This window comes from Pinus tabuliformis, chromosome J (genome assembly GCF_031772625.1).
Source record: "Pinus tabuliformis cultivar Carrire ecotype Pingquan chromosome J, CPIR1, whole genome shotgun sequence".
NCBI classification, from domain to species: domain Eukaryota; kingdom Viridiplantae; phylum Streptophyta; class Pinopsida; order Pinales; family Pinaceae; genus Pinus; species Pinus tabuliformis.
This window is the reverse complement of record NC_142295.1, coordinates 368,099,239-368,171,327: the sequence shown is the minus strand read 5'-3', so window position 1 is coordinate 368,171,327 and position 72,089 is coordinate 368,099,239. Positions and strand designations below refer to the sequence as shown.

Genomic DNA, 72,089 nt, shown 5'->3' with positions numbered 1-72,089 from the left:
CAGGAAATGAATAGCAAAAATACTACAAACACAATCAAATGGATACGATCCCCAGCGGAGTCGCCAGTTTGTTGTAGGGAAAAGTATCCGACTCGGATGACCCTAACCCACTCTAAGGGTGACAGTTCCTTAGCAACAACTGTAAAACAAACTACTGAAAGTTTACTTCTTTATGAAAGAAAAAGAGAATGGAGGAAGCACTAACCGTTGCCTTGCGCTTAATGTCGAATCCAAACTCTCCTCTTTGGCTGTTTTCTCCTAGCTCTTTGTCCTTCTGCTCGCCCAGCTACAATGAGATCCTGCACAATGACAAAGAAGGAAACTACAAGAGGCATGCAATCATAACTGGTTCATGGATTAGTGTAAACCAAACATGCAATCATCACAATATATAATTGAAACAAAAGCACATAGAAGAACCTCAATAGCTTTTATTAATGAAGAAATAAAGGTTCTGAGAGTATTACAACCATTGCAGGCTCCAACCCAGCAACACCTCCCAGCAGAAAGAATTGCTCTTCTTCACCTCTCTCAAACAATCACCCAATAACTCAAGAATGAAACCAACAGCATATCATTACTTTGCACAAAATTCCAGCCTCCTGAGCTCATAGGAGAGAGCTCAATATATAGATGAATTGAGAAAGGATGAGTCAGCTTGCAACTGATGTGTAGCTGCCTTGTGTCCTCTCTCTCTTCAGTTAATCTTTAGTTGATCTTCAGTTCTTGAGTCCACTTGGTGAACCTTGCTTCCACTTGGAGAAACAAAGCCTCTGACTCATCACAAGGCGAAATACCTGATCCAAGTGTCATTTTTGGAAGATTCCAAAGCAATGACTCACTGTGCCACATGTCCAAACTCGCCCAATGCAGGTGGGCTTTGTTCTACCTGCTTTGCAACACAGGTACACCATGGAGCAGTTGTGTTTCAGCGCAGAAACCCAGTGGAGCACCTGCTTTGATTTCAGGATTGCTTGTTTTTGAGTGTTTTCAGGTGGAGAACTGATCTGAGAGCTGTTGGTTTGCTGACCTTGTTCCTCTAGGGGTAGGAACATCATGTTTAGGGAACTTTGGATCCCTTGGATTATTGACAATTCATGCTTGCTGCTGTAAGGCACAAAATTGTCTATAACAGTGCCACCAATATACCCAAAGGTATGTGGAGTACGATCCTATACACTCACATATGTGGAATGAGATTTCACCTCCAGGACGCAACACTGGAAAACAATGACAACTCCTATGTTTAACGATGTCGAAACACATCTCTAGCATAGACCTCTATGTATTTTTGTTAATGTTACAAATTCTCCTTAGGTTAATTCAATAAATTTTAACTTGATCTTGAATTAAGTTTTAGATTTATGGCTCACCATGCAAATTTAGTATGAGGAAATAGAATCTTTCTCTTCAATGAAAATCTAGCTAAGGAAGGGAAGAGACAAATAATATGCAGCAAACAAGATGCTCAATACAATTCCCTTTTCATGCAATTGTTCCTAAATCCATGTAGATTGAAAACCCTAAATGCTAATGCAAGATTTTTTCTTTTCACCACACTTAATTTTCAAAAATGAGGAAAACTAAGATGTAAATTCTAATCACTGATTCAAATTCACTTTTCAGAATGAGGACTAGAACAACAATTCATCCAAGTGAACAATGATCAAACGAAACAAGTTTACAAGCCACCTAATGATAAGAACAAAGAAAACTCAAAACCAATTCTTACCAAAAGTAATAAAACACAAACGAAAATTAATGGAGGCTTAAGAGAGACCTCAAGGCACTCAAGACTCAGGGAAGGTCAGCTGGAAGTAGGCTGATCAAATCAACACTGAGAAAACAAGAAAATTTTATGCAAAAACAAGGATCAACACAAGTACAGAAGAGGCACCAATTCTTTGCAACACATGCACAAAGAGGACCCAGGTGGGGTGAAACACTCTGTCAGTAGACTAGAGGGTGTGTTGGTCCTAGGAAAGAGGATTTTGACACAAAAATTGCAAACAAGACTCAATGCAATCACTTCCTAGGTCTTTTCTTGGCTAGTTAAAGAAACAAAGGTCTATGATAGAGGTAAATCAAACACAATGGACAAAGAAACCACCAAGGGAATACACCATTCCCTAGTGGAGTCACCAATTTGTTATGCGGGATTTATGATTGTGGACATAAATATCTCCCCTAGGTCTGGTGGCTAACCTAGAACAACAAAATGACAAAGGACCAATTTTTTCCTTAAAATAAGTAGATGAGGGGAAGAAACCTACTTGGAATCTATTGTATTTTTTGCTCCTTCTTTGGCTTGAATTCTCCAATCCTAGCTCCAATTATGAAAATTAGAACCTGCACAACCAAACAACACAAGCCAAGAAACTATGAGATATATGTAGCATCATCTATCTACTTTATTTAAAAATCAACATGGTATATAAAATAATGACATCACATATAGGAAAACAAAAGAAATCTTTGTATTGATATAAATGGAGTGGGTTACAACCATAAATAGGTGTCGATCTTGTAGAAGAGCTCCTCCAAGTTGTTGACTTGTCCTTCCTTTGTCACAAAGTGTACCTCCAATCACCATAAATTCATGAAAGGATAACTCTCATAACAATAGCATAAGGGTAGAATCACTCTCCAAAAGCCAAGTTCTTACATATAGAAGGCTGTAAATATATAGAGGAGTGAGGTTAGTTGGGAGTTCTTATCCTTTTACCAATATTGGGATTGGGATTCACTCTTGATGAGAGGATGAGATCTAAGGATAAGGGATGGAAACTGCAAGCTAGGATAGGATAGGATTTGAAGGTTTTATTTGAGGTAAATGGCTACAACAGATCTTGGAAGCTTCTGGAAATTAAGGCTTTGGGATTCTCTCTCTTTTTCCTAAATTTCTAGAACCAACGCATGTGCAAGGAGAGAAACCTATAGGTGATCATTTCAAGCCACATTGGAGCAACATGTAGGTGAATGTTGTCCAACAAGAGGCCAGGGTTCATTGGTCCTAAAACTAGCTCAAATGATGTAGTTTAGGGCATAAACTATGGATAATGAGAGAGTCGTGCATAGGGATTTGTGCAATGATGATGTAAAGGGGGGATAGGATGTGAATGATCCCATTAGGAGGTTGATTGATTAGATTATAAAAAATAGCCTATAACACAAGGGAATAACACAAAATGCGTCTGCTAATCTATGTCATGTTGAACAATATATGTGCAAAAGAGGGATAGTAGATTTACTTGATAAGGGTTTGATTGAAAGAAGTAAAAGGTCCTGGCCCAATCCTTCCTTTTATGATAATAAACACTAAGAAAAATAAAGGCAAGAATAGATTAGTGGTTGAATACAAGAAATTGAACAAATAACTTCTTCCTATAAATTATACTCTACAGGAAAAGAGAGCATTCTAGCAAAAATCAAAGGATGTATAGTTTTATCTAAGTTCATATGCAAGTTATGTTTTTCGCAGATTGGGATCAACCCAAAAGATAGGTAAAAAAATGGCTTTTTAGTCCCATATGGTGAATACTATTGGATGGTGATGTGTTTTGGTCTCAAGAATGCTCCTTGTGAGTTCAAAAAATGAATGGAATATATTTTTGGGATCTTTCATTCTTAATCATGTGTGTGTGTGATATTTTAGTCTATTCCAAATATCTAAAATAACATATGAAACATTTAGAACAAATTTCTTGGAGAGTTTATGTGCATGAATTGTTTTGTTTGAAATTAAAATGGACGTAGCTAAAGTAGAAGTAGAGTTTGGGGATTATATGTTAAGGAACGTCAAATTGTACTTCAGCTACAGATTTGAAGCAATTTAGCCTATCCCTAATGTGATACAAAACAAAAATCAATTGTAGATATTTCTTGGCCCCCTCAATTATATCATAAACTTCTATAGAAGACAAGCCAAGGATACAACAATCTTGCAACAAAAATTGAAGAATATGACAAAATAGAAACCAAAGATGATAAAAGCAGTAAGAAATATCATGTGAAAACTTGATAATCTTCTTGCACTAGAGCTCACTAGTGGAAACACACAATTTATTCTTGAAACAATTTCATATGATCAATGTTGGGGAGGTTTTCTTATTGAAAGAAATCAAGAGGTTGAAAAAATCTACATGTATATCTCTAGTATATTTAAAGAATTAGAATTAAATTACCACTCCATTCATAAGAAATACTAGCTATTGAGATAAGAATTGCAAGACTTTGTTAATTTCTTATCAAGACAAATCTTAAGCATATGTCTGATATACTAAAACATCACAAACAATTTGAAAAAGGAAATGATGGAATTGGGCGAATCTTTTTTAGAAAAAATGAAAATTATTGAATTATTTTTTGGGAAAAAGCATGAAAAATTAGCCCACCTACAAAATTTAGCCCCTAAAATTTTCCCTATTCTATTGGTGGAAGCAAAGGACAAACTTACAAGAGTATACGACTAAATTTTGAAAGATGACAATTCATTGGGAATATCTTTCAAGAATCCTAATATTTTTATCGGGTACTTTGGAATTTGCATAGCCACATTCAAGGATATGGGATGATTTTAAAACCAAAAACCATTGATGAACCCTATGTGCAAGAAAAATTCTTAGAAAATAAAGGCAAATCATGAGAGATAATTTGTTGCTAATAATCATAAAGGCAAATTGAAGTTTTTGCTAATAAGAGTAAACTAGGAGAAAAGGTTGATAAGCATGGACAAGGAGTTTGTGTTGTTATTTTTTAGAGTGAATCAACAAAATATTAGAAATATGGAGATTGAACATTGTGATAAAACACACAAAAGAAAAGACAATTGGAATAATTGATTTATAAATATAAAGAAGTGTTTGAAGAACCCAAAGAACTACTGCCAAAGCCTAGATGTTGAACACAAAATTCAATTGCTGCTAAAATTTCAACTGTCTACAATAAGATAGTATAGCCATTATTCCTTGGATGCTAATGAAGTAAATAAATATTGGAAACAATGATTGGATCAAGGAGTCATAAGGCTTTGCATTTAACATTATAGGTCACCTATCATCATTGTGCCTAAATGATGAAAGTTGGAATAGGTTCATGGACTAGCAATCTTTGAATGATACCACATTCAAAAATTGACATCCATTGCCTTTGATTGATTACTTGTCGAATCAATTGCAACAATTTAAGCACTTCCCAATGATGGACCACAAATCATGTTATCTCGAATTGCTAGTGAAGAAAGGACACTTGGAACAAATCATTCAAAATGAAACAATGTTTAATTGAATAGCTAATTATGTCTTTTGGTTTATGAAATGCACCAAATACATTTCATTTGAATGGTCCATTATGTCTTTTATTTTATGTAATGCACCAGCTACATTTATGCATCTAATGAATGATATGTTGTTCCCATTTATAGATTCGTTTGTGATAATGTATTTGGAAGATATATTATTATTCATCTCACTTGGGAAGAGCAGATTTCACATGTAACATAGGTATTGGATATATTAAAGAAACATGAGTTGTTAATAAATCTCAATAAATGTGAATTTTGTATAAAAAAGTTGCTTTAACCAGGGTATGTGATTGGTGGAGGAGGATTAAATGTTGACAATAAGAATGTGGAAAAGTGTCACTGATGTGATAGAGGTAAGAAGATTTATGTGAACAACTAAATAATTATGAAAGTTTATTGGTGAATCCATGAAGATTGGTGACAATTTTGCAGCACAATGTTTGTCGCATAGGATTTTTTATTGAAATGTGAGTCCATGTAGTTTTTCAACCAAAAACCAATGGTGATTTTCTATAGAAAAGATTGTCTATTGCATATTTGCAATTTCCCAAGAAAAGAAAATAGCTAAGAAAGTTTAAACTTTCTAAGGATTCCATAAAATAATTAAACTTTTGTTTGAAAATTCCACTCCATTTTAAGAGCCAAGGAACTCGTTTTCCCAATTGATCCAGGTCCGGGTGTGACAAAGGACCCTTCCAAGACCTTTTACTTTCGTGATGTGTTAAATTTAATTTTTAAAAGAACATAAATGAATACATCTACATGCTGTAAAGAAGAGGAACATGGCAATCATCAACACATGAAAACATAAGCCTTTGATAATGGAGTTCATCCGGGAGGGACTACATCTTCGAGCCTCGATGTCAAGATGGTGTAGGCTACTGCATTAAGTGTTGTCAATAGTGGTGATGTACATAAGAGGTGATGTCGCTATCATATAAGGAAAATGATCTCACGCATGAGTGGCTCCAAGAGATGTTTGTTATAGGGACTCTCAGTAAAAAAGGACTGCTATCAGTATGATGCAAAACTCATGCATGATGATCATCCCACCAACATGGCATAAAAGGGATCTCAATGCAAACATACATGGCAACAACATGAGTATCCCATAAACATAACAACAAAGGGATCTCAAACAAAACATGATGAATCATGACAACAAGTACATCCCACAAATGGTTCTGCATCACATCAAGCAGGAGTCATGAAAACAAGCAAGAAACAAGATCCCTCATCAAACATCAAACAGGGATCAGTATAGCACAATGCATCGCAAAAAGAAGTATATGTACACACTGCATATACCTCACATCCAGGGGCCATCTGAAGAAGAGGATGTCAAACTGTTGGAGCTGGTCGCACCATCAATCTCATGGCCTTGAATCTCATGAAATGGCTGCTCGCACATGAATGCTGACACTTGCACTCCACATTGAAAAGTGGCTGAAAATAGAATGAGCAAATGGAAAATCTGAATGCACCATCAGATTTGTGGTGTCAAATAGTGCAAAATTAGCTGTTAAATTTATGAATTCTGAGAAAGTGGAAATCTAGGGCTCAAGGAATCTTTTAGATTCCTCAAAGATTTCCTCCTCCAGGTCCTCTACAAATATGCTGCTCAGATCAGGAAACTGACTGCACCATCGAGTTCGTGTCACTGAGAGGTGTAATATTGACATAAAGTTTGTCCAATTTGGACACTGCGAAAATTTCACCCTCTGAGAAATTTTGCTCAGTTATGGTTCCACTACATAAAAATTAATTAAAAATTAACTATACCTTGTTTTCTGTGCCCGCTCTTGGTTCCTCCATCTGCTTGAGTGCAATGTGAAAATGAAAGTTTATATAATTTCTTCGGCGGATTTACCAACGAATTAGTTTTGGCACGTTGGTAAAATTAGCAGTTTGTTGAGGAGGGGTCAGGTGGTCAAACCCTGCCCCTCCCTTTTTAATACATTATGGTTTTAATTGTTTTAAACTAAAATAATTTTTGGGGTCAGGTCCGCATTGGGCGGCCTGCCCCATACCCTCCGTAACAAAACTGGATTGGCACTGTTTGCATGCGCATATAAACATTGAATTAAATTTGGGTTTGAGGGTACATTTATTTGAGGGCCGTTGTTTGTTTGTTGTACTCATGGGGTCACTCGCTTGGGGGCCGGGTGGGTTTGACCCCTGCCAGCACCCTTACCACAATTCCTGCGTTGTTTGAATGCGATGAGGTTTTGGGTGTGGGTCGGGTCCACTGCACCCACCCTGTATTTAATTACATTATAGTTACGTTTGTTGGGTTTGGGGGCCGATGGGGGTCATGGCCCGTAGGCCATATTTAAATATAGTTTGGTGTATGATGGGTAGGCGTGGGGTGGTGGGGGTGGTGGTCCACCACCTCCTTTTTTTATATATATATTTTAATTTTTAATAATAAGAGGCCTTTTTTGAAAATTCCAAAATTTGACCAAAGGAGTCAAATTAAACGAACCACAAATTCACTCAGAATCTTGCCCAGGTTTTCCAGAATTCGGTGGCCATATTTTGTCCAAATTGCGGCCTCCTTAAGCCTTCCCAGTGAGCAAAAGTCAACCAAAACTTTGATTGCCTCTATCTTCTTCATCCGGACTCGGATTGACGAACCGTTCGCATTGTTAGGATCATGACGATGAGATCTACGCTTTGGTCCTAGTTTGAAAGCATTTTGATCACTTTTATTTTCGAGCTTTCATAAGTCCTCTTAGTCCTATCTGTGTCTCTAGAGCCACCTAGATTAATCCTCCCCACTGAGGAGATTTTGGTCCTCCAAAATCATGAAAAACAATTTGTAAATTTTTTGTACCTTGTCAGCATCACAAGCATCCTAAAAGGCCTCGCTTCCATCTCCTTCACCTTTGTTCTTCAGAGCCTTAAGCGATGAGCCGACACCTGCAACCTCTACAACCTGTAGTTCATTATTTTGCAAATTACATTCTTTGATTTTCATGACCAACTAGTGACCCAAGCATCCCATACTTGCCACGAGTTTATAACACATACTCGGTGCTCAAGTTTACATCGAAATGGATGCAATACCCCAGCTACGAAAACAAGGCCAACATATCATTGTTGCTTCAACAAGTGATGGAAAAACACATCATCACTGCAACACGTGATTTACAAACATAAAGCCAACCATCATTACTTTTCTTTGACAAGTGATGGAAACACAACATCACTTTCACAGTTTATCATGCAACTCAAATTAAGACCAAACATCATTGTTGCTCAACAAGTGATGGAAAACACATCACTTTTACATTTTAAAATGCAACAAATGATTTACAAAAGCACGACCATGACAAGCTAACATATCTAGAAACCATTTTTCACTTATCGCTGTGAATGGGTCATCCCCCTGTGGTGGTTTTGCTTGCCGAACAATTGTTTCACCTGGTTCATGCACCGATGCTTTGTCTTTAAGGCACTGCTATGGATCGAGCCTCCAACATGTGGCTCTTTGATGGCCATTTCTATCGCAATGACTGCAATACATCTTGTTCCTCCAGATTTGCATAACCTATTTCTTTACATGCTGTTGAGAGTATCTTTTAGGACTCATCCTTTTTTGTGCTATCATTCTTTTCCAACACTTAGAAAATGTATGGTTATGTAATCCACAAAAGGTACATGTTTTTCGATTCCATGTTTTACGTTCATCATTAACAACATGATTATAATCGAAATGAACATTCGAATGTTGAGAGTGGTTATACCTTTCCTTGCCATCTCTAGTGTAAGTATGGCAATGAGAGCTTGCCTCATCTCTTTCCTTGCCATGGGCATTGCCATGGGATGATGGGGATGTGTTCCCATCATTCCCTTTCCTTGATGATTTCAACGATGTCTCAGAAGCATCTGACACCTTCGAGAATTCCCCTTTGGTGTATCCCATGCCCGCAAATTGAGGTCTCTGCACAACCTCCAATGGTTGAGTTATGCATTGGTTATTAACACCATGTTCTTTTTCCTTCTCATGCCTCGTCTTGGTAAGGAGCCTTATGTTTGTCCCTGTAATTGGGATCTCTAAATCTCCAATAGAAATCATACTATGTGAAGACGAAATTGAAATGAAATCAACATCTTTTACCTCCTCTATCGATTTGGAAATAATTGATGAGGGCTTCTCATCATCTATTTTTGGTGGTTTGTTAGCTATCGCGGCGCATTCCCCAACTTCCTTTGTGACATACCCAAGTCTTGTTTGGCGGGGTAATTCGTCTACTTTGATGGGGTTGACAATGCCTTGGCCATTAATGCCCAAGCCTTTTCCTTCACACCCCATTCTCTTCAACAATTTGGAGCCAAATCCTGTGGTATGATTTTCAAAAACAGCGAAATCATCATCAAAACACATACATGAATTGAGAGAATTACTTTTTACCTCACACAGATCACGCTGCAACTTTTCCAAGGCCTCGTCCTTTGCTTGCAGCTATCATAGCAAACTATGTTTCTCCTCTTTCTCTTCATGTAGAAGCGTCTTCAATTCAGCATTCTCTGCTTGAAGGTTTTGGTCGTTGTGCTTTAGTTCTTCCAGGGCCTCTTCTGTGGCTTGCAACTGAAGCTGCAATTGCTCCTTTTCCTACGTCTCTTTCTGTAGAGTTTCATACATTATTTCCAGACTTTTGGAAATGTTGAGCATGGTCTCGTAGATCGCTTTTTCATCCTCTGTCACTGCATGTTCCATTGTTCACGCTTTCAATTCACATCCATGCAAAGACCACTCCAATACCACTTGATCCAGGTCCGGGTGTGACGAAGAACCCTTCCAAGACCTCTTACTTTCGTGATGTGTTAAATTGCAATTTTAAAATAACATAAATGAATACATTTGCATGTTGTAAAGAAGAGGAACATGACAATCATCAACACATGAAAACATAAGCCGTTGATAACGGAGTTCGTCGAGGAGAGACTATGTCTCTCAGCCCCGATGTCAAGATGGTGTAGGCCGCTACATTAAGTGTTGTCAATAGTGGTGATGTACATAAGAGGTGATGTTGCTATCATATAAGGAAAATTCCCTCACGCAGGAGTGGCTCCAAGAGATGTTCCGCTATAGGAATTCTCAATCAAAAAGGACTCCTATCAGTATGACACAAAACTCATGCATGATGATCATCCTGCCAACATGGCATAAAAGGGATCTCAATGCAAACATACATGGTGACAACATGAGTATCCCATCAACATAACGACAAATGGATCTCAAACAAAACATGACGAATCATGACAACAAGTACATCCCACAAATGATTCTGCGTCACATCAAACAAGAATCATGAAAACAAGCAAGAAACAAGATCGCTCATCAAAAATCAAACAAGGATCAATACAGCACAATCCATCGCAGAAAGAAGTATATGAAGACAATGCATATACCTCACCTCCAGGGGCCATCTGAAGACGAGGATGTCAAACTGATAAAGTTGGTCACACCATCAATCTCGTGGTGTCAAATCTCATGAAATGACTACTCGCACATGAATGCTAACACCTGCACTCCACATTGAAAAATGGCCAAAAAATAGAATGCGAAAATGGAAAATATGAACGCACCATCAGATTTGTGGCATCGAATAGTGCAAATTGGCTATCAATTTTATGAATTCTGAGAAAGTGGAAATCTGGGGCTCAAGGAATCTTTTAGATTCCCCCTAGATTCCTCAAAGATTCCCTCCTCCAGTACCTCTGCAAATCTACTACTCAAATCAGGAAACTGACTACGCCATCAAGTTCGTGTCGCTGAGAGGTGTAATATTGACATAAATTTTGTCCAATTTGGACACTGCAAAAATTTCACCCTCCTGGAAATTTTGCTCAATCATGGTTCCCCCTGCATATAATTAATTAAAATTTAACTCTGACTCATTTTCTGTGCCTGTTCCTGGTTCCTCCATCTGCCTAAGACACTGTGCAAATGAAATTTTATATAATTTCTTCGGTTGATTTACCAATGCATTAGTTTTGGCACGTTGGTAAAAATAGCAGTTTGTTGAGGAGGGGTCGGGTGGTCAAACCCCGTGCCTCCCTTTTTAATACATTATGGTTTTAATTGTTTTAAACTGAAATAATTTTTAGGGTCGGATCCGCATTGGGCAGCCCACCCCATACCCTCTGTAACAAAACTGGATTGGTGTTGTTTGCATGCGTATATAAACATTGAATTAAATTTGGGTTTGGGGGCGCATTTATTTGAGGGTTGTTGTTTGTTTGTTGTACTCATGGGGTCGCTCGCTTTGGGGCTGGCCATGTTGGTTGGGCAGGTTCGACCCCCACCAGCACCCTTACCACAATTCCCACGACGTTTGAATGCGATGAGGTTTTGGGTGTGGGTCGGGTCCACTGCACCCACCCCGTATTTAATTACATTATGGTTACGTTTATTGGGTTTGGGGGCCGACGGGGGTCATGGCCTGTCAGCCAAATTTAAATATAGTTTGGTGTATGATGGGTAGGCATGGGGTGGTGGGGGTGGTGGCCCACCACCTCCTTTTTTTATATATATTTTTTAATTTTTAATAATAAGAGGCCTTTTCGAAAATTTCAAAATTTGACTGAAGGAGTCAAATTAAAAAGGCCACAAATTCGCGCAGAATCTAGCCTTGTTTGGTCGGAATCCGGTGGCTGGATTTTGTCCAAATTGCAGCCTCCTTAAGGCTGCTCAGTCAGCAAAAGTCAACCAAAACTTTGACTGCGTCTATCTTCCTCATCCAGACTCAGATTGACGAATCGTTCACACCACTATGATCAAGACGACAAGATCTACGCTTTGGTCCTAGTTCGAAAGAATTTTGATCACTTTGATTTTTGAGCTTTCATAAGCCCTCTTTGTCCTGTGTGTGTCTCTAGAGCCACCTAGATCACCAACCTTTCTTCTTACCCACCCATGTGAGTGACCCATAAGCAAAAAAAAATCTCTTGATGGTTCAACTTGCTAGCTAGTAGCCCTATCATAAACATAGATAGATAGCCTCAGATGCCTCTCATCCATTCTTTGGTCAGTGTTTTCTTCATCTAGCCTACTCATCCAATTAAGGTGGGTCATCAAATATGAGGTAAATTAACCATGCTTGTATTAAAGTTCTTTAATTTAATGTTTAAGGGCATTCTTATACTATGGATCACTAGTTGAATTGGATGATATACCACTTTTTTACCGTACAATTGTTTCAATTTTTTATCTTGATGGTTCAACTTGCTAGCCAATAGTTCTATCATAAACATAGAGAGATAGCCTCAGATGCCTCCTATCTATTCTCTAGACAATGGTTTCTTCATCTAGCCTACTCATCCAATGAAGGCGGGTCATCAAATATGAGGTAAATTAACCATTTTTGTATTAAATTTATTCCATTAAATGTTTAAGGTCATTCTAATATGGATCACTAATTGAATTGGATGATATACCACTCTTGATTGTACACTTGTTTTCATGCTTCACCTTGGTGGTTATCAATTGCCCTTAGTCCAGTGTAAACCTTGAGGCCTTTCTTGCACTATCTAGGACAGGCAAAAATAACAGACTCAGATTGATGTTGTGTATCCATGGTAATTTATCCTTAACAACTTCAATCTTCCCCATGCATCCACATCCCATCTTCAGGTTGACCTTTGTTTGTCACCAATATTGGTTCTTTGTTTTCCTTGTCCTTGAGTAAGGGAATGGAAAATTTTCCCAAAGAGGCAGCTACAACAGAAAGAAAGGATAAATCACGAGCCATATGTTAAAATGTAAAATATTTATAGGGATAAATGAAAGTGCGTGGAAAAAAGCCTATCTTGAGCTTTACCCCACTCATTAACCCTCACCTAGTTCTTGGATAATGCATGAGCTATCTAAATAAAAGGAACTTTGAATATCTCAATTCTTACGATCAAGGAAACATTTCATCTTTAAGGGGTCAATGATGAATCGATGAAATCTTGTAACCCGAGCTATATATATGTAAAAAGGAAAATTAATGATGAAAAAGGTGCACTAGAGGGGCGGTACAAATAGGTTGAGGAAAGGGGTAACTCATGTTCCATATTTCCTCCTTAACATCAAAATGCTCAAGGATATTGTGAGTTTCATAGATGGCACAAGATAGTGGCATCCTTCATGAACCCCATATCATGTGATTGATCACTTGCACCTACTGAATGATGGGTCAGCCTAGTAATTGTTCTTCCCCTTAGGGTTGGAAGCACCTAATAGGGCCTTGTGATGACCATAATATACTTAGGCAAGGCGACTTTTTTACAAATCACAAGTTAGAAATACATTTGAATATGATGCATGTGTAAATTACTTTGATTCCCTTAACATTAATTATGTCCCACTCTAATACTCTTATGATTTGTGTACCTATGATGATCCCACTTTATTTTTTATGTTGCTAAATATTTGATATAGGTACAACTATCATCCATTGAGAGATCATATGATGCTTCTCCAACACCCAAGAGAGGATGCCCAACTCTAATCAATGACTCCATTTGGCACTTTGACCTAGCATATTTACTACTTATTAAGGAGTTGCATTGACCTTTGGATGGTTCAACATAGTTTGTAACACCCTTCTCTCCTTTTGGGACCCAAAATGTTTCCCTCCAAATCTAGGAGGTTCCTGAGAGAGCAAGTGTACTCCATAGTTGATAAGACACCCCTAGGCAGGCATTGAACCTACTTGATGGACACTACTATGTTTTAAATGAGTTTTGTTGATGATGATGATGACATGGGACCCCTCTAGAAGGGATGGTACATTGCTTTACATGATGAGAACATACCCTAGCTCCATGATGTCCCCTTCATAAGGCTTACAATGATGATGTGGGAAAGTTTGAGGATGAGTTATAAATGAGGGAGCCATTGCTCGATGATTGCACACCATTTGATGAGGAGATGTGACCTTTGAGATGAGGTGCACCCCTTGGGTTGATCCTTTTCACCTTTGACAAAGTGACACACCTTTTGGAGGATGATGACACCCTTGGAGATATTTCGGCTCACATGTGCGAACTATTTGAGGCTTATTTTTATGTTTTATCATTGAGTTAACTATATTTGGGGGTTCTCTTGTGACTTATCCAGCTTGTAATGACATTTAATATTATTTTTAAGAATTTTAGACTAAATTAGGAGAAATTCAACTTGGCACCCTCATATAAATAGAAGGAGGTTCAATTATCCTAGGATCATTGTCACGGACACTTGGCAATCAATGCATACTAGATAGTATTTTCTCTCTTGGTCATTGTGAAGCACTAGTTGAATGAAATTGTCTTCGGGAGGATATTTTGATTGGATAAATCGACGATTATTGGTGATTCTTTGATGATATGTGGTATTTTCATGTAAGTTATTTCCTTCCATATTATACTTATTGAAGAATTAGGATATAGTAAATTTTTCACCAAAGGTGTTGTCGATGTTTTATGGCTCTAATATCTCTTTGAACAAGATATTCATCAACTTTCTCTTGAGGAGCCTAAATGTAGCTTAGGCCCTTTCAATCTCCAAACAAGATTGAAGGGTGCTAGGGTTTAAGGAATTGAGAAATACAAGTCCATCTTTCTCTCTCTCCTTGAAATCGCTTCCATTAGTCCTCCTCCATAGATTTATAACCCTCAACTCCATTAGCCCCTTGATTGAGAAAGGCACTAGTATTTTCTCTTGTGCCAATCCATAAAATCAAAAAACAAAATCATAATTTTTTTGATGTTATTCTAAGGTGAATTAGGGTTATGTTACAACAAAAATATGTATTTTTCAACATTATCTACCTTGGACCTTATTGTCCTAGTGTTAGAATTTGCATGCATCCATTTGTAAAAGTAAGTATATCATTTTACATGCATTTTTTAGCCATTAATTATGGATGATGTCAATGGTTTCTATTGTTGCTATATATTTTTTCAACCATTAGAAATTGTAATAATTTATTCTCTTGTTCACTTAGTGAATGATACTAATTTTTCACTTATCATAAATGATGGGGTTGTTTTCCGATTTTTGTTACAAACTTTTACATGTTGTAAATTTTTTAGTAAAACACTAGCTTATAATAGCAATATGTGTTTTCTCGATTGCACATGTTTGGGTACATATTTGAGCCTCTTTTAGTCTAACTAAACCCTCTAAATTTAGCCATAGGGATCTGTAATGTCCCTTCCTAGAATAATTTCCATGAATTTACTTTCACAATTTTGACAATTTTGTTTATTATGGGACCCACGAAATTTTGGACTAAGACTTAGGAGATGGAGGCTGAAAATATTTTTGTTTGTGGAATGTGGGGGCCCCACACACATGAAGTACACATTTCCTTAGAGGGAAATTCGATTTGCTAAGGTAGGAGGTCGAAATGCTTTTTGAGTGACCCACATGGGAAGGCAACTCAAAAATCATAAATAGAAGGGGCCTAGCAACCATTGGGGGTCTTTGTCAATCACACATTTCTCTTGTTGCTCGAGCTGCGTAGCCGGGTCACAATGTTTTTAAGAGTAGAGCTTTCCAAGGGGAGAGCTCACCCTTCTTTTGGTGGACTATGAGTGCCACCCTAGGGAGGTAAGATTGTACCAATTTGGAGGGGAGATTGGAGGAGCTCAGGGTACACTGTACAACCTTTCTCTCAGTCAACTTTGTACTCCAAGAGGACGCAGAAGGGGACCACATACCACTCATTTCAGCTATCTTTCGGGAGGAATTCTCTAAGTTGAAGACAAGCTAGTTGAGGAGTTTGGGGGCCGAACATTGTTGCATTGAGGCAGAACAAAATTTATTCACTCAGGACCCGCATAGGAGTCACTTTCTAGGCACATGTGAGAGATTAGGGGAAGAGTTTGGGAGTTTATTTTGCCAAGAGAATTGAGGAGATCATTTGAGAGGTGAAACTCAACATTTTTGGAGTGATTGGAGGGTTTTTACAGAGGGATTGCAGACCAGGCCATATTTTCCAGCCAGTTAATGAGGATGTGGTAATTGGGGCCAATTTTCAGAGGTTAGAACTAGGAAAAACCCTTTCTAGGTTTTGGTGGGTTATTTGAGAGGAATCCGGGGCTAATTTTGTAGAATTTTCTAAGCACCGAAGGTGGGTCTTTCAGCGTTATCTTTCCAGCAGACAATGTAGTTTTCCAGGGTAGCGCAGGACATATTTGGAGCAGCCCACACTCTCATCTGGGCATTGTATTTCCTCACCTGGGTATTTTCAAGCTTTCCATTGAGGAAATCCTAGGTGGACTCGTTCCATACCATTATACTATTACTCCAAGTATTTAATAAAATGGCTCAGATGGATGGTGGTTTTGGAGATTTCATGAGTGTTCACTTACTTTTCTGAATTTTGTGCTTGCATGTATAATTTTTCTTTGTATATCATTACTTTTCCTAATTAGGAACATTACAGTGGTATCAAGGCTTCGTTCTTGGCTCAGTCATGGGTGATTTTTCCTATGAACGAGGAGGATAGGTAGAACATTACCTATCGAAGGCAGAGATATTGGAGCAGGGAAAGGGAGTTGGAGATTACACCCAATACTGAGACACCTGAGAAGGAAGTAGTGGTGGAAAATATGGGGAAGCCAAGGAGAAAGGAGGAAGCAACATTTGATAGCCTCTTGAAGGCCATAAATGATCTAGCCAAAGGGTAGGAGGAGATGTTGGAGGACTCAAACAACAGAATAGGGACATGAGCATCCATAGTGAGTTCCTATTTGGGGAGACTTCAGGAGCCTTACAATAGTATGACCACCCTTCATTAGCCACTCACCCACCATCTTTCATTGGGCCAACTAGGACCACACTAGCTACATTTTACCTTTAGGCCCTGAGTGAGCAGGGTGGGTTGGATGATCATATGCCCATGGGATATTATTTCAGAGAATGACAGTCCATGGGGGGATATTTCAAAGCAGCCTTGTCCTTCAGGGATTGTTGCCAGCTCAAGCAGAATTAGAAGGGAAGGTACAGTGGGGGGTCTAGCACGTAGAGTTTAGAGTTGCAGCGTACCATTGGGAGGATGTATTTTCCCACGTATGATGGATCTACTAAGTGCACAACTCGGGCTTGGGTGGATAAGTTGGATACCTATTTCCAGCTTAATCAAATGACAAAGGTGGAAGCCATCAAAATGGATACCTTGCATTTGGAGGGAGAGGCACACAACTGGTGGTTTCATGGCTTGACCACACTAGGGCATGCTAGCATGACCTCTTATGAGGACTTTACACGGAGAGTGGTGGAGCGTTTTGATAGGAGGGATCTGGGGGCTCATTTTAGAGAGTTGACCCAGCTTAGGTAGACTGGCCATCCAAAGCAGTATATATCAGGGTTTTTGAGGGTCTTAGTCATGGTGCCAAATTTTTTCGATCCCAGGAGGGTGTACACATTTGTAGAGGGCTTTCTTGAGCCATTGCATGGATTGGTGAAATCTCGTAAACCCACTAATTTGCAGGAGGTTATGACATATGCTAGGGATTTGCAAGGGGTAATCCCCAAGACTCGAGCACCCATACCATTACAGGCTCCCTACCCACAAAAGGGGCATGACATGAGGCCCCCACCACAGTGAGAAACCCAGGGGCATGGGCAACTAGATGAGGAGACCAGGAGAGACCTTCGGAGGAGGAAGTTATGCTTCACTTGTCGGGAGCCTTGGGCACCAGACCATAGATGCACATCGGGCAAGGCCCATTACATTGAGTTCTCCTTTAATAAAGACCAGGAGGATGACATGGAGTTGGAGATAGACGGGGGTGACAACGAGACTCATGCAGAGAAGGGGCCACCACTACCACCACCACCTAGGGGAGCACCTTTTGCACCATCTGGGGGAGTTCTAACTTCTTTGCATGGGGTTCCCAAATTTACGACCATGAGGATTGGAGGCACAGTGCAGGGGCAGCGTGTCTCAGTTGTGGTAGACAATGGGGCCACCCACAATTTCATTGATGTGTAGATGGTTCAAAGGTGAGGTATCACTATAGAGGAGTTTGAGGGGTTTTCAGTCCTAATGTCGAGGGATAGGACCATGCAGTATACCCGATATGTTCCCTTTTTGATAGTGACCATGGGGAACTACTCAATAACAAATAATTTTTTTGTGGTTAATGTATTGAACACCAATGTGGTGATGGGTGTCCAGTGGCTCTACTCCCTTGGGTGGGTCACTACGAATTGGAGAAAGTTGGACATGGAGTGCACCGAGATGGATGGCAAGTTGGTTTTTCTTCGGGGTATGCATTCATATCCTCCATAGACAGTTTCAGTGCATAGGATGGAGGCTAACTTAAGGCATGCGGACACAACATGGGCGGTGGAGTGGAGGGTTTATGAGGGTGGGGGGCAACCCAAGCCACCACACCCTGACATACAGGCCATCTTAGACAGGTACCTAATAGTGTTTTGGGACATACTACTAGTGAAACCACCCGACAGAGGATTTGAATACGTGATTGAGCTAGAGACAGGGGTACATGCGGTTAGTACAACTTCTTATAGATATGCCAAGGCCTACAGAGATGATATTGAGAGAGCCATTCAAGAGTTTTTGACACTTGGGAATGTTAGGCCTAGCTATAGCCCCTTCGCTTCATTAGTTGTTCTGGTGAAGAAGAAGGATGGAACATTGCGCATGTGCATAGACTACCAAGCACTCAATAAGAAGACCCTGAAGAACCACTACCCCATTCCATCCATTAATGAGCTGATGGATGAGCTTAGAGGAGCCAAGTAACTTCTCTAAGATAGAATTTCATTCGGGGTACCACCAGATTAGAGTGAGGGATCAGGACATCCCCAAGACGGCCTTCAAATGCCACTATGGGAATTTTGGTTTCTTGGTTATGCCCTTCGGGCTGACCAATGCACCTGCCACCTTCCAGTCCTGCATGAACCATGTGTTCCGCGGGTAGTTGTGGAAGTTTGTATTGGTATTCTTCAATGACATTCTGATTTACAATAGGACTTGGGAGGAGCACTTACAAGACTTGGAGGTGGTGTTACGCATTTTAGAGGCGCAACAATTCTATGCCAAATTGTCCAAGTGCGATTTTGGGTTGATAGAGATGTTGTATTTGGGGCATATTATTGGGGAGGATGCAGTGAGGGTGCATGAGGAGAAGATCAGGGCCATCCAGGATTGGCCAGTTCCTCAGAATGTGACTGCGTTGAGGGGTTTTGTGGGTATATGCACCTATTACAGGAAGTTCATGAAGGGCTTCTCACAATTGTCAACTCCCCTTATAGATTTGACCAAGAAGGGGACTTTTGCATGCACAGATAGAGCTTATTCAACATTTGAGCGCATCAAGGAGGTGATGAGAAGATGTCCAGTATTAGCACTCCCATATTTCACTTAACCCTTCACCTTGGAGTACAATACATCAAGTGAGGGAGTTTGTGCAGTATTATCACAGGATGGCCACCCCATCATTTTTGAGAGCCAAAAGCTCCTTCCACATGAGAGGTCGTATTCTATTTACAACAAGGAGATGTTGGCCATTATGAATGTGTTGGACAAATTCTGACAGTATCTAGTGGGCAATAGATTTAGAGTGAAGACTAACCACAATAGTCTTCGCCAGTTTATGGGGCAACAGGGCATTAATGACAGGCAGTAGAGGTGGGTCAAAAATGTCCAGGCCTATGATTTTTATATTGAGTGTGTCAAGGGAAAACACAATGTGGTAGAAGATGCATTATCTAGGAGGCTTGCGACACTTTCCCTCATGAGCATCTATCATGATTCGAAGGCATAGTTGTTGGTGTACTCCAAATATCGACTGGAGTGTGAGATTTTAGAGGGTGCACATGTTGATGAGCATTATAGGGTGATGGCTAATGTCATATACTACAAAGGACGTATATTATTGGTGTTGGGTTCACATTTGAGGGAGAAGATTCTCCACACAGCCCATGACTCTCCATTGTTGGGACACCAATGGTTTCAGAAGACATACATGATGGTCAGAGAGCGCTTCACATGGAAAGGCCTCAAGGGAGAAGTGTTGCGGTATGTGTAGGAGTGTGAGGCTTGTCAGAGGAACAAGGGAGAGTTGACCCATCCGGCCAGGTTGTTGCAACCACTTCCCATTCCTTAGGGGAAATGCTAAATTATCACTATGGATTTTATCACAGGCCTTCCTATGGTGTAGGGCAAATATTGTATATACGTGGTGGTGGACCGTTTGACAAAATAAGCACACTTCTTCACTGTCTCAACCCTGTCTTCTTCTTCACAGGTAGCATAGTTGTTTTTCAGAGAGGTCTTTAGTTTGCATGGTCTCCCCAAGACCACAGTCAGTGACAGGGACAACTGCTTCATGGGATCATTCTGGCAAGAGATTTTCCAATTAGTGGGCACTAAGCTCACCCCTAAGCACCAGTTACCACCCACAGACAGACGACCAAACTAATAGGGTCAACAAATGGTTAGAGGGATGCCTATGGAACTATGTGACGGGACAACAAAGGTCGTGGATCTGGTGGTTATATTTTTGTGAGTATTGCTACAACACCTCCCACCACATGTCCATTGGTATGTCGCCTTTCCATGCTTTGTATGGTTATGATGCTTTGTCTTTTGCTGAATTTTTTTTTGGAGGTATTCGGCCCCCAAAGGCGAATGGATCCAAGAGAGCTAAGACATCCTCAAGGCTCTCAAGGACAACATGCTAACAACCCATAATCAACAAAAAATGTATGCAAACAAGCACATGATCGAGAGGTAGTTTGAGGAGGGGGACTTAGTCTTCCTACGACTACAGCCATATAAACAGTCCACACTAAAACAGAAGGGGGTTGCGAAGCTACAACCCCGCTTTTATGGGCCATACTGGGTGATTAGGAGAGTTGGAGAGGTGGCCTATGAGCTGGAGCTTCCACCAGGAAGCAAGATCCACAATACATTTCATGTCTCATGCCTAAAAAAGGTGTTGGGATAGCAGGTGACAATAGCTACAGAGTTACCTCCACTAGATGATGAGGGGCATCTTGTTTTAGAGTCGGAGGCCATTTTGGAGACTAGAGAAAGGAAGTTAGGAGAAGAACCATCAGGGAGTATTTGGTACGCTAGAAAAATTTATCGGATGAGGATGCCACTTGGGAGGGTGAGCACATACTTCAGCATCCAACACTGCAATTGCTTGGGGACAAGTAACATTTGGGAGGGGAGGATTGTAATATCCCTTCCTAGAATAATTTCCATGAATTTACTTTCACAAATTTGGCAATTTTTTTTGTTATGGGACCCACGAAAATTTTGCCTAAGACTTAGGAGATGGAGGCCGAAAAACTTTTTGTTTGTGGGATGCTGGGGCCACACCCACATGAAGTATGCATTTCCTTAGAGGGAATTTCGATTTGCTAAGGTAGGAGGTAAAAATGCTTGTTTGAGTGGCCCACATGGGAAGGCAGCTCAAAAATCATAAATAGAAGGGGCCTAGTAGCTATTGGGGGTCTTTGTCAATCACACATTTCTCTTGTTGCTCGAGTTGCTTAGCCGGGTCACAATGTTGTTCAGAGCAGAGCTTTCCAAGGGGAGAGCTCACCCTTCTTTTGGTGGACTGAGTGCCACCCTAGGGAGGTAAGATTGTACCAATTTGTAGGGGAGATTGGAGGAGCTTAGGGTACACTGTACAACCTTTCTCTCAGTCAACTTCGTACTCCAAGAGGACGCAAAAGGGGAACACGTACCACTCATTTCAACTATCTTTTGGGAGGCATTTTCCGAGAGAAATTTTGTATAGTTGCTCCAGGGGAAAGACAAGCTAGTTGAGGAGTTTGGGGGCCGAATATTGTTGCATTGAGGCAGAACGAAATTTATTCACTCAGGACCTGCGTACGAATCACTTTGTGGGCACACGTGGGAGATTGGGGGAAGAGCTTGGGAGTTGTATTTTGCCAGGAGAATTGAGGAGATCATTTGGGAGGTGAAACTCAACATTTTTGGAGTGATTGGAGGGTTGTTACAGAGGGATTGCAGACCAGGCCATATTTTCCAGCCAGTTGATGAGGACGTGGTAATTGGGGCTAATTTTTGGAGGTCAGAACTAGGACAAACCCTTTCTAAATTTTGGTGGGTTATTTGAGAGCAGTCTGGGGTGAATTTTGTAGAATTTTTTGAGCACCAAAGGTGGGCCTTTCAACAATATCTTTCCAGTAGACAATGTAGTTTTCCAAGGTAGTGCAGGACATATTTGGAGCAGCCCACTCTCTCATCTGGGCATTGTATTTCCTCACCTGGGTATTTTCAAGCTTGATATTGAGGAAATCCTAGGTGCACTCCTTCCATGCCATTGTATTATTGCTCCAAGTATTTAATAAAATGGTTGAGATGGATGGTGATTTTGGAGATTTCATGGGTGTTCACTTACTTTTCTGAATTTTGTGTTTGCGTGTATAATTTTGTTTTGTATATCACTATTTTTCCTAATTAGGAAAATTACAATATCTTTGAAATTTCTCTCTTGAATTCATACGTTAAATCACCCAAAACCCTAATCATTGAACATGTGTCCTTGGATGAATTTTGTGGTAGAACTCTTAGGAGGTATTTAACCTAAAACCATTTGGATTATTTCATCCCTAAGATCTACTAGGAAAGCCTCCCTTGTGGTGTTTGTATCCAACCACAAGACACTGAGGAGTAGTTATTAAAGTGACAATGGTAATTAGTCTCATTTTTTCTCTCAATCTAGATTACTTAATGGGGCTTCGTACTAAAGTAATAGATTTTGCAGTAACAATTCTCTAATGGCATAAAATGGAGACTTTGTAAAATCTTGCATATATGCAGTTGGAAATGACACCATTAGATTTGACATTGAATCTACTTTCCTCCCCTTTAATATCTTGTAGAAACACAGTGAAAAAATGTGGAAAAACCAATTTACACAACCTCGTATCATCCTCTTTAAAGGGATAGTTTCATATTCTTATATTTAATTAGAATTGAAGGAAAAACTAGAGTCCACATAAAAGTGCAAACATTACACTACAAATTTTTTTTTTTTCCCGATCTTGAAATTTTAAAAATATATATTTTTATCATAAATTTTTTTAGGAAAAAGTAATAGAACACTACAACAATCTATGCAAATTATTTAGTATAACGTTTCCCAAATTTGATAATTAATATTGAAATCAAAGAAGACAAAAAAATTCATAGATCATGCACCCCTGAATTTTTAAAGGAAAAACAATCAAAAACATCAATTTGACTTCTTAAATGTCAATGAAGATGAAACTAATAAAATTTACTACAAATCATCTTATACTACAAATGAAAATTCAAAATGTAGATATAAGCTATAATAGTCAGAAATTGAAAAATCAATAAAATCAACATTTTTTTCCCAAACAAAAAGAAAATTAGTAACATCTTTATGGATTTACCTTAGCACACCACTTCATGTTGTAATAGAAAAACACACAAAAAAGGAGAGAAAAACAATGGGGAAAAGTCAATAGAGGTTTCTCGAAAAACTAAACAGAAAGGCCCATCAAGCACTAATCCTAGCAATATCTAATTCACAATGTTTGGGAATGCCACAATGACTGTACTTACGAAGGAGGAACCCTGTGTATTACCACTTCAAGTTATTTCACAAAGCAACACTAAAGTATCCCACTAATGATCAAGAACTCTATTCCCTAGTACAAAATGTCAAGTGGAAGCATTCACTATTAGGAGAGAACACAATGATTCACATAGATCACTAATCACTACAAAATTTACAACCTTAATTCCTTAACCGGAATTGGAAAACCATAGGATAAAAATCCATGTGTCACAAAAACTACCAAAACCTAGAATCATGTACCAAAAGAAGATGCAAAAAGCTTCCCAATAATTTTTTTTTGTTCCCACTGCATCTAGTCATATGAATCATGCATGGGGCTAATTGTGCAAGGAATGTAACACATACCCAAAAATCACCCATACAAAGGATTTCCAATGTGGGAACAATATTGAAGCTTGTACCATGCACCCATGAATTTATTGGGGAAGAATATGTGAATGATGTCGATTTTAGAGGTGTGTATCAACCACTGAAACAAAAAGAAAAAATGTATCATCTCCCAGATGGGCTACTTTACAAGTTTGGCAACTTGTGCAATCCACAAGATAGAATAACTCAATGCATAAGAAAAGCTCATACTTCAATAATTAAGCAAAGTCTTTTGGTAGAAATCACATAAGAGAAATTTTTAGCCGATGCGTTTTGGACAATTTGACAATGAAAACATAGGTGAATTCACAAAGATATGTGTGTTGGCCTAAAATGCAAGAACAAGCTTCCAAGTATATTTGTGTTCTTTGTAACACTAGTAAAGCTAGCAATAGGAAACCTGGTCTTTGTATACCATTACCAATACCTATTGAACCATGGGAGAGTATCTCCATGGATTATGTTAAAGACTTACTCATGACGAGGAGAACCCATGATTGCTTATTTGTGGTTATTGATTACTTCCACAAATTGTGTGTGCTAATTCCTTGTAAGAAGACCATAAAGAGACATGAAATGGTTGAATTGTATTTTTCAAATGTATGGGCACATTTTGGATTCACACATTTAATTGTGTCTAATCAAGATGTAATATTTTTGAGCAAAATTTTGACAATGTTATGGCAAAGAATGGAGAAGTTAAGGAAATCCACTACAATCCATCCCTAGATTAATGCATGGATTGAGGTTGATAATAGAGCTTTAGTGCAATGGTTTTCAGAATATGATTAGAAATCCAATGTCTTGGGGTTAATAGTGGATATAAATATAACACTCTTATAATATGACAACATATTCTTTCACCCAAAAAACCGCCTCTTTGAAGTTTGTTTTGGTTATTTGCCATCATCACCTTTTTATGCTTTTTTTGTGGGAAGTAGAAGAAAACTAACCATGAAATGCATATGGGTTCACATAAAATGCATAAATTCATTAATAAAATTAGAATGATTCATCTTAAAATGTAGGGACAACAAAAGCAAAGTCAAGAAAAGTACAAACTTGGACATAAACAACATGAAACATATCACAATTTTTTTGTTGTTGGGGATAAATTATAATCTATGTAAATAAACAACATAGAACATATCACAATTTTTTTTGTTGGGGATAAAGTATACTCTATTTCAATAAATAGCCACCGCACGAAAATGAAGCCTTAAAACATGGACCATTCAAGATCATTGAATAGGTCAATAATAATGCATTCAGACGAAATCTACCATATGACAATGGATTTGGTCATTAACGTAAAGAACATGCAATTGTTTTAGCCTTCCACGTTGGATAAAGAAGGAAAGGGCAAGTGTTACCATTAGTGGAAGACTTTGCATCCAAAACTCTCAAAGAACTAGAAGACACAATGTTGCAAAAGGTTTGGGCTACTCACACAGGTCAACAGTGGTTGTCTCAGTCTGGACTCGAGGAAAATTACATAAGTAAAAATGGTATGAAAGAAAATTTATGGATTCCTCCCTAATTCACCACTGTCTAATGTAGCAGAAGATTGTACAACCTACACATCATTTAGGTCCAAGAAAAAAGGATATCCTTAAAGCCAAGATAGCCTCCCAAAATCCAATGTTATCATGACAAGTGGCATGAGAACTCCAAAAGTCATCGAAAGAAAAAAGAAAGAAATTATTTTTAACGTCCACAAGTCTAAAGATAGCCTATGGGACAGACTGCGTCAACATTTGATTTCTGCATTCATCCCTTTTTTTATGTAACCTCACAATGAGCGCTCTCAGCTTCTCAACAATCACCTCGTTGAGTAAATTATCCCAAGAGCTAGCTCTCAGAATATTTACATAATTTTCCTTGTCTTTGAAGGCCTCACATTCTAAAATGAAATGCTTTTTGTTTCCACTTTTACGGAAATGAAAAAAATACACTCTTTTTTCCCAAACTTCTTTTGGTCTTTTCCAGCGCCCTATTTCACAATGGAGTTGATGAAAATTAGTCCTTAACTGAGCAATAAGAATTTTGGCTCTCCACGAAATATTGGCCCCTATATACACTTTTTTATGATGATTATGAGTGGGATTAAACTCTTCAATATAGTACTTTCTCTTTCTCCCTAGCTTTTTATTCCAAGTACGCTTGTGGAACTTACCCATAACAAAAACTTTATCTCTTTACTATTTGTGGGACACATGTTCAAATAAATACCTTTTCACTAAACAATTTATTATTTTGCTGCATCCAAGCCTTCTTTCATTTGCACATTATGTCATTGAAGACAACCTCAAGCCATCTGCCCTCTTCCATTTGCTCAATATTTTTAAACTATCTTATGAGTCGCACCATAGCAATTGCTTTAATAGGAGTAGCCCCCATTTCACTTAGCAAGATATCATAAGGAACTGAACTTTTAATTTCAAACTTGCTTATAATTAAGAACTTTTGAATTTTCTCCATTTGCTTCCATTGTACATTAGATGTACTTTTGGCCCACAGTTCGTGTTGATTTGGGTTAACGTCGGATGTGATCTAGCCACGAAAATTGGTGGAGAGGCTAAAGCACATGATATCTCCAAGACCCATAAATGGTTTGGGCAAACTCTAACTGGTTTTGGAGATATTAAAATAATTAATATTTTTAATGGAGTTCCTAAGTCTAAACTTAGGAAAAATAAAATATTAATGAGTATTAATATAAAACTAGGTTAGAATGGTCCAAAAGTCATGGATCAAGCCAAATCTAATATTAGCTGTTGATTAGAGATTTAATCCTCATTGTTGATGGGCCAACGAGAAAAGTATAAGAGGAGGCTTGAGGGTCAGTTCGAGAACACACCAAGAGAGATCAAGAACTCGATTTTCTGGGGTAGGGTTTGCTGAGGAAATTGAGTGAGTGGCTAGAGTTGCAGCTGAGGGGCGGTGCATACATAGCAGAGAGGCAGAGTTAGTACCGGGAGGATCAGGGTAGAGGTCATGAGAGGTTGATGCAGAGCTAGCTAGAGGCCACACAGAGGCAGCCAGAGGCCACGTAGAGGCAGCCAGGAGCTGCGCAGAGCCAGAGAAGGGCCAGCGTGTGAGACGTAGAGCCCAAAGAGGCTGATGCTAGACCATAGAGGCTGACGCAGAGCCTAGAGGCAGTGCTAGGAGATTTTTCGTGGGACATACTAGGAGATGGAAAGCTAGATAGGGTGACGCAGTCCCTATCAGAGTGACGCAAAGCAATAGAAGCTTCACTGTCACTGTGGGATTGTTCATCCAGCAATTTAGCTGGAATATCTGTCTCTGACTGAGAGGTACTACTGCCGAGGCCATTCTCTGTTGGGTGAGCCAATTCTGGCACCCGGGTTATATCCTAAAACTACATAATAATAAAACCCTCTGAATAACTACACCGGTTTTCCCGAATTCGGTTTTTCTGGGGACATTAGTCCAAAAACAACGGTGTCACTTGTGTGCTTGTTTACTTTCAGTTGTTTATTTCTATGTGTTGATATTGTGCTTATATTTATTTTCAGTATTTACATGATAAATAACTTGTTAAGTAATTGAACAAGTAGGAAGAAATAAATCATATAGCACAGAAAGAATTTCTAACAGGTTAAACTTAGAAATTCCAACATGATATCAGAGCGTGGTTGCAGATCACAGCATAACTGAAGGCATCAGCCAAGTAGAGCAGTAGCAGCAGAAAACAACTGTCCCGAGTGACAGAAGTCATTCCTAGAAGAAAGCAGCAAGGAAGGGGTGACGCAGAGTGCTTGCGTCATCAGTTCGAGCCAGGAGGAGGATCAATGCAGTGGCAGAGAGGAGCAAACCTGACCTACGCAGTGCCTGATCATCTTTCTCAACCAGGAAGGATTAACGTTGTGGCCAGGAGGTGCAAATTTTGTCGGTTCCGAGATTGCACAGAGCCAAGCGGCTCAATCCTCTAGTTGCTATGGCATACGAGGTTATGGGTAGGTTGCAGAGTGAAGTTGGTGGGGTACTGTGTTGCGAATAGTACCTAACAGGGCAAGACCAAGGTGGAGGGAGTTGCTACCGAGGCATATTTCTAGCCAAGGGATCTGGATCAGTAGTGCAGTTGCATAGACGATTAGAGTGGGGCAACTTGACGTTGGTAGAGGGAGTTCCAGAAGGGAAATCGAGACTCAAAGGGAGTCGAACTAAGAACTTCCATACGGGAAGTTGAAAGACTCAGCAGGAGTCAAACAAAGGACTTCTAGGCGGGAAGTTGAGAGACTTAGAGGAGTCGAAAGAAGAATAGCATAATGGTTGTGAATGGACTAAGAGATCAGGATAGGTTGGATGGAAGGCCCTGAAGAAATTGTACCAGCATACTTCCGTGTAGAGGAAGATGTTACTTGAAAATCAGTTGAGGTCATACCATATGCAGAAGGGAGAGCAGATAGATGTATTCCTTGGTCAATTGAAGGAGATCCAGGACCAACTGACTTTCATAGGGGCCATGCCAGATGAGGAGATGTTGGTGAGGACTGCACTGAACGCAGTCTTCAAGGATTGGGAAGTATTTGTCTAGAGCATACTGGGCAGGTTGAAGCTTCTAGATTGGGAAGAACTGTGGGCGGCTCTTCGTCAAGAAGAGATAAGAAGGTTGACCAAGGTGGGGAGTAGCGGTAAAGGGGTCAGGATCAAAGAGGAAGAAGAGGATGTGGCTCTAGCATCTGCGGGAAAGCAGGAGAAGCGTAAGAAAAAGGAACTCTCCAAGGTCAAGTGCTTCCATTGTGGGGAACTGGGTCATTTTATGAACCAGTGTCCAAGGAAGAAGGGTAAGGGAGAGGCTTTTGAGACCAAGGCAATGCCAGCAAGGGTGAAGAAAGAAGTTGAGGAGGATGACAATTGTGCCATGAGTGCTCATGTGCCACTTGAGAAGAAGTTGGGAGACATCGAGCTATAGTCAGACAGACTACAGGCAATGAGGGGTAGGATCCTTGAGGTATCCAACCTCTTCGATTATACCTTGCTACAGGAGCCTCAAAGAGAAGTAGCAGGACTGGCGGATTTCGGTAGAAACGGATGCAGGCAGAGCGATAGAGAGAGCTACAATGCAGGACTTCCTGGACAGCATGAGGCAATAATGCGAGATGCATGGAGTTGTTGGAGTAATGGAGAGGTCAGTAGAGGCAGCACTTGTCAGCGACAGAGGGAGCTTCAGCATCGGGAGTGTTTCTAGCCTGATGGAGATGTAAGAGTTGGGAGGATCAGTTACTTACTTCTCAGTAACTGAGTTGCAGTGCAGCAGTTAGCAGTGGCAGTGCTATGGGTAGCACGATGCAACATGATAAGAGGGGATGTAGTGCAGATGCAGCAGTGGTAGTGGTGGGGCCATGGGTAGCAGCACAGATGCAAAGGGAGCTGCCATACAAATGCAGCAGTGGTAGTGGTAGGGCCATGGGTAGTAGTACAAGATACAACAATGCAGATGATGTTGGGCGGGGAGACCTAGCATCAACACAGGGACCAATGTTGGATGATCACTGTGATACTTAGTGAGGAGTATTACTAGAGCACAGTCCTCGCTAAGAGGGAGTGTTGATTTGGGGTAGCATCGGATGTGCTCTAGCCACAAAAATTGGTGGAGAGGATAAAGCACATGAGATCTCCAAGACCTAGAAATGGTTTGAGAAAACACTAATTGGTTTGGGATATATTAAAATAATTAATATTTTTAATGGAGTTCCTAAGTCTACACTTAGGAAAAATAAAATATTAATGAGTATTAATATAAAACTGGGTTAGAATGGTCCAAAAGTCATGGATCAAGCCAAATCTAATCTTAGCAGTTGATTAGAGATTTAATCTCGATGGTTGATGGACCAATGAGAAAAGTATAAGAGGCTAGAGGGTCAGTTCGAGAACACACCAAGAGAGATCAACAACTTGATTTTTTGGGGCAGGGTTTGCTGAGGAAATTGAGTGAGTGAACAAAGTTGCAACTGAGGGGCACTAAATACATAACAGAGAGGTAGAGTTAGTACTGGAAGGATCAGCGTTAGAGGCCATGCAGAGGCAGGCAGGAGTTGGGCAGAACCAGAGAAGGGCCAACGTGTGAGATACAGAGGCTCCAGAGGCTGACACAGAGCCTAGAGAGGCTGACGTTGGACCAGAGAGGGTGACGTTGGGCTAGAGAGGCTGACGCAGAGCCTAGAGGCAGCGTTGGGAGATTTTTCGTGGGACGGACTGGGAGCTGGAAAGTTGGATAGGGTGATGCAGTCCCTATCAGAGTGACGCAGAGCAGAAGAATATGCATTGTTGTTGTGGGATCATTCATCCGATGATTTAACCAGAATATTTGTCTTTGACTGAGAGGTACTACTGCCGAGGGCATTCTCTATTGGGTGAGGCAATTCTGGCACCCAGGGTGTATTCTGAAACTAACTAATAATAAAACCCTCTGAATCACTGCATCAGTTTTCTCGCATTGGGTTTTTCCGAGAGCATTAGTCCAAAAACAACGATGTCACTTGCGTGTTTTTTTACTTTCAGTTGCTGATCTGTATGTGTTGACACTGTGCTTGTATTTATTTTCAATATTTACATGGTAAATAACTTGTTAAGTAATTGAACAAGTAGGAAGAAATAAAATAGATAACACAGGAAGAATTTCTAACGGGTTAAACTTAGAAATTCGAACAGTTTGCAACCGCAGAGAATCATCAGAATCACTAAAAGCCCAAAAAGAGTTTGAGTGGTCTTCCAATCCCACAACTCTACCTCTTTACACCTATTCTGAAAAGCATAAAATGCTTTCCAACCCTGAAACTTATTTTCTTTCTATGGCATTCCTAACTTAGATTTTTGTTGAAATCAATTCTAAGGTATTTGTAATCTGCAACTTCTTCAAGAGTGTTTCTTTCAAAGTAGAACTTATGCTATTTATGTTTTCTTTTGTTAGAGAAAACCACCACTTTCGTCTTGCTAATATTGACTTGTATTCCCACCCTTCAACAAAAATGCCTAAGGGAAAGTAAGCGCTCTTGCAAACGAAGAGCAAATTTAACAATCAGAATAAGGTTGTCCGCATACAAAAGAAGCCTTATAACAAACTCGCTTAAATGGACACCATCACCCCCTTGCGATTTTAACCACTCTTCAAGTTTTGGTAATATATAAACCAAAAAGAATAGGAGACAATAGGAAGCCTTGCTTGACCCCAATATCACTCCTAAAACTTTCGGAGATCCATGTTGAGTTCTGATTTTGACTTTCACCTCTTCATACAGCCTATGCACAACTGCTTTAGGATGCCTAGGAACCCCAAGTTCCTCCATTTAGTTCCAAAGCTTATCCCTAGGGACCATGTCAAAGGCTTTTTTGAAATCAACAAAAGCATTCTTCCTTTCTCTCCCACCCTTTTTCAATGATGTGCCTTAAAGTTATACTGTGATCAACTATGGAATGGTGGCGAGCCCAATGGAACAACTAGCCGTGAAAAATCATGGGAACCCACCAATCACAAGGAACCACATGTACACCACATTGCCTAGCAATTACCACCTCCATGAATGAACGCATGGGAAGCTTAAACAAGCTCGATAGTTACCGACTTGGGAAACAATTTATCATCGACAATTGGCATTTCTTGAGAGATATATAAATACAAGAAAGACCTAATCCAGAAAATTTGTTCGATGAGTTTGACATTCATTCTTGGATATATTGCTCATTGGGGTATAGGAGAAGCTAGATCAAAGAAAAACAAGGAGAAAGAATTTCAAGAGAATAGAATCAATGAAGGTTGTTGATGCAGCCCAGAAAGAAAAGGTATAAGAGTTGTATTAAAGCAAAGAACGGATTCACTCTGTAGCATTTGTGTCATTTGGACAGAGAAGAAGGCTTCAGGAACACCTTTGTAAATCAATTGTCTTGAATTCAATAAAGAGCCAAGCAAGCCATTTTCATGCAAGAGTTTTTCCACATTGAATTTCTCCATGATAAATCTGTCTAAATCTGTCTATTATGTGTTGCGTTGTTTACCTATTCTTCCATCTAACATTGGGGCTGGTCAACCTATATATACTTCCATCTAACATTGGGGCTGGTCAACCTATATATATATAGAAAGCAATTAAAAAAAATCAAAATTAAATTAAAAAAAGGTTCAAAATTAAATAGTAAGGTCAGTATTGATGAATCGTGATGATCATAAACTAGAGGATTACAAAGTAATAAATGTGAAAATCTCGAGTGTACTCCTAAATTCTTTTCCTAAACCTCTATTTTATTTTTATTTTGCCTTTATTTCTTTCGAAATTCTGGTAAAGTAGAGTACATATTGTAGCACAACCTCCCTGAGGGATTATCATGAATTTCATTTCATACATATTTTATTCTGTATCATCGTCATAATACATTGACTGCTAAATGGAGATCCTTCTCTTGTTTGCATATTATTTATTTCCTAAATAATATGCATCATTGAGAATAATAATAGCAGTAATATGCCTTTAACGAGATTAAAATTCATTTCTCCACATAAAAAATACATACAATACGCGTGTGTTACAGTTAGCATTGATGCTTGAAAGTGGACTATTAATGGTCTGATTACGCTTTTTGAAGTGACAAATTTCAGGCTGTCTCACAATGCACATTTGATCCCCAACGGCATTATCTGTGTAAGCATCCTGATTTCGGTGCCATGTCCACAAGGCATCAGTAGAATTTAATACCTGCAAGAAACATAATGACATGACCACTTGCTCATGATCAAACCTTTCAATAAGATACATAAATATTTATTACATGACCAAGTTAGAAGATGAAACCTCTAGAATGCCATGTCCAAAGGTGCTCTCTCGGAATGCACTCCATTCTGGTTGTTTGTCCCAACAGAAATTTCCTTTGGCAGGGCCGGAGGTGAAGTTGATGTGGCAGACACCTCCATATTCAGGTTGATTGTCACCAGGCCCAGGGCACTTACCTGGGTCATCTGCAAAATCTGTATCAATTGCCTCGATGTTCCCACCATCACCAACTGTGATATATACTGGTGCACATGGGTTTAAACTATAGTTGTACACTCTGTTCATTCTTTCATATGCATGTACCTGCCATTAAGCTATGTCAATATATTAAGAACATGAAGAATATAGCAATAATAAAATTGGGGACATACACCATGGTGAAACTGGATACAAACAAAACCACAAGTAAACAAACGTGAAAGCCAAAGCCAAAGGGATCTCCTCAATACATGGCCATGAAATGAATCTTAATGCAATTAAGAGAGATAGAGAGAGCTATTTAAAAAGGAAAACAATCGGGCCTACAAGCACAACAACGGACTGTACTCTTATGTGAGTTAAATCAATTACATATTAAACATGTATAAAAATAATACTTCGCATGGTATGGTAAATCAAAAGGGTTAGTTTTGATTAGCTTAATTTTTTTAATGTTCTGATAAAATAAATCTTTAACATGTTTTCATATGAAATTATTAATAATTTTCCTTTTAATTTATTAACATTACTCACCCATACAATTATGTCAAATAATGCAAAGTATATCATTATCTGTCCTATAACAATATAACAAAAGTTAATGTAGTTAGGTTACGAACTCCTCACCTTGAACCATTTGACCCGTCAAAACCCTGGGTCAGACATGCAACTGCAGGATTAAAAACTCCTCAAAGTGCCCTTCCATTTCAGGGGTATCAATTCTGACCTGCCCCTGAACAAACGCACAATGCATGTCAAGGTTTTTCGAAACTTCTCAACAAATGCCTACACTGGTTTTCAATGGATCATAATGTTGCCCCCTCACATGGCATGAGGAGATCGTGATTACATATTGGACTTCCAGTATGAGCACCACTCTTCCAGTGGCATGATGCTCTAGTTCACAACTGATGTGAAGTGGCACTTCAGGTTGGTCATTCAAAGCACATGGGTGATAATATCTTTCACAGAATTTTGGCTACATGTTCTATTTCACAGTGTGGACCTGCCCGGTTGGTTTCATGATGTATATCAGCTTGTCAATAGCAATTTTGTGCATGGTTGAGTTGATTTTGACATGCAGATGGTACATGATGATTTTGCACACATGTATGAGAGTGCCCCATTGTTTCAGTTGTTGCGATCTTATGATAATGCTTGATGTAGTGAATACTGTCATATCTTCTATTCTTGCTCATGTATGATAATATTGCTTCATGTATCAGCCACAACCATGGTGAACATTGGTGTAATCTGATAATGAATCATAACTCTCTTGTCTTTTGCTTAGATGCACGATGACGAGACATAATTTTCCTTTAGATAAGTGTTGTCACCTTTTTATTCAAGTTGTACTACTAGAGAACTAGGTGGGTGTAGCATGTCATTTTCCCTAACCATCTTATACACCTAGTCATCTTCCCATCATTTTCATACACACTCATCATTTACCCTCTCATGGTTGTCTTATCATGAGTCATATAGCAAGATCCAAAGCAAAGAAATCCCATGTCTGAAAAGCCTAAATAAAGTCAAAAGAGCTAAAAAGCTAGAGATTGATGCAGCCAAAAGAAAAAAGTCAAATTGTAAAACTTGAATCATGACACCAATAAAAATCCAATTTCGTGAAGTCCCATGCTTAAGGAATGTGAAATCTAAAGAAATGGATGAAGCAAATAAAGAAAAAGACAAAGAAGGGGTAGTAACAAAAAGAGGCTCAGGAATGGTAACTCAATGCTAGTAAGCACTCCCTCCCTAAAGGCACACATGGAATGAAAATCATAACCCCTAGCTGTTGAAATCTCGAAAGGGAAGACTTCTACATCATCCGATGTGGTAATTAGGGTCAACACATGACAATACCCTTCTCCCTAACATCACATATCCCTAGCTTAGATTCCTAGGAAATGCTTCTCGTCTTAGGAGTTGTCATGTGTAATATAGGTTAATGATGTCTGCACCATGGTTAAACTTAGGAAACGATAAAAATTAAATGAATCATTAAGAAGTTAAAGGATGTCACTTAAAGTTTCACCACCTAGTGACACATATATCAAGGTATGGCTCATCATTATGAAGTAGCACCCCTACATTGGGAACTATGTATTTGCCTAGAGCATTGCATATCTTCATTGGGAGTTGTGTACTTGCATTGGGAATCATGACTATGCCTAGCACATTGTGACCTTTGCATTGGGCTTTGTGACAAGGTCATCCACACCATTTGAGCCACACGTGTGGGACCTCTATCATCTTTTTGGGGGGTGACTTTCTTCTTGGACTGTGGGCACATGCACTGGGGCCACACGTGCCTCCTCATCAGGGAAAATTTTAAGAACCCCCCCTAAATTTACATGTATAATAAATGGGCAAATGTCCATGGTATATAGGAAAAATGGAAGGCAATTTTATCAATAATATGATATGTATATATAATTTTTTGGCGAATCTCTCACCAAGCATGGCGAATATTTTACTCAATTATAAAATCTTGTGTTTATTGAATACACAAATGAAATCATTGCATTTCTTTAAAATATGCTGAAATCAAAATTACCGAAATTACATATCGATGACCTAGTGGGTGTAGGATAAAATTCACCCGTGCCATTCACAAAAAACATGAGAAAAAACCTAATACTATATATAAAACCAAGAAAAATTCAAATTCATCACTTCTAGGGACCTCGTAACCACCCTGCCAATACACAAGTATGTTCTTGTTTTACAAATATACTTGTCCAATGCCTATGTTTTTACCATTCACCTTAAGATGTTTTTACAATATAATTTCCTAAGTCTATTTAATATCTTCATTATCATAAAAACCAACCTATATCCATCTTAACTCCACATCTACCACTCTCAGGGAGATGAAATCTATTTATCCCTCTGAGCACTTGGTAGACCCAGAATTAAGATGGATCTAAGATGATAGAATTTCCCCTTTAAATAGTCTATGCTCACATGAATACCATGGTATTACCATTGGTCAATAGCATGGGTTATGATAAACCTGGAGCTTAAAATTAATAAAAATAATAGTTGATTTTTTTTTTTTTTTTAAACAAGCTAAAATGTTTAACATACATTAAATTACAACATCCATTTTTACTCTTGATCGGATCAAATATTTTTTCACTCTATGCTAGTTTGCATATCATGATATTTGATACCTCTCGGGGGTTAGTAGATCCAGAGTAAAGATGGATCTATGCTGGTTTAATTCCCCCATTTAAATAGGCTACATTCCAGGTGAATACCATGGGTCAACACCATGTGCCAATTTTATTTTTATTAATACTAATATTAGGGTTAATAATGTTTTTTTGCATGGTATTAATAACAATCTAGTCCATGGTATTTTTCCCATAGTTTTTTGCCCATAGGTTTCACCTAAATATAATGCATTTTTTGAGTGTTCGTAAATATAAGGTGACTTATGGAGTGAATATAAAAACATGTTTTATTTGTTTACCATACCTCTCGTTTATTTATATTTTTATTAATTTACCATATCTTTTTTACAAGTATGGTATTTGGCCCATAGGATTCACTTAAATAAAACCTCTTTCTTGAGCCTTCATAAATAGAACGAGGGTTATGGACTAAATATAAAAAGAGGTTTTATTTATTTACCATGCGTCTAATTTATTTATATTTTTATTTATTTACCATACCTTTTGAGTAAGTATAAAAAGACGTTTTATTTATTTACCATATCTCCACTTTACTTATATTTTTATTTGTTTACACCCTTGCATGTATATAAGGTGACTTATGGAGTAAATATAAAAAGTGTTTTATTTATTTACCATACCTCTCATTTATTTATATTTTTATTAATTTACCATACCTCTTTTATAAATATGGTATTTGGGCCTTTGGCGCATAGGATTCACTTAAATAAAACCTATTCTTGAAAATGGGAGAATGGAAGGTTGTAACTCCTAATTTCAAGGGCTAAATTTACCTTTCTTACCCGCTCCCTTAAAATAAGGTGGGCTATTTGAGGTGATTTGTAAAAATGTACTATGATACAAAATATTCACCCACTAAAAATTTAAAACCCCTTAATTTTGCCAAAGGGTGAACATTCGCCCCTAAAATCTCATTTCACTCATGGCATTGTATATGGACCTTTTTGGAGCACTTCGAGGGAGAAATCCTCCTTTCTTGGAATTCACCTCATAGGCGTGGTTGGTTGAGGCATCTTTGGGCATTTTGAGGGAACGACCCTCCTTCTATGCCATAGATCCACAAATTTGGAGGTTGTTAGAGCATTTTGAAGATATATTGTTGCATGTTGATGAGTCAACTCCCTACAAGGGATAGATTATGCTCTAACTACATCTATTATGCTATTTTCAAGAGGGTGTCCACTTTGTTGAGCCATCTATTCTATTGTTGATGTACATGTGGCATTAATTCACCATATAAAATTATTGTTGATATTGTCCTCTCAAGTTAGTTGGAGAATACTATTATTTTGATCATAGATATAAGGTTAGTTATGGATCTAATGCTATTTTATTGATGGAGTTGTTGGGTTATAGATCCATAAATAAGAAGCTCCTCCGTTGTAATCATTGTTGAAAGCAATGTTATCAGAACCGAATCAGTGATCGAACCGAAAAACCTTGTGGACCGGGAACCGGTCGGAACCAGACCCAAACCGGTAAAAAACCGGAAAAAAAGGTTTACCAAAAACACATAAAATATTCATATTTTAAAGAAAAACTTATATATTCATGTGCATCCATATGAATCCAAACCATTTATACACAAATATGCAAAAGTTCTCATTTACATAGCATGTAAGGGTGCACATAACTAAAATAGCATCGAATGCAATCCATCTATGAACCAAAAATACATCAACAACTAGGCTCTAGATGGCCTCTAGCATCTAAAACAAATCATGCTACAATAAATGCCTACATATCATCAAAATCATTGCCTATATTGGGGTCTTCGCCATCAATATAACCATTTAGGAATTAAAATAAGATAGAAAAAATGTAGCATGTCATATCAAGATTTTGTTTGAGTGATGGGTACATTTTTAGTAGAGTCGTGATAGAGGAGTTCAACAACCAATGCCACTAACATCAAAGTACATAGAGGGCTTGGTGTTCTTTATTAAATACTAGTTCCATACCCTCATACATGACAAAATCCAATGGAAACGTTGCAATCCCCCCTAATCCTGAAATCCTGAAAAATTGTTAAGTCTGCTAGATTTTGAGTGAAATCTACGATTCTACTTTCTCCATATGAAATCCAATAAGGTTGGAACCACTCTCAACATCCTAAGTCATTTCATGGTAATGTTAAAAATTTAAAAGGATGAAAATGAAAATTTAAGGAAAATGTCCTTTTACTTTAAGAATTTAACATTACCATGAATTGCATAGCAATACTAGGGCCATAGGCTTGATTATTACGCTGAGGGCCATAGGCTTGAATATTAGGCTAGCCTAGGGGAGAGTAAGAAGTGGGCCAACCAACTAAGAAATAAAAAAAAAAAAGGCAAATTTTTTCTGCACGGAACTAGTCATGAACCGGTCGGTTCGGTACCGAACCGACCTATTCTGGTTTGGAGGCCTGGTTCGAACCGGTTTTGGGCCAAAAATAGTCGGACTGGAATTGGTTCCGGTCCGGTTCTGATAACATTGGTTGAAAGTGCTCTCAAGCTGTTGGAACAATTTGTTTTAGCTTGTTTAGGCTTTTATGTAATGGTGAAGTCTCTTTGCTAAAGTAGTATAAATTGTTCTTGAATCCTGGTGCTTATTGGAGCCAATGTTACAAATTTTAGGATACTGAAACTCAAGGGCCATAGAGGAGAAAAATATTCTACATTAGAAGAGGTTATGTGTGATACAATTACTCCTTAACTCTCTTTGCTTCATCTTCTTTAAAGAGAAAAATTAACGCTTTCATATTGAAAGAGTAATTGCATTTGTTAGAATATTTAGGCAATGGCTACCCTTAGTGTTATCTTGAAGGTGGATCTTTCATGGACCCTTTACAAATTTGTGATCTGGGTTACCAAATTAAGGTTGTTGTTGCATGTCATTGGCTATCAACAAGCCCCTAATCTCTCATAAGAATAACCCTCTAAAATAGACTAACTTGATCCCATATGCTCAATGATTTATGGCAGTAATTATTCCTTCCAACCAACCACAAAAAATTACATTTTTTTTTCTATTTTTCTATTTTTGAAACAATCTAAAATTACGACAAAGAAAATAATTAGATCAGATAGCATTTCAAACCATTTACACTTCAAATAACTATCTTGAAGTTCGCTTCTTGTTTCTAAAAGTAAATTGTTGACTTTCTAGCTTTAGACGTGAATCGATTTGCTTATATTGGCTCTCGTTTTTTGCAGTTTTCTATTTCTAAAAGGACATTTAAAGGGCGTGATTTGAATCTGAAATTGAAAACAGAATTGTAAATCAACTTGTTATTTCTTAAGGAAAATCCTTAATTTTCGTGTTAAAACCCTAAAATAAATTGTTGATTTTGTTAGTTTTTGTAGCATCGGATGTGTTCTACCCTTGAAATTTTGAGGAGAGGCTAGAATACATGAGATCTCCAAAACCCAAAAATCGTTTCTAGAAATTCCGCCTAGAAATGACTTAATTAGATTATTAGCCAATTTTTAAATATTCCCTAAGTCTAAACTTAGAGAATATGGTTAATTAATTAGAATTAATTAAGTCAAGGCATGAGTGATCTAGAAACTCACACAGATCGACTTCAAGTTAATCCTAGCCATCAACTAAGATTTAATCTTGGTCGTTGGAGTCCTAACAAAGGATTATAAGAAGAAGTCGATGGGCACTTGGAGAATACACTTGAGGAGTTCGATTTCATGAGAATATCGATTTCCTGAGTAGCAGCAGTCAGTTGCTAGAGAGATAGCCAGTGAGATCGAAGCAGTGAGAGAGGGGTAGAGATAGTGAAGTCGGAGGAAGGACTCCAAATCTGGTGAGTGCATTTGCAGAGAGGCGGAAGAGCCACAAAGAGGCTGACGTAGAGCAGCGCAGTAGCCTCTAGAGGTAGTTTTGATTATGCTAGGGAAAGACGAGTTTCAGTGCCAGAAGTTGGACAGAGGTTCCAGAGGCCAGGAGAGACATTTTCCCAGACAACAACAGACCAGACAACTTGAGGAGACGTTGGTTCGGACTGAGTGCAGAAGGGACTGTGCTAGTGTGACCCAGTTGCTGCGCAAAGCCAATTTGGATGGCTCAGTTTGAGCTGAGGTCAGAGCACGAATTTGCCTGTGGAGTGAGGAACTCTCCTCACTACATTTTTCTTGCCAATATTTCTCTGTAAGATTGCCAGTTTTGGCATCCAGTTGTACTCAGATTATTTCACTGCTGCTTAATATTAAAACCCTCAGCAACTGCACCGATTTTCCCAAGTTGGGTTTTTCTGGGGACATTTGTCCAAAAATAACTGTGTTATGTTATGTGTGTGTGGTACAATTTCTTCTAGTGTTTATTCTTCCACAGTTTCATTTGTGTAGGTTGTAGTGTGAGTTATTCAGTATTTGTTGTAGGAAACAGTAAATAAATTGTTAAATTAAAATAACAATTAGGAGAATAATTTCCAGTTGTTGCAATAGGATTCTGGTTGTGGAATTTTCACAGATTTTAGCCTAAATTTGATGCTGGTTTGAAAATCTAAAGGAGGCTAGTTGAAATTTGGTTTAAATTTGGAAAATAAGTTCATAAAACAAACTTTAAATTGGATAACAAAACTAAGCTACCATCCCTCTAAACCCTACAATGATACAAGTTTAGTTTGACCATTGGGATTCCCCCCTAGACTAGAACCTTGCTAACCTAAAATGAGAAAGGCAAGACCACTGAGGTGACAGTGGGTAGTTTGCCTAAGTTGCTCTTGGGGTTTCATAACTTGTTCTTAGGGGGCTTTTGCACCAAGTGAGAACTTGGGAGGTAACATTTTGGCACAGTTGTCAGGGACAAAGTCCATTACCTTGTGTTTAGAATACCTTAGATTCATTCATTGATGAGACTTAAGTTAAATTGTAATCAACACAATATAAGCTTGTATAGCAACTCCACAAGGTGAACTTGTGTCCAAGATGTTTTTCACAAGAACATCCTCTCAAGGCCTTGTTGCCTCAACATCTAGTAGATCTTATGAGAGGGCTCACAAGACAAGAACTAGACCAAGGGACAACAATGAAGTGGAAGCCCACTATCACCACAACACTCCACCTCCTACTCTTTAGTGGACTTTCACCACAAGGGAGACTTCCTAGTATTGGTCACCTAATAGGTGTTCTAAGTCTATGGCTTAGACATGAGAAATGGATAAGCTCAAGAAAGGCACTCACCTTAAGGGCAAGGCTTAATCCAACAAAGAAAAGGAAAGGCATGCACTTCAAGAGGCCTATCAAGGGCACTTATGACCTAGGGTTTAATGAATAAGCAAGGATAAAGGCCTACCAAGGTGCATAAGATGAAGAAAAGGCTTGCTAGAGATTGATTTGATCAACAATTGGAGCAACAAGCCCTCAAAAAGACCTAAGTTTTAACCTGGGATTAGGTTAGGGTTTCCCTAGGGAAAAATTACATAGGTTTTGTGACGTCAGCCCTAAAAAGGCAAAAATAACCATGGAAAAGGCTGGATTTTGATGCAATGAGAGCTAGCCCATGTGTTTAAATTCACCACATGCTAATGCACTCTTCCTACTTAAATTTGGTCCTATGCCCTAGCCTAACAGTTTGCCTTGAAGGGTTAAAAGGTTAAAGAAAGAGAGAAATAGGCTTAAAAGGTTTTCCAATGATATATGATCACCTATGTGAATGCTAGTGCTTAATCCTTGGGTGATGGAATCTAAGGGAAACCTACTAATGGAAATATCAAACCTTAGGATGGAGTAAGGGAAAGAAAAACCATAGTTTTCAAAAACCCTAACTACCACTTTATGAGGGGATAAAATCATGAAGAGAGCTTTCATGAAGATCTACAAGGGATGGCATACATTCTCTAGTTAAAACATGCAATAATTTGCCTAGATTCCATAGCAAAAATATTCAAATTAACAAGAACATAGAAACCCTAGCAACAACCATTCAATGCAATAACCATTCAAATGATAATCAACAATCAAGAATACTTACAACATATGCATGAAGAAGTCCTTTATTCTCCCAAAGTGATGTCTCCAGAACAAGAGCTAGTCTCCCAATAGAAAAAATTTCAACAATAGATCACATCTCCACAACAATACAAGTCACAATAGCTAGGCCGAAATCCTCTATGGAGGTCGAAATACTCCACAAGTGATGATGAGAAACAAATGTGATGAATAGTATCCCACCTTCATCTAGGTGGAAATTCTAGATGGTGAGAGGTATGTGTTTGATGTAGATGGTGGAGGAATATAGCATATGATTATCGAATAGTGAATATTAGGGCTACCATCTGGTTGGATGTCCGGCTAGCTGTCAAATGTAGGAGAAAATTTTCCGCCTATGGGGTTACCCATTTTGGTGGGTAACATGCCTAATTTGTTTGATCCTAGAATTGGAAAATTATTATAGAAGATAAGTCAACAAGATATGGAACCCAAACAGCGCAAAACCACTTATCATAGAATATATAAGGTGTTTGTCTGAGAAAATCCTTTTGATCCTACCCAAGTCACAAAGTTTGATTGGAGTCATGAGCTCTTTAGATCCTTTGACTTTACCAACTTCCAAGGACATCCTCATGATTACCTGAGAAGGCTATTGACAAATTGCCTACGTTCCAAGGAAATAATGTTGTATTTTCCATAGATCATTAGAGGGCATTTATAAATTGAATTGTACGACATGAAGGCAACACAACAACAAACACACGAAATTATTTCCACTCTCCCTAGAAGATGGTGTTTTAGATTGGTTCACAAGCTTACCCTTATATAGTATAAAAAAACATGCAAGAATTGGAAAATATATTTATGGAAAAATGGGGAGAAATGAAAGACTATAGCTATTCGTTGGTTTCCCTCAATATCACAAACAAAAATGAGAATGAAACGATCAATGAGTTTGATAAAAGATTCAACTAAATTTTCCAAAAATTGCACAATGGGGAAATGAGCCGCTGGACGAAACCTGGAGGAAGTGGTGGCATACTTACTCGGAAGGGAATATGAGGAACCTGCCTATTATCTTCTGCTGGGCTGTGTGGCTCGCGAGAAATAAGAGTCTGTTCCAAGATCAAATTACACCGCCCTCTGTCATTGCCTCTAATATCGCAGCCATCTATTATGCTTTGCCTCCCCCTGAAGAAAAAAAAAACCAGAACAAAACAAAACAATTTCATAATTCAGGAGGATATCCCATGTGGCTTCTTTGACGGAGCCTCTCAAAATAATCGGGCCGGCGCAGGCATGAGCATGCACATCAATTCAGATCACATTATAAAAGCCTCAGTTGGGCTGGGTCCAGGAACAAACAATTTTGCAGAACTCTCTTCTTTGCGTCTCTTACTTTGCTGGCTTCAACACAAAAACATCAACTCAATCCAGTTATTTGGGGACTCTCTTAATGTTATAAATTGGATCAATGGTTTAGCTGCTTGCCAAAATCAAATTTTAATGACAATTGTTGAAGAGATTTTATATCTGAAGACTCTCTTTAACAGGTTTTCATTATGTCATATCTACAGGGAAAGGAACGAAGAAGCCGATCAGTTATCTAAGGCAGGTTTACAACAGGATCCGGACAGCTGGGCGATAGAAGAGATATACCAGGGGCAGTCTTTCAGATCAGACCAGCCTCCTTATGATCAGTAGCATTAACAACAAATTTTATGATCCGCCCCTTTTTTGTTGGCTCTTTATCAGCTTTCTCTTTATATGCTGTTTTTATATTTTGTATATATTTCTCCTTAGCTGTTCTCTTCTTTTCGGCTGTTCGATCACGGCCTTCAGACTTCTCAAATTTTTTGATCATACACAGTGCAGGTGGACACTATTTTTTTGTCTGTTATGGAGTTGTTTTCCATTAAGGAGACTCCAGATAACTTTAGTTCTATCGTTTATAATGGTTTTTCATCCTCCTCTTGGGAGGAAGACTCTCTCAGGCTACAAACAGCAAAAAAGCTCCCTGCGGGTTGAGCTGTGAATGCTTCATTAAGCCCTGCGTGGCTTAAGAACAACTGGATCCAAACTTTTATTCTACTAATAAAAAGTTGCTTTTTTCCCCGGAAAAAAACTAAATTTTCCAAACAGTCCATGCTAATATCAAACCCCCAAAGCTAAGAATCCTCATTTACTACCTTGATGCATTTGAGGGCAAGCCAAATTTTCACCTAAAATAGAAGGACCCCTAGAACCTCAGCGTTGTTCAAGAGGCAACCATCAAAATCAAGAAGAATATCAACCTGATAAGGAAAACTAAGTTCATCTAGAGCTCACACAACTAGGAACGAGTCTAGAAAAGATGCAGTGTGTTGATTTTTCAAGACTTTCTAATTTGATAATTACTTCCAATGATTTCTTAGTTAATCTTTCTTGTGTCACATTCATCATTAAGCAATTATACATAGAAAATCTCAACTATAAAATAATAATGACAATAGGATCATGAAGAGACAACCAAACACAGGGGACACGAAATTTTACCCTAGGAAAACCTTACCTAGGGAAAAACCCAACAACCTTTTCTTAGGGAAATTGTCCAATTCAACAAGAGATATAATCTGATTTTTCCAATCAAATAAAGTCAAACTAACCAGTAAATAAGTCCAGGTCAAACCTAGTCAAACATCCCACAAAATATTATCAGTCAACCTAGGGTCAACTGTCCAAACACAAGCCGAATTTCGACCTACTGCAACTGCCTTAGAAAGTTGGTCAACTTGCCTTAGACCTGCAGTCAACCTTCCTCATAAATTCGGTCAAATCCTGCCTTAGAAAATTTGGTCAATGCTGGCTAAACAAATCTCCTTTACTCTCTCTCCCCTTCGTATGGATGAACAAAAAAATTAGATGATTTTCATGATCTAAATTGATGCCAATGGAGGAGAATGAATAGCAATATATAGTGGATGAATGGGCCTAAATAGGTGTGTCTTTATGGCTGGGCTGACTTGACCTTATGTTGGGCCAACTTGATGTTTGGAGGTAATTTCAAAAATCAAAAATTCAAATTTTCCCTCTTTTATTTTGGAGCCAACTTGAATCCGAATTTGAATTTTGCTTCTTTTAATTTTTGTGGGCTTATACAATAAATGAATACCGATCGCAACTACCAAATTTCAACACTCCCTCTTAGCTAGGGAGGTATTTGCCTTGACTTCTTCAAATGTTTTCTTGTTGAAAATTTTCTTTATCCCAATAAAAGGTTGAATGAGCTCAACTATGTTGATGAATCCATCCACCTCATGTTTTATGCCAAAACCATGTAGAAAACATCTTGCATCAACATCATGCAAAAGGATCTAGTCACCCACTAGACACATGCCCTTTACAAATGGATCTGGTTACCCACTGGCCAAAGGCCTTCTGGGGTCCCACTGCCCAAATACCTTTTGGCCTTCTAGGGTCAAGGCTAGTCCTGGGTTACCAATTATCCAAATTGTCACCTGGAACTTGGTCAACACTTGTGAACTATGGTGAAAACCTGGGCCCATTTACCATTCCCACATGTCGTCTCATGTTATAGAAAGGCAAAACACTTGCCCAATGATATAAGGCACTCACTCGACCCACTAGCCAAATAAGCATTAGCAATATGGGCAGAACCTTCTGATTGGGTGAACACTTTGGGCCTTTATGCTCTTTAGGCCATTTTCCCTAGCCACATTACATGGCCCCTGATCAACACCTTTGACCTGTCAGTATCCTGACCTAACGAGAATGTCTGCCCCTTGATGCTACAATATCAACACTCCCTTTAACCAAGGGAAACATTCTCAACCACTCCAAGCTTTTCCTTGAAGTATACAAACTTCATCGTGGGACAGACACTTTGTGAGAATGTCAGCAACTTTCTCATCTGTAGAAATGCATAGAAGCCTCACCCATCCCTTTTGTATCATGTCCTAGAAGTAGTGGTACCATGATCTCGACATGCTTCTACCTATCATCACGGTCGTCTCCTGCACTTGATCAAACAATCTTGCAAATAACTTATGAAGCCACACTACTTGACAGCTTGCCAAACTAGCTGCAATATACTTGGCCTCTACAGTCCTAAGTGCAACAGATGTCTACTTCCTGCCCAAGCAGAATCCAAACTAAATCATCATCTTGATGTGCTCTTTCTGTCTTCATCACTCTCTACCCAATCTGAATTTGTATATCCCTACAATTTTACTTCATCAGTTTAGACATGTACCATGTCAATACCTCGACACATCTTATGATGCATGCCTTGGCTCAACCATAAACTAATCGGTTTCACTAGATCCATCACCATAGTTGTTTGATACTAAAGCAAATCTTGTTGTAGCAATCCAAGCTGCTCCCTTTGCCACTTAGCTTCTTCAAATTTGTTACCATGGGAGTGGTCATGGACTAGTTGTCCATCATCCCAAATATTTGAAGGACCATAATAATATGCTTCCTTTGACCAAGGAAGATCTCACCTAGCTTCTGCCACACTTCTAGTCCCAAGAAGTAATGTATCAAAATCCTTCATCTCAAACTCAAAGGTCAACTCCCTCTGACACTGAAGCAGGGCTTGACTACTCCATTTATCATGGAAGCAAATCCTCCTACCACTTTGCACCCTCTGTCACGTGAGTCCTTCTACTTCTGTAAAAAATAAGCCACATAATAACTAGATCAACCAAGAATCATTTTATATCCATACCCGAGGTCTTGTACAAATCTTTCTTCATTCTACAAGCATGAGATTCCCTCTCATCTACCTCAAAGCCCTGAGGTAGCTCTATGTACACTTCTTCCTCAATCACTTCATTGAGGAGAACGATCTTTACATCCATTTGATGTAATCTCCAATCCATAACAGAAGTAATAGAAGTAATAACTCTAATAGAAATGTACCTAGCAACTAGAGTAAATATCACTTCATGGTCCTTGTTGAATTTCCACGATCTTGGGTCTAGGATAGAATCTTAGAATCTTTGACGCTACCAAACCAGGAATCTCAACTAAAGCTACTTTGCATAGCGAAAAATTTAAAGCAGTAAGTCACACACATGCAGAAGTATAAACAACTTTTTACAAAATATTGTACAAATATGTACAACAACCCAATCTTCGTTATATTAAACCGAGTAATACAATTGTCTAGGGCTCCCATACAAGGGATACAAGATACAATGATAATCTCGTTGCAGTGTCTATGTCGTATCTTGTCCTGTCGGTCCTTCGCTTCCAATATGCTCTCTAGTTGCCCCTTAGTCCATCAAAGGACAACACATAGAGTCTCTAGGAGGGTTGCCACCTATCACCACTGCAAGTCGCTTCTGCTTCAATGAACACAGGTTGATCCAATCTTCCTTCTAGTAGCTTCTTTCATCCATCAAAGAGCTACACATAGGCTCAATCCTTCACCCAACCTTTAGCTGTTAAGCTCTCGTTATGACTGCTTGTCAAGGGATACTTTGGGCTATCAACACGCTACCCTCCACTAGTCCAATGATGCCCAATCCAATCACTATGAGATCTGCTCCTAGATGATTCTTTCAACCATCAAGACAAGCCTCCCAATTGGCTCCCATAGGCTACTACAACTCTATCCACACTAGGACCATCCAACTAGCAACAAATTCAACATAAAATCAACATCACCATACCTCAAATTTGTTGTCAAACTGCAGCCCTTGCCTGTAGAAACTCGGCCTATACCCATCTTGTAGAAATGCACTGCCTGCAGAAACCTAGTTTGAGGAAACGCACTGCCTGCGGAAATCCAGTCTGCGGAAACGCACTGCCTGCGAAACCCAATCTGTGGAAACTCGCTGCCTGCGGAAACTCGCTACTTGTGGAAACCCAGTTTGCGGAAACTCGCTACCTGCGGAAACCCAGTCTGCAGAAACTCGGCCTGCCTTCTTCTAGAGTTGTGGCTACCTCTGAAGTTGATCTTCTATGTTTCTTGCACATTTGGATGCTAAAATGAAACACATTCACCTTCTATTTATACACTTTAGAAGGGCTACTCGAATTCACCAATGGACATGTCTTTTGGACTTAACCATTTCAAGCCTACATGACTTGACTGTCCAAAAATCCATTATCAACTTCAAAAATTCATAACTCACTAAGGACAACTCGGATTTTGAAAATTCTCAAAGCATAGGATTCTCCTCGCCGTCCTCTATCATCTCCATCCATCTCATGTCCAAAATGATCCAGGGCTTTGCCCAAACATCGATGGGTGCAGAAGCCCAATGTTATAGACAATTTTGTGCCTTACAGCAACAAGCATGAATTTTCAATAATCCAAGGGATCAAAAGTTCCCTAAACATGATGTTCCTACCCCTAGAGGAACAAGTTCAGCAAACCAACAGCTCTCAGATCAGTTCTCCACCTGAAAACACTCAAAAACAAGCAATCCTGAAATCAAAGCAGGTGCTCCACTAGGTTTCTGCGCTGAAACACAACTGCTCCATGGTGTACCTGCGTTGCAAAGCAGGTAGAACAAAGCCCACCTGCGTTGGGAGAGTTTGGACATGTGGCACAGTGAGTCATTGCTTTGGAATCTTCCAAAAATGACACTTGGATCAGGTATTTCGCCTTGTGATGAGTCAGAGGCTTTGTTTCTCCAAGTGGAAGCAAGGTTCACCAAGTGGACTCAAGAACTGAAGATCAACTAAAGATTAACTGAAGAGAGAGAGGACACAAGGCAGCTACACATCAGTTGCAAGCTGACTCATCCTTTCTCAATTCATCTATATATTGAGCTCTCTCCTATGAGCTCAGGAGGCTGGAATTTTGTGCAAAGTAATGATATGTTGTTGGTTTCATCATTGAGTTATTGGGTGATTGTTTGAGAGAGGTGAAGAAGAGCAATTCTTTCTGCTGGGAGGTGTTGCTGGGTTGGAGCCTGCAATGGTTGTAATCCTCTCAGAACCTTTATTTCTTCATTAATAAAAGCTATTGAGGTTCTTCTATGTGCTCTTGTTTCAATTATGTATTGTGATGATTGCATGTTTGGTTTACACTAATCCATGAACCAATTATGATTGCATGCCTCTTGTAGTTTCCTTCTTTGTCATTGTGCAGGATCTCATTGCAGCTGGGCGAGCAGAAGGACAAAGAGCTAGGAGCAAGCAGCCAAAGAGGAGAGTTTGGATTCGACATTAAGCGCAAGGCAACGGTTAGTGCTCCCTCCATTCTTTTTTGCTTTCATAAAGAAGTAAACTTTCAGTAGTTTGTTCTACAGTTGTTGCTAAGGAACTGTCACCCTTAGAGTGGGTTAGGGTCATCCGAGTCGGATACTTTTCCCTACAACAAACTGGCGACTCCACTGGGGATCGTATCCGTTTGATTGTGTTTGTAGTATCTTTGCTATTCATCTCCTGAACAAAAGAGTACCAAATCAAAAAGCTTTTGACTATATCAAAAGCGAAGTAGAGGGGCTGCTACTCTTGCTCATTGTCTGAGCAGATTCATGATTTGAAGAGCTGATCTACAAAGATCCTTGTAAGCTCTTAGTGATAGCTTTGCACCTTCTAAATCATCCCTTTGAGTGTGCTTGACTGAATGCTTCTGATTTGAGCAAAAACCGTGCATTTTTGAAAAAATTATGACCCGGAAACTGTGAAAACGCAACTCTCGTTTTCCAAAGCAGGTAGTACACAGGCTACCTGCTTTGCAACGCAGGTCCCGAACTAGCTACCTGCGCTGAGAGCCAGTTTGACTGTGCAGAGCCTGCGTTGACCCAAATTTGCTTAGTGCATTTGGGGTTTCCTCCTTTCTCTTGCCTGTTTTCACTTAGTTTTGCTGCTAGGTGTCAGTCTTGTGCCTATTTTGAAACCAATATTACTTGCCATCATTCCGCCTCTGTTATATAACGAAATTGTACTTGTTCTTTGTATTTCTTGCTCATTTACAATTTCCCATAACGAAAAGTAAACTAGTCATGCTTTTGGCCTCTTAGATCTGAACCTGTGTTAGGCGTTTTGCTGGTCTAAAGAGTTAGCTTGTTTGCTGTCCATAGCTGATTAGTCATTTTACTTTCGTTAGTATGGTTTGATTTCATGTATTTCCAGTGATTAAGCAAGTGAATCTTAAGGTGTCTTTTGATTTTGGACAAACTTGTTTACTTTCGCTTTAAATCGAAATCAAAGTTATATAACCACTTTCTTTTTGTATCCATCCACATTAAGAAAGGGAAAAGAAAATACATGCATTGTGCATTTTGCATTTGACTGTATGCTTGACGATTTAGGAAAATTTGCATTTTAGTGTGTGCTCTATGATCTGTGTGAAAAGATTTGCCTTTCTTTTCCCTCAGTAGTTAAGGTTTTCAAAGTTGAAAGATTGAAAAGTTTGCTTCTCATCTTAGACTGCATTCAGGAATTTGTTATATACATCTCGTGGTGATCCTTAAAGGCAAACTGATAAGCAAGATCAACATTAAAATAAATCCAATTTACATAACAACGCTTTGTAACATAACGCAAACATCTAGAGGTCTAGGTAGAGACGTGTTCCGACGTCGTTAAACATAGTGACTGTCGATCTCTACGAAGGTGGGTGATTCCTCCTGAGAGTCGGTGGCACTAATACGGACTTGTGCTCCCACGTACCGTCGCGTATATATTGGGAGACCCCTATAGGCAATTATCCTTTATCCATAGGAAGCCGTGTCGACCGCCCTACTGATCGCGATGCAGTGAACACAGCATTCACGAAGATCGACCACCCATACCGTAAAACGTATTCTGTGGTTTCGCGAAAAGTTTGGCACACCCTCTGCCTAGATCTCCAGAGCAGTTTCTTTTGGCCCTTTTCAAACTCTATAACTGAAAAGGTCCAACCGAGCATTTGTCACTTCGGGCTCGTTAAAACATCGAAGGCGACTAGAGTCATCTTTAGCTTTTTCTCGACTCTTAAAACATGAAAAAGCAAGTTTGTGTCTAAAAGCGTCGTTAATAAAATTTATTTTAAGCGGAACAAAATCACCTGTTATTCCCACGTTGATCTTTCAGTTGAAAAGTATGGAGCCCACCAACCAAGGAGGCAACCTTGGCGGAAGTCCAAATCCCTTCTCCTCTTGGGGAGATGTTGGTGCGCCTCATATGGCAACATTGTCACTTCCAGGATTGACAATTGGCCTACCTGTATGGCTCTTTTCAACTAATGTAGTCCAGATCGCCACTAATCCTGAGCAGTCGAATCAACAGTCAGACCAGTCTAGGACTACCCACCAGCCTTCCACTTCTTACAATACTTCCTCTGATCCTTCATCTTCGCAAGGTAGAGCTGGCAAAAGTCAACCTCCCAAGGAGAAGAAGGAAAGGAAGAAGAGAGAAAAGAAGCAGAAGGAGCCTATGGCGAAGGTGACTGGGGGCAAGCAAAAGACAGCTGACAAAAACCCACACACTGCACCGACCGGGCCTAAATCGCCATGTGTCATTTGCGAAGGGGCCCACTTCCATCGTGATTGTCCTTGTATTCCCCGGATACTAAGGGACTGGTCCCCAAGATTGCACAATCCGGTAGCATCAACCGCTGGCAATCATGTTGATTGCAGTCCGTCAACTAGCGAGAGTGAAGGACGAAGAGGGAGACCAAGATCACCCTGTATATTGTGTGAAGGCGAGCATGCCATCCACAAATGTCCATTCTTAGATGAGGCAAAGAGAGTTTTGGAAGATCGTCCGGTTTCGCCGTTACGACTTCCTCCTGGATACCAAAAACTCGCGCCTAATCCCTCGATAGTTGAAAATCCAGCTGACCCGCCCAAGTGGTCAGCTGAAGTGTCGGTCATTGAGAATGAACCTACTGAATCCAGACCAGACGAAAGTCTAAAGGTCGAAAAGGCAGTTGACCCGGTTCTTCCTTCAGAGGTTTCATCGTCCAATGACTCCGTCATTGAAGACCCATCTTCAAATGACACCCTCACTGAAGAGGATAAGGATGACACCGTCCATATTCTTTTCATCAACACAGACTCTGATGAGCATCAGGGCAATGCGCCCATTCCTTTATCGCAGGAAGGAACATCGTCAGGGTCGTATCCGGCCGTATATTCGGTCCCACCACCAAGCAACCTAGTTGTATCCTTTGATTGGAATCAACTAGGCAGACCCCGGTTACCAGCCAGTATCCCATTCAGAATCATAGTCCAAATCTACAGAATGGTGATGGCTGGAACTATCATTGATGAAGGGGCATCTGTGAGTATCCTTTCCTCTGTTGCTTGGAAAGCACTGGGTTGCCCGGCGCTTTTACCTGAGATGAGAAATCTATCAGGTTTTGATAAAGGAACCAGTCACCCGTTAGGGATTCTCCCCAATGTTCCGGTTACATTGAAAGGGAAGTCAGTTCGCATGAACATCATGGTCATCCAGGGACCCTTGGCATATAACTTACTCCTTGGACGAGACTATATATATTGCATGGAGGCAATAGTGTCCTCACTCTTTAGAGTCATGTGTTTTCCGCACGAAGGAAGAATGGTCCAGCTAGTAGACCAACTTTCATTTCCAGGATCACGCATTGCAAATAGTCAAATACCATCCCTTAACGGTTTATTCGCTCAAGGAATGCCACCGGCCCCGGTTCTACTTCCCGATGAATGCGATTAATTCGGAAAGAAAGAACTGAGACCCAGGGGGCATGCACCCTGGCCTGCCTCGGGCAGAGAAAACCTTAGGTATAAAGTTAATTTCCGCAGAAGGATGGACTAGTCCGTACCCCGTCCGGCAGAGGAAGAGAGGGTTGTTCTAGGATAAAATTCTTTTGTCAAAGTTATGTGAGCGAAGCGGTCGCTCCCTTTGTCTAAAGAAGTGGGCTCTCCTAAGGAGGGGGTCTATTTGTGGCAGCAAGAAGCCACCATCTTTGAATGTCAAGCCTCACCCATTAAAACAAGCTATTTTGAAGGATAAGTAGGGGCAGTCTTCAAAGAAAGAGATGAAATTGCTGCAACAAGTAGTCACCATCCTTAGCAACCTAATGATAGACATCGCTGAAAAGAGAGTTTAGTTTGCGGCAGCAAACAAAACCATTTTTCGGATAATAAGTAAGAGATGGCAGAATCTCGAAATTATACTTTATACCTGGGGGCATGCAAACCTTTTGGAGTGCAAGCACGGGACGACTATTTATTTTTTTAAATTTTTAGGTCCTCCCTTTAAACCTGTAGGTCTAACCCGTTAAACTCGTAGGATTAGCCGTTTCCAGCTTGCATAAAGAAAGGATGAAGGGCAAAAGTTAAAACCTGCCAAATTGGAGTAATTAGTGAGGTATCGCTCCTTAAATAAGATTACCTCACCTAAAGCATTCCTTGTATTAAGACTGGTATTACCGAGCAGTTTTAGCAATGTTCATGCTCGTTAAAAAATAAACGCAAGAATCGAGCAGTTTTTGTGCAGAAGTTCATGCTCGTTAAAAAATAAAAGTAAATTGTGAGCAATCTTTCCCTAGCAGTTCAAGCTCATCCAGAAAAAATGAACCGGTAAACAACCTCGAGAAATGTAACCTTTGAAAGCCGTATTAAAATCCCTTGGTCGTGTTTATATGCCATCACCTCCATCCGTTCATTTGGGCCAATTGTTCACCTCCATATGTTTGTTTACCCATTTTGAGGAACAGCTGCGAAGAGTGATTTCACTTAGCCATCCTTGTGACACTGCCGTGATTGGAGAATTCCAACCTGTACCTGGAATCTGCTGCTATCCCTGTTCATCACTCGTTCCTCAAAAGACGAGTCTTCTTTGAGCTCTTTTCACTGACTCGTAAAATATGAAAAGTTTGCCGAGTTTAGGCCTTCCAGTTCGTTAAAGCGACCGGAAAGCTATCCCTCCTTTAGATTTTAATCTTTTTGGACCTGAGGGATTATTGCACAAAAAGATCGAGCGCTTGTTTTGTTCGGCTCGTTAAAGCAACCGAAAATTCATCCCTTCTGTATTGTTTTATACTTTTTCGGACTTAAGGGATTAGATGACGAAAAAGGAATTTTGGAGTTAACTTTTCGTACCTTTTCAGACTCTCTAAAAATGAAAAGGACCGAGTTTTCCTTGTCGTTAGACTCGTTAAAATGATTAAATAGCGACAAACTTGTCTTTAGACGAGAACGAGTTTCCCTATCGCTAGGCTCGTTAAAACATAGCGATGGGCTTGCCCGAAGGGCAGGTTATAGAACAAGCATATGTTATCCTCCTCAAGCTTGACAAAAATAAAGAGGTACTGGTCAGCAATGACTGGGGAAAAATTGGGAGAACCTCACAGTATTAATGGTAGCAAGTCGCTCTTGAACATGACACTTTGTCCTCCGTAGCACTTCGGGTTGGGTTGTTTCATTCACCGGTCGCAGAATCATGGTCCTCGCCACACCATCCACAATTGGGGTAATGCTACCAATCCATCACATCAGTGTCGTTATATGTTCAAGAGATGTGGTTATGTAAAGAGTCAACCCTGTTCCGCCCACTACCATACATTATCCTTCATCCACTTCATGACCGCCACCCTGAATCATACATCACAGTTTGTTTTCACCTCATCATAATCACTAGCTCCGTTCCGTGTCACTGATGTGGGATTCATTAAGGCCCTCCTTTGACAGATCGCTCCTTGTCGACATCAGCTCATTATCCAAGGAGTTGATCTAGGAACACCCCCCTCAGTACTTTGAAGCTTGCATGCCTCAATGGCAAGTTTCTCACTTCCGGCGACAGGTATACATCAATGACCTTCGACCAGAAGATTTTGCATGGTGGTCGACGCCAAGTCAATTATTCCCACCATGTAGATTGTACTGCCGTACCTTGAGGGTCATCATCCTTATCGGTGATTCCTCTCGCGCTTGTTAACGGTTTACATTATTGACCGGTAATCAAGCGATGTCTTTCCATGTTCGACTTCAAGAAATTCTCACATGGATCGACTTGTACATCGAGTGAAGATCGGAAGAGATTGAAGACCCCGGATCTAGTTTCATCCATCCGGGTTGCGATATATATTCAGAACATAAAGACATTTGATATGTACATCATTGCAGCAGATGATCATCCTTTTCAAAGGATGATAAATTCGGCAGAGAATTATCAGTCTAGCATCAGACAATCGTCTGTTCTATGTACCAAAATGTATTTATAAAGCTGAGCATGGGAATGCCCACCTCAGCTAGATCATGAAAAAATGTATGAAAAATAATGTATTGTATTGTATCTTATTACAGGACACTTCTCAGCAGATCGAATGAACTTCGGATCCTCTCAATAAAGCATTTCACCCGATAAACGACCTCATACTTTAGGGGGCATCTGTTATAGACAATTTTGTGCCTTACAGCAACAAGCATGAATTGTCAATAATCCAAGGGATCCAAAGTTCCCTAAACATGATGTTCCTACCCCTAGAGGAACAAGGTCAGCAAACCAACAGCTCTCAGATCAGTTCTCCACCTGAAAACACTCAAAAACAAGCAATCCTGAAATCAAAGCAGGTGCTCCACTGGGTTTCTGCGCTGAAACACAACTGCTCCATGGTGTACCTGCGTTGCAAAGCAGGTAGAACAAAGCCCACCTGCGTTGGGCGAGTTTGGACATGTGGCACAGTGAGTCATTGCTTTGGAATCTTCCAAAAATGACACTTGGATCAGGTATTTCGCCTTGTGATGAGTCAGAGGCTTTGTTTCTCCAAGTGGAAGCAAGGTTCACCAAGTGGACTCAAGAACTGAAGATCAACTAAAGATTAACTGAAGAGAGAGAGGACACAAGGCAGCTACACATCAGTTGCAAGCTGACTCATCCTTTCTCAATTCATCTATATATTGAGCTCTCTCCTATGAGCTCAGGAGGCTGGAATTTTGTGCAAAGTAATGATATGTTGTTGGTTTCATCATTGAGTTATTGGGTGATTGTTTGAGAGAGGTGAAGAAGAGCAATTCTTTCTGCTGGGAGGTGTTGCTGGGTTGGAGCCTGCAATGGTTGTAATCCTCTCAGAACCTTTATTTCTTCATTAATAAAAGCTATTGAGGTTCTTCTATGTGCTCTTGTTTCAATTATGTATTGTGATGATTGCATGTTTGGTTTACACTAATCCATGAACCAGTTATGATTGCATGCCTCTTGTAGTTTCCTTCTTTGTCATTGTGCAGGATCTCATTGCAGCTGGGCGAGCAGAAGGACAAAGAGCTAGGAGCAAGCAGCCAAAGAGGAGAGTTTGGATTCGACATTAAGCGCAAGGCAACGGTTAGTGCTCCCTCCATTCTTTTTTGCTTTCATAAAGAAGTAAACTTTCAGTAGTTTGTTCTACAGTTGTTGCTAAGGAACTGTCACCCTTAGAGTGGGTTAGGGTCATACGAGTCGGATACTTTTCCCTACAACACCCAACCTTAGGTTCCAAGCCCACAAGTGACCTTTGTGGTGGTTCACCCCCCAAAACCCCAAACCCTAGGGCTTGGAGTACCTCCCAAGCCACTAAAAAAGCAACAATCCCTCTTAGTGAGGGAGGTACTTCCAAGACTAGGAACTAACTCATCATCATCATAACTACTCGCAACACTCACCCAACTCTTGGAGCTCACCACTGTAGCAATCCCTGTAGTATGAATTATGCCTCTCTCGAAAGTGTCATTGTCACTAGAAGCATCCTACTTCTTCTTCTCCTGAAATGTCTTCCACTCTCTCCATGATTCCTTCTTGGCAAATGTCGAAGCACCCTTGCTCTCCACTGACCATGCACTCTTCTTGGGCTGCAAAGTCTCCCTTTGAATCTGCAAGCTCCCGCTAGAAGTCAACTCGCTCTGAGCCTTTGGAATATGACACCAAATCCAAGGCCACCTACAAACTTGATAGACTCATAACCAGTGTTGCATGAAATGCCCCCCCCTTAGATCAAAACCCTGAAACGCGACCCGTATAGATCTGTGGGTGATCTGCAGCCCGAAATGTGTCCCAGAAAGTCCGAAACGTGGATCAGGCCGGAAAAGATGCTTCCTGCCCTATGGGAACCATCCGGTCCGATCCGCATTTCGAAATTGTTGGGACACGTTTCGGGCGGTGGATCACCCAACTGAAATGTCGTGTTTAGGGGTCGGATCCGTACGAATCATGATCGATTTCATGGGCAATCAGCTGGTTCCGCCTTGTGGCACCACAAAAACGTTTTTTTTATCTAGTGGTTGGAGGTGGGTCCAAGTTGGGTTAGGGTAGGGAATGAAGGGATTAAAAGGCTCTTTCACCTCTCATTTGCTCACTTCTATTTTTTGAGAGCTTGGAGAAGAGAGGAGAAAGAGAGGAGAGACTTGAGGAGAGCTTGGAGGAGTGAAGAAGGAGGAGGAGCTTGGAGATGTAAAAAAAAGCTTCCATCTACAAGAGCTAAAGAGGTAAGTGCAAACCCCAAACTCCCTCATTTTTTTGTCATTGATTTTTGTATTTTTCTTCTCCCTCTCCTACTCTTTCCCATTCTTTCTTCTTGCTCATTTAAGTTTAGGTTGTCCACCACCTATATTCATATTCCAAGATGGTGTTCTTTTGGCTTCTATGTATCATTCCACTTTTCGTTTTAATGATGGAAAAGAGGAGTAGGAATAGAAGGGAAGAAGAACAAGAGGATAGTGGTCCCCATTTGAGTGACCCAACGTATGATGAGGAGGACAGGTTTGAAGAGGAAGGGGATGAACCTAAAGGGAACATTGAAACACTAGAGAGGAACGCTCCATTGACACCCTTATGGAACTATGTGACCAAACTTGAAGGGGGTAAAGGTGGTGGAAGCTACAAAATTTTGTGCCCTCATGGTTGTCATGGAGGAAAACCATTTAGTGGTTCATATACCCGCATGAGGAGGCATCTTTGTGGGATGATGGACAGTGATGATAAAAAGGGTGTTGTGGTGATACAAATTTGCCCAAACATTTCAGTTGAACAAAGAAGAAAATACATCCAAATAGAGGAGGTTGCACAACAAAAACGAAAGAAACAAAATACTTAGTGTGAATCAAGTGCAACCTCTAGATTTGGTAGCTCATCTCCTCATGGTACTTTTGCAAGCTCAGGAGGTAAAAGAACAATACGGGATTTCCTGAATGTTGCTAGGAGGGATGATGTGGATGGAAAGATAATCCGATTTCTTTGTGCTTGTGGTGTACCATTCAATGTTCTTCACTCTCCCTATTGACATGAAATGGTAAAGGCCGTCAATAAGCCCCAAAAGGATACAAGGCCCCCAACTATGAGAAAGCTAGAACAATGTTATTAGAAAGAAAAAAATAAAAGGTTCAAAGAGCTTTGACACGTTTTACAAATGAGTGGGTGGATTGTGGGGTATCCATTGTGTTAGATGGGTGGACAAATATTAGAAACCAACATTTGATAAATGTTCTTGGTGTTTCTGTTAGTGGTGCAGTATTTATTACATGTCATGACTCCTCCTCTATCAGTGCAAGTTCCCAAAACATTGCAGATCTCCTATTGCAATCAATCAAAGATGTTGGTCCGAATAATGTGGTTCAAGTGATCACAGATAATGCAACAAATTGTAAGGCAATAGGAAAAGTTATTGAGCGTACTCATCCACACATCTTTTGGTCTCGGTGCTTGTTGCACACATTGAACCTTTTGATTCATGATATTGTGAAGCATAAAGAATGTGGGTGGATTAATGAGCTTTACACGAGACGGAAGCAACTCATTAAATTTATCACAGGGCATACAAGGGTAAACTACTTCTATGGCACTTACTCCAAGTTGTAGTTGCTTAAAATTGCAAAAACAAGATTTGCAAGTTATTACCTCACCTTTAGGGAGCTAGTGAAGGTGAGATAAGAATTAACTAATATGGTGACCTCTGAATCATGGGAGGAAATTAACGCTAATATAGATGGTGCTAATGTAGCCAAGGACACTATTCTTGACATGTTATTTTGGTCGCAGGTTAAATATGTTTTGCAAAAACACCAAACCAATTTATTACATGATCAAGTTTGCAGATTCAAATTGGCCAATAATTGGGGAGGTGTATGAGCAAATGGATAACATGTTGAGACAAATTAAAGACATTGTTGAACCTAGAGATATCACCTTGTACAATTGTATTCGTGCAGAGGTGAAAAATCGATGGAAAATGCTAAATGTTCCATTGCATGCATTAGCATATGTTTTGACACCTAAATACTATCATCCATCATGGTTTTCAACACCAGCACCTACGGGGGAGGAGGAGAAAACCACACCCAGATCCAAAGGTTCTAGAAAAATATATGATTGCATTGGATAAATTAGTCCCTGATGAGGAGGAGGTTGCCATGGTACAAAAATAGTTGAGCAACTATACGTTAGCACTGGTCCATTTGGAAGCATGCATGCAATTAGAGATCGAGAGAGTTTTTCTTCTCAAGTGATGGAACATGCATGTAGGTGCTACTCCACTACTACAGACTTTGGCATTGCGGGTGCTATCACAGGTGGTAAAAACTTCTTCTGCAGAGAGGCGTTGAAGCTCTTATTCTTTCATCCACATTGTTAAAAGGAATAGGTTGAGTTTAGACCAGGCAGAGAGCTTGGTTTATGTTCATTACAACTTGTGATTGTTGTCCCATTACTGTGATGATGCAAAGACTAATAAAGACCTTAAGGTTTGGGACAGGAATCTAGAGGAGCCCAATTTGGAGGATGGAGTGTTGTGATTAGAGAAACTAGAGGATGCTCTTATCTAGGTATGTCCATTTTGGTATGAATTTCAAAATTCAGTCAATAAGTGGTATGTCCATTGAATTCAAATGTGTCAATTTTGCTTATAAAGCATTTCTCTAATTCCTGTTTTTAATTTTTTTTGTTAACTAGTGGTTTTTTTTTGTATGAATTTTTTGAGCGATTCCAAGATGATGATGATCGAGTTGAGATGCCACCCCCTATGGTCCCTTGGTTCCCAGGTTCCATGGTTCAACACCAATAGCAGGGGCTTTGTCTTCATTAGTTTCAGTGCCACAACTTCCACGAGCACCATCTTCTTCATTGCCACCACATGGAGGGCCCTACTCTTCGTGGTGGAAGGAGGAGAGATTAGTAGATATATTCACAATTTACTACTTTTGTCATAGATTAATCATTAGACTTGTAGGCTTGCTGTGAATTTGAACCTTTTTGTCTTGGTGGTGGCCAAGTGGCCTATTTTGTAAACATTGTTATTTGAATTTTGGACATGACTAATGTTGATTGTTGCTCACTTGCTAGATAATAGGCTTTATGTTTTATGTTTTATAATATGCTTAAAAATTTGATGTATGTTTGCAATTGCTAGAATATAGATGGTTGATGCTCGAATAATTAATCATTGATGTACAATGGAATCATGGATGCCATATCTATCTTGATTTATGTAAAAAATATGCATGTTTTCATGTCTTCTATAACTAATTTGGTATTTGGGATGTTTGTTTTGGATATAAATGCAATGTAGTAGGCGCTTCTGAGATGCTTCGCTTCCTAGATTTTAGAAAATGAAGCTTCCACGTCCCTGCTTCCAAAAAACGTCCCTCTTTCATGCAATGTTGCTCATAACCATGTGGAAAGACAGGCGCACCTTGATGCGGGCTAGACTAGCCCATACACCAATGATCATCCTTACAAAACCAGACTCCCATAAAACCATGATTCCACATATAAACTCACCTAAGGCCCTCCAAGCCTATCTAGGACAAAAGGAAACATAGATGAACTCAAAGGGGCAGGACATGGTCTGACCAAAAACAACAAGACTCAACATGACACAAGGTATACTTTATATAGGGACTCACATGGTTGTTCATGGCTTTTGACTTGTGACCTTGGGCTTACAATGGTGTGAAAAAATGCTACAATATAGGTACCCCTACTAAAAAATGTGGTAACATGATGATTTGAAGGGAGAAAATAAAATTCATGCATCAAAAAACACCAATTCTTCAAAGAACATGTTGCTAAATCCCACAAGTCCTACCAAAAGAAGATTCCCTTTCTACTCAGATGACAAGCCTAGAAGTGAGGCATCTCTATAATACAACACCCATACATCCTCCAAATCCAAAAAGGACATCTAGTGAAATCCCATCTTGCTCTATTGTCCTTCATGTTTAAACGAATCAAACAAGCAACCCATCATCATCCAAGTCATCCAAATACTCTTGAGAATCAACAAGTCGATAACCTAGAACAGGTGGGGGATGAAGAAATAATATTGCACATGTCCAAAAAACCCCAAACCTTTCTCACATGCTACGTTGAAGCTAACCAATGACATAATAGCACCTACCAAGGGCCAAACACTTTCAAATAATGAACCACCCATTTCACTACAAGAATACAATGGTGTGAAAAAATGCTACAATATAGGTACTCCTACTAAAAAGAAGGGTAACAAGATGATTTGAAGGGAGCAAATAAAATTCATGCATCAAAGAACACCAATTCTTTGAAGAACATGCTGCTAAATCCCACAAGTCCTACCAAAAGAAGATGCCCTTTCTACTCAGATGACAAGCCTAGAAGTGAGCATCTCTGTAATACAACACCCTTACATCGTCCAACACCAAAAAGGGCACCCTGCGAAATCCCATCCTGATCTATTGTCCTTGGTGTTCCATTGAATCAAACAAACAACCCATAGTTATCCAAGTCATCCAAATACTCCTGAGAATCAACAAGCCGAGAACCTAGAACAAGTGGGGGGTGAAGAAATAATGCTGCATGTGTCCAAAAACCCCAAACCTTTCTCACATGCTACATTGAAGCTAACCAATGAATAATAGCACCTACCAAGGGCCAAACACTTCCACATAATGAACCACCCATTTCACTACAAGAATACTCCCCTGGGTAGCCACATCACTTAAACCAAGCCCACCCTCAACCTTGGGCATGATACAAATAACACAAGGGACTAACGTGAGACCTCCCTCTCTACCCTACTTCAACCATATAGATAGGAACCCACAATCTGCTCCAACCACCGAAACTAAGCCCGGCTGTGATTGTTTATTCCCTTATCAGTTTATCATTTTCCATGACTTTTTTCAATTTCTTCGTTATAATTGATTTTATAATAGAATGAATCCACAGATTATTGAAAAATCTCATAATATTGTTGCACATCTGTCTAGTACCATTGGGTTTTTATTCTAGGAAAGGACTTCAAGCCAACTGGCAGCATAACAATTTGGTCAAGGATTCTAAGCATTTGGAATACTTGTTTTATTTTAGTAATCAATTCTTTTGCATAGTGTCAAAAACTTCAGTTACATTTGTGTAAATCTAATTTTCCCTCAAGAATTTTGGTACACAGTTTTCTTCTTTCCAAATGAAAGAATACAGTTCTATCAACTTTTGTAACTCGTAATACCTCTGCTCCAAGCCAGAAATATATCAGACAACATGGGGCTCCTCAATCTGTCCCACAAATCTTAAAGGTTAGAATGCTTTTCTCCAAGCAAATGCAAGCTTTCTGAAAGCTATGATTTCCAATTTTCCTCTTCTTAGATGCCACTAACAATCTCTTTTACTTCCTTTGCTAAACTACTACAACGACAACTAAATTTCCAAAGAATATGGAAAAAGAAGGCACTATCAAAAAATAAAAAAATTCAGGTTTTGAAAGTTACTTTTGCATCTTCAGATCCAGTCGTGTCTACCACATATTGAAACTCGAAAGTGATTCCTTTCCAAGTCCAAATTATACACATATATAATGAAACAGGGTCTCAATAAGTCATATATTGCATGACTCTTAACGCAGTCCACTGAACTGACCTGGATATGCTTAATTTAACTAATTTTACCTTAAAGCCGGTTGATAAATTACAAACCTAAATGATACTCTTAACTATTGTTACCCTTCAAACCAGGATTAACTTATCTATAGTTATGAGTCATGACCTAGGTTCACAAAGATACATTTGCAATAAAGTACAAACAGATCCCAGTGTGGTGCTCTGGCTTAGAGATCAACTTATTCTAAGTTATTTCCATAAAAAATTTCCCTTCCAATAGAGGTGCTGATGACAATACTAAGTCTGCATCTGATGATAAAAGCAACGGAAAACACGATAAAATAATCTATAATCCAAACACATCTGTTATTTCCATTTCCTTTCTCCTTTTAACTAAACCTTTTATGTTGTATGTCAAAGAAGTTTTATATGATGCATGCAAAGTGGCTGCTATAATGACTTACATGTCCAGAGAAGACTATGTCCACACCAAATCCATACAAAAGTTCTTCCATTTCTTGCCTCATGCACTCAAATTCCTGATAATGTGAAGAATAGCTATTATACCAGGGAGAGTGCCATGCTGCAACTAGCCATGGTGTAACTTCACGATCTACATTCGCCAGATCTTGCTTCAGCCAAGCATATTGCATGCCTAAATAACAGCAGCAAATAAACTAATGGATTATTTTAAAAGTATAGTTTTTCTCATGGTTCCACACATTCATCACCAATACAAAGTTTCAAAACTGCCTAATGTAATTTTTTCCACCGTGCATGCTGCTATCTTGATTACTACACAATGCTAGCATTATAAGACACGTGTCCTTCAAGGCAAATATGAATCTTACACGCACCAAGTTTTGCATGAAAAGTATTATTTTACAACTTAGACGCAAATTTCTACCAGTTTTGTTGTAGTCCACATATGCTCCCAGCATGATAAAATGTATTCCACTGGCATTAAAAGAGTAGTAGAAACTACTGTTTGAGCTACATTCTTGAGATGGGACTGCAAACCGAGCCTTGTAAGAAGCAAATGTTTCCCCTTCTGCTTGAGGCTCTATTTCATGATTTCCTTCTATCACCATCATAGGCACTCTTGAGGTCAAGGGCTCCATAAATCTGAGCAAGATAGAAAAATTGGTTAATCTAGAAAACACAAGTGCATGACTTGTAGCTGTACAAAAATTTATGTCAGACTGACCCCTCGTCATGAATCCAGATGGAAGGAAAGTACAATCTAATTGATGTCATCAATCATTATTTAACATTTGAAAGGTCCAAATAGTCAGTCTAAAATAAAGCATCATATATCTCAAGAATATTCAGGGATGCTGGGAGCAAAGTATTCTAGCAAAACTAAATAGTGGGACTTGTGAATTGGTTAATGTAGAGACGAAGCATAAGTATTCATTCTTGAGGTGAATATATTTCATTCTGATACATAGAAAGATCATTCTGAAATAATACCAAGAAGAGTTGCTAGGCATATATTGTGATTGTTCAGGTATTAGCGTTGTGGCAAGAAAGAACAGGAATTGACGATGATAAATCATATATTGTGATTGTTCAGGTATTAGCGTTGTGGCAAGAAAGAACAGGAATTGACGATGATAAATCATATAAAGATGTTGCTGAGGTACAAAATACCAAATATAGAAAGACATTTGGGGATCAATTCAGATTTCTTCTATCATGAGAAAGTACTAAGTGCAAGAGAAGATCACCTCATGAGCAGACCAGTAAGGTAACGGCTCACTTGAATCAGACAAAACACTAATCATTCCTTGCAGAATCAAGTTCATGCTCATATGCATGGATGTTGCAAAGTCAACCATTTTCAACTAAATGGATGAAATCATATGAATAGAAATGGAAAAAGTTATAATTACTGAATGACACTGTTAAAACACAGCTGAGCACCTGAGAAAAGAATATTTGGCATTTACAGATAGAATGCAGAAGTTGGCCATGTTGGCAATTATTTCTATGTTGACCCTGGGTTTGGTGAACTTACCAGTAACAATATACTTGCGAGTTGTTAGAATATTACCTACCTATACGTCATTTTTCTATATGTTTCAATAAACATGCCAGAACCAAATTTTATTTGAACCAATGTGGAGATATCTTCATGATATCTCATAATAATGGGCCATGTTACCCATCGAAAGTGGGTAACCCCAACGAGAATTTTTTTCTCTGTATTGGTCAGCCAGCCAGCCAGCGGCACTATGATGATCCACAGATAGCTTTACTTCAGACCTCTCCACTTATGCTCTAGTTAGTGCTCTCTCCCATCTAGCATACTTCTTGAAGGAAGGTGTATCATCTGTCAGAAGGTACACTAACCATTTATGTAATCATGTGCTTTCATTTAATGTTTGGGGCATACAAAATGTGGATCACAGGCTAAGATGGATGATTGACGATTGTACTCTTGTTCCCATACTTCACCTGGGAGATTATCCTCTAGCAAAATAATCTGGCCAAAATATTAGTGAGACAATTTGTCTCACCCAACAACTGATCTAAGCTCTGAAATTGGCTTTGTCTATGCTACTCGAAACCCCTGGGTCAGTCTCTGCGCAGGCTCTTTCTGCATTGCCTCTGGAACTCACTGAAATCTCTCTCTACCTGACTCTACCTCTGGGAATGATTCACTTGACCTCTTGGATCTCTTCCCAATCTCTAGCTGATGAATCGATCTCGCTCTCAGCTCAATCGAACTGGCCCTTTGAAGCTTCTACGCAGGCCCTGCACAGCCTCATGGAAGAAATATTGCGGCCTCTCTTCTACTAGCTCTTCGACACTGAAACTTCACCGAAACTTTGATGTTGATCCCTCAATAACTGATGCTCTAGCTCGAACTCTCTCCTGCCAAATCTCTGCAACTGGATAGCTCAATCTGCCCAAGGAACTCATTCTCCCTCTTGCTCGACGTGTCTCTCATTTGTCTATCTCCAACCCCATCGACCTGCTCTTATAATCTCTCGTTCGTGAACCAATAGCGTGTGAAAATTTCAAGTCGGAAATTTTATTGCAACAACTACAAATTCTTCTTCTAATTGTTAATTAATTTAACAATTTATTCGCTACTGCAAATACTAAATAAATCACACTGCAACCTAAGTCACATGACACGTAAATACAAGTATTCAACACGAAACGTAGCGACCCCGGAAACAAGACACGTGGGACACGTTTTATATATATATATATATATATATATATATATATATATATATATATATATATATATATATATTGAAATATAGTGCTTGATCCATATAGATATGAATCATGATGATATCTATTTACTATTTACTATTTAGTAATTTACTAATTAGTTTATTAATTTACTACATCAATGATGTTCACAGTTCAATGTTCATTATTCATGTTATAATTTTTGTTATCAACTTCAAACAAGTTTGATCATGTTCAAACTTCACATAAGGTAGTTTATGTACTATAAATTTGTGTTCGAACTTCACTGTTGACCAGAGCGTTAATCGAGCTTTCCCTCCCTTTAGCCCTCGAAGGTGTAGTGAGCAATGAGCACATGATGGGGAGCTAGGATTTTTATTTCAACACATGATCTATACGTGGTCACTCGTGTATAATTAAGTTAAGTTCCGAAGGCTATAACACAACTTACAAGAAATTTAAGTGCTCCAAACTCTCAGCAAAGCATGTGAATGCTTGTCTCCTACATCGCCAGGTCCAAGTCGATGTGAAGTTGTGAACATTGTGCTCAAATCTAATGGAATTCCTCACACTGCACAACAAATTGGATTGCAGCGACGAGCAAACTCAACTTCGATGGTAAACAATGACAAAAAAACCCAAAAATAAACCATGTTGTAGGTTTTAAATGTCACTTTTCATGGGACACGTGTCCTAAGAACCAAAAATGTTAGGGCACGTTTTCGACATGTCCAAAACACGTGTCTCAATTGGAGGACACGAAGAAAAACGTTTTTGACACGTTTTAGGGTGGTTTTCGTGTCCGACACATGAAATATGGGACACGAGACCCTGAGCGACGTGTCCTATGACTTAGACTACAACTTTCACAAATAAAACTACGGAAAATAATAGTGTTGGAAACTGAGAAATATGCTAGCACACACACATAAAAATTAACACAGTTATTTTTGGACAAACATCCCCAGAAAAACCCAACTTGGGAAAACCGATGAGCAGCTGAGGGTTTTTATTATTATGCAACAGTGAGAAATTTTGAATACAATCTAGATGTTGAATACTGGCAATTCTGCAAAGAAATTACTGGCAAAAATATCTTGAGGGAAATTAACCTCACTCCAAGCAATCGCGGTTCTTGACTGCTACTGAAAAGCAATTCGTTCAACTGGGCTTGCGCAAGGTTTGTGTCACTCTGAAGCTTCCTGCCACACATGTTTCCTGAATCGTTTGCTAATCAAGCCGTCCTGCTTGTTGTTCACTGGGAAAATGCTTCTCTGGCACTCTGGAACCTCTGTCCGGCCTCTGGAAATGAAAAAGTCTTCCTTCCCCAACAAATTGAACTGCCTTCTTGAGGCTCTGCGCAACCTCCTGGAGAAATCTTGGCCTCTCTGCAAATGCACTCGTTGGATTTGAATATCTTCCTCCAACCTCACTGTTTGTGCTTCCCTTCTGAAGTGAGAACTGTTTAGGCAATTGTTGGCTCTCTGGAAAATCGAACTTCTCAAGTGTGTTTTTCATCTACCCATCAACTTCTTATAATCTTATGCAATGTTTTTAAAACCAGAACCGTTGACCGAACCGGTCCACCTAATGAACCGGTTTACTGACCAAAACCAGTTGAACTGGGACCGGTTAGGTCTAAACAAACCAATTTTAGACAAATATATTAAATAATTAATTTTAATGAAACAAAACTATTTTTAAGATATAAAACCATGATTCCAAGCCAATAGAAACAAAATATGCAAATTTTTCTCATTTATATACCATGTAAAGGTGAATATATCAAAATGGCACCGAGTGCAATACATATCGTCAACAAAATAGTAAAATACATAAGCAATGAGGCTCTAAATGGCCTATAAAGTCCAAAAACAATGCTGCAAGCGATGAGGCCATTGGCCTACTATAGGTCTACAGTGTACACATGATCAGTCATCAAGTTCACCACTACTAGACACAAGATCATCATCAGGAGCTACATAGACATCATCTGGTTCAGAGTATGTGGATGCCTCAGCCTGATCTACAACTTGTGATGTGGCACATTGCTATTGATTCATCTTATGTGTGTTGTTGTGTGAGTTGAATCTTTCAGTCATTCTTATGTGTCTTGTTGCGTGAGTTGAATCTTTCAGTCGTTATGATGTTTGCAACATGTCGCTTTCATTTACAACTTATCATGATAAGCCCTTTTCCTTGTTGCAATTTACTTGATATTGAAGTTTTACTTTCTTGTGAGGTTGAGATTTTTTGAAAGTTTAAGTAGCTTGCAAAATGCAACATTTGCAAATTCTTTTCCTTTTGCTCCCTATCATAAGGATTGGAGTTTTCAATCTTTCATTTACATGTGATCTGATGCACATTATTGAAAGTTCCAAACTTGTTTCTTTTGCTTTGTGGCTCTTATGGTCTTATTGCACCTTTATTGATACCCAAAGGTACATCATTGTGCAACATGTTGTGGTAACTTTGAACTTCAAAACTTGCAAACTTTGTGCCATAGGTTGATACAAAAAATCAAAAGATAGAGGCAATTGATCAAATGACACAGGCTTAAAAAGTTCAAAGTATAGGATATTTTCACCTTGTCATAAGTATTAAAAAGTTAAAAGCTTCAATGATGCATGCCATATTACAAATATGGAAGGTTGCCAAAAATTAGTGAAAGTTGTTGGGACTAGAAAGTTCTAAGTTTAAGTGACATGAAAAGTTTCACAATGAGAGTAACTTTCGAGGAGGTGTGTCAAAGCTTGAAAACTTCAACAAAAGACTTGAGGTGAATATAAAAGAGGGAATAGTAGATGGAAAATTAAGGCTTAGCGACACTCCACAAATTTCACAAGTCGTAAGCTCAATGCCAAAGAGACTTTAAACAACACAAGCTAAATATCTAATGTGAAACAAGGAGCTTGTAGGTAAAATGTAGTTGTTTCAAGATGTAGGTGGACTTTAAGTGACAATGGACGCTGATTCCAACTCAAGCTTGTTTCATTTGAGTCACAACCTCTACTAGCTGTACATCTTGAAGCTTAAAAAAAATCAGGAAGGGTATACAAGTTTTTCTTATCCTTTTGTACCAAAGGCACAACTTGGGGGAGTTTTTGCTAGCTCAACAGTTGCCTGGTGTTATATTTGGGAGAGGCACTTAGACTTAGATCTCATATCCTTTGTCTCGACACTTCTTTTGTGCACTACTTAGAGGATTACATCTTTCTTCTCAATTCTCCCAATGCATAGAGGCACAAAGAGGTGGATAGAGTGCAATGCCATTTCGATGCTCAATTTTTTCAAACATTAGGGGTAAGGACAACCCTTGGCAATGAGGCCTAGAAGGGGTGGTTGTATGTGATCTAGAGACAACTTACACATAACCAATAGGTGGCCACCTTTCACTGGCTTTTGGTAGAGGGTCAACTCTTCTAGATAGAGAGATATCCTCTAGGTTGAATCTAGTTCCTTTAGTTAGATTTCCATAGTGAGATTCTTTCCTTTGACCATGGATGGTAAGAAAGCTTCACATTTGACCTTGACCCTCTCTCCCCTTTATCTGACAATCTGACCTTGACATTCACATAAACATTATATAGTAACTGGTCGGTTTTGGACAAAACTGGCTGGTTTGACTACAAACCGGCGAGTTCCATCCTAAACTAGCCGGTTAGGACCAGTTAGGACCAAAAATTGGCCAAAGCACCTCCCTGACCAGGTTTTTCAGCCAGTGGCCTTGTTGACCGGCTGGTTTGACTGATTACCAGTTAGAACCGGTAGGTTTTAAAAACATTGATCTTATGTTGGACCTCCAATGGCCAAGATTAAAACTTAATCAAGGACCCATATTAATTCTCTATTGATTTCTGTGAGTTTCCAGATGATTCACACCCTATCTTAATTAATTATGATTAATTAACTTCTTTCCCTAAGTTTAGACTTAGGAAATAATTAAAAATGGGCTAATAATCTAATTAAGACATTTCTAGATGGAATTTCAGAAATAATTTTTGGGTTACGAAGAACACTTGTGTTCTAGCCTCTCCACAAAATTTCGAGACTAGAACACCTCCAATTCTACAAAAACTAACACGACCATGATTAGATCTCTATCAACGGCTAAGATCATCTCAACTCAATCTGTGTGAGTTTCTAGAGCATTCTCACCTTTCCTTAATTAATTGCTATTAATTAACCAGTTTTCCTAAGTTAGACTTAGGAAATATTTAAATGATGGTTAATTAATTTAATTAAGGTGTTTTGAAAGCTTATCTCGCAAAACCTTTTCTGGGTTTTGATGAGTTCGTGTTCTTAGCCTCTCTGACGCAAATCGAGACTAAAACACATGTTTGATGCTACAAAAACTAACACTCCCTCTTAGCGAGTAAGGTGTTCTATCGATCTCTGCCGAAATTGTTGCTTGCTCCTACTTCTCCTTCTTGTCCTTCTTCCTTTGAGGACACTGAGTGTTGTAGTGACCAAACTAACCACACCTAAAGCATTTGATCTTTCACAGTCTTTGGTCCTTTGCTACTATTGTTGTTGGTATTACGTTCGATAAGAGAAAGCCTCATCTCCTCCTGCCTGAAATCACTCCACAACCGATCCCATCTAGGTAGTTGATCTCGCCCAATGATGCCTTGAACAAATGTTGTGTTGGTAAAGTTGTCATTGATGTCAATATGAGTACAAAACTCTAACCCTAGCATTGCTTGTTGAGGATGAAAACCCTAGATATATAGAAAAGCTCTTGTTGGCACCAACCCTAAATCTATTTGATGAAAACCTAGGTCCATTTCCTTGCATTGCTCATTCATATGATGAAACCCTAAATATGCTCATGTTAACCTCAAAGTCCTAGAATGAATAAATGATGCCCTAATCCTAATGAGTTAAAAGCCCATGTGATGAACCCCTAATCTAGTAAATCCTAGATGTATGAATATGTCAAAGAAACCCTAGCCCTTGTATGTAATCCTAATGCATGAAGATCACATGCATGTCATAATAGTGAAAAAATTCTAATCTACTTGATGCTCTAATTCCATAAAAGAAATTCTTTAATAGGGTTGTTATAAAAAAAATGCATACGATGAAAGAAAAATTAAATTTCCATCATTAGAGGTCATATGTTGAATGGAATACTATATCAGCTAATAGAGGACGTCATAAGATTTCCAATGAGTACTCACTTGCCTCCTAATTCCTTACCATTGAAGAGATCAATTTTTGAAATCAGGATATGTCAAAAATTGTCAAATTGTCCAAGCTAACTTGAGTAGGCTCATAACCCTTGGCAAAGAGACGTGTCCCTTCAGAATATGGAAAACTCACTGTAAATATAAACCTAAATTCATCCATTCAAGCTCAGATTTTTCGGTGGAGACAAGACAAGAGGTAGAGAAGTAGCCACAACCTAGAAACACAAGGAAGACAAATTTGTGGAATTGTTCTTGGGTTAAGTAGTCTCCCACAGGTTCGAGCTAGGAGAAAATAAGTTATCGTAGTTTTCATGGTCAAAGTTATCGTAGTTGTCGTGGTCGAAGTTGCTGATGATGCTATTGTTGAAGTTGTTGTAGTTGTCGTGGTTGAAGCTGTCGTGGTCGAAGTTGTCGTAGTTGCGGTGGTTGAAGCTGGCGTAGTTGCGGTGGTTGAAGCTAGCGTAGTTGCGATGGTTGAAGCTGGCGTAGTTGCAGTGGTCGAAGCTGTCGTAGTTGTCTTGGTCGAAGCTGCCATATTTGCCATGGTTG

At 39.3% G+C, this 72,089-nt stretch overlaps 1 protein-coding gene across 1 annotated transcript; it reads right to left on the bottom strand.

Annotated features, from left to right (window-relative positions):
- Positions 1–32,612: 32,612 nt before the first annotated feature.
- On the bottom strand, positions 32,613–64,257 carry LOC149227269 (purple acid phosphatase 15-like). The gene is made up of 4 exons (XM_089375471.1): positions 64,043–64,257; positions 63,600–63,790; positions 33,088–33,369; positions 32,613–32,991 (listed from the first exon to the last, which is right to left on the bottom strand). Exons 1-4 carry the CDS (start codon positions 64,254–64,256, stop codon positions 32,776–32,778), a joined length of 903 nt encoding a protein of 300 aa, XP_089231597.1. The 5' UTR covers position 64,257; the 3' UTR covers positions 32,613–32,775.
- Positions 64,258–72,089: the final 7,832 nt, after the last annotated feature.

Bases quoted from the DNA above. Each gene is read 5' to 3' on its own strand.
- LOC149227269 (XM_089375471.1), bottom strand. From the start codon at position 64,256: ATGGAGCCCTTGACCTCAAGAGTGCCTATGATGGTGATAGAAGGAAAT. The intron at 63,791-64,042 runs GTAGAAATTTGC...GCTGTTATTTAG, and splicing joins TGTGGACTACAACAAAACTG to GCATGCAATATGCTTGGCTG. The intron at 32,992-33,087 runs GTTTCATCTTCT...TGTTTCTTGCAG, and splicing joins TTGGACATGGCATTCTAGAG to GTATTAAATTCTACTGATGC.